Below are 72,089 nucleotides of genomic sequence, written 5' to 3' on the forward strand. Positions count from 1 at the left end.
GGACTTTTGTGTTTTAGCAGGCAGCCAGTGAGCATGGTCCATATATTTCCATGGCAACAATAGCATCCCTATTTTTAGTAGCTCAAACAGTAAAGCATGTAGCTAGCAACGCCAAGGTCATGGGATCGATTCTCAGAATGCCTGAACTCTATGGCCTGGTTTCACAGACAGGGCTTAGATTAAGCCAGGATTAGGCCTTCGATTAGGACATTTAGGTAGCTTTTATAAACGTGCCTTAGAAAAAAAACATTACTGGCGTGAATCTTGAGACAAAACATTGGCACTGACAAATGATAAGATATGCCAGTTACTTTCAGTTAAAACAGCTCAAACATGCATTTTAGTCTGGGACTATCGAAACTATTGAAACTGGCCAGCCCAGAAAAGTTAAAGACATCGTTAAAATAGTCCAAGTGACTACAGTGGCTCAATCTTAAGTTTATCAAGCGACGAGAATACTTTTTGTGCGCATAAAACAAACAAAAATAACGACTTCATTTGCATCTCTGTGGGCCTCGAGATTTCACTTAGTGAAACAGCGCAACGCTTCTAGGTTGTACGTCACAAGTATGCTTACTATTGGCTGACGCTGGTCATGTGTGTGATGCGTGTGACGTACAACCTAGAAGCGTTGCACTGATTCACTACGTGAAATCTCGAGGCCCACAGAGAAGGAAATGAATAGTTGAATAAAGTCGTTATTTTTGTTTGTTTTTTTTGCGCACAAAAAGTATTCTCGTCGCTTGATAAACTTAAGATTGAGCCACTGTAGTCACTTGGACTATTTTAACGATGTCTTTAACTTTTCTGGGCCGGACAGTTTCGATCCCTTAAGAAGCCCATGGAGGAGTGATCGAGCTCTCAGATTTAATAAAAAATATCTTAATTTCTGTTCCGAAGATGAACGAAAGTCTTACGGGGTTGGAACAACATGAGGGTGAGTAATTACTGACAGAATTTTCATTTTGGGGTGAACTAACCCTTTAAATTGATAGTTTACCCAAAATTAAACTTCTTGCATAATTTACTCACTCTCATATCATTCTGAATTCATATGGCTTATTTGTTCTGTGAAACACAAAAGAAGATATTTTGAAGAATGTTTTAGCTGTTCTACTCTAAATTATAGAAGTCAATGGAATGACAAATTTGGTGTGATGCCTCTTAATATGGCAACACAAACTTTGTGCAAAAAGTTTGATCTGTTCATCATACAAAGTGATCATGTTGCCTCAGAAGACTTGTAATTTACCAGTCAAGTCGTAGGGAAAAATTTCACACTGTATGGATGTCCTTTTTGGAGCTTGAAATTTTTGGGTCCCATTGACTTTTATTATGTAGGCAAACACAGCTGGAGCAAAATATCTTTGTGTGTGTGGCTTCCGCAGAAGAAGTAGAGTCAGTTTGGAACAACACGAGGGTGAGAAAATGATGGCAGGGTTTTCATTTTTTGGGTGAATGTTTCATTCCTACAATAAAATCAATGTAAATGTAGTTCAAAGTGTGTTATACACATTTGACGTTATCACTTAAAATTTGAACAGAGAGTGACATTATAGCATGCTGTCAAACACAGTCCAATGAAAACAGAGGGAGGCTGGACAACCGTAGAGGTACTCCATGCTGAATCGAGTTTCAGCGTAATTGGGATCATACGCAGCATGTGCAGTTTTGGCACATAAGTTAGATTAATCAGAGGGGCTTTAATCGTGAAGAATTCTCCTGTGTGTGGCTGGGCAGACGCTCAACTGTGGGCCCCTAAGTTGAGTTCTGTTTAAGTGTGCACCTTTTGACTCCACAAACACCCATCTCAGAAATGTAGGGTCTCCCTCCCCCACTCATCCTAGTCCGCTTCTTGCATCAGCGCACGAACATGCCACCCCAACAGAGTCCACTTAATGATTAAATTGCATCTCACGTGGAAGTTCCAAATCACCAGATTCCTCATAGCTGACTCTTCCTGCTGATTGCAATTTATGTCGGAAGTCATTGCCGTCCAACGCTCGGCCTTCACGAGGTCCAGACAGGAAAGAAAAGACATGTGGAGCATTTAGCCGGGTGCTGAACGTCTGGAGTTGGCATCGCGCAGTCCGTAAACACGCTACCTTTCACAACACATGATTACAGGTAATGAAAGTTGCCACGGTCATCACTGGTTGCCTTTCATGCTGTTGCTAGAAGTGCGTGTGCACCTGTTCTTAATCTGCATAAGGATTGCAACAGGACCCGAGTATGACATGGGTGAATGCTGACGAATGATAAAACTGTTTCACCGAGACATGGGGAGTTTGGGGCCTTCAGATGTGCATGCTCAGTTAGTCATTTAAAACAAAAACACTAGGAAAGGTAATGCATGCTGATGGAGAGTTTGGGATTTTGTGTTCTAAAGCATTTTGATCTCCCTAAAAGAGGTTGCCTGATCGCACAATGGAGCAAAATATATTTTCGGCTTTGCGGGATCATTTTAAAATCTTGATCTTGATTGAAGAGACTTGGAGTTTATCAAGTCCAGGCTGAAAGTCTGTTTCTGGGATGAGGTTTTGTTCACTTGAGTGCATTAGGCATTCCTACCCATGACTTCATCCACAATGGATTCCCTTCAATCCAGAGGACAATGTGTGCATTTATTTTCCTCAAGCTCTTAAGCTAAATACTTTGGAGCGAAATTTCAGCACCTGTATTGTAAACTCATCTCTTTTGTTCAGATGAAATCCATGCTAATGACCCTGCAAGACTGCAAATAACATTAAATGTCCCATTAGGAAGGAAGAGCTGTACAGGATTGTGCAGGGTTTATTTCCTAAAACTCGTACTGTTGTCATTGTGCACTTAGCAGTGTTAAGTGTCTTGTGGAACAGAAACTAAAATGACAATCCTGTGGTTATGTCTCCTAAAGACCCCCGCTTTACCTGAGTTCATTTTTTCTTGTGTTTTCATGACATTTTTGTCTCTTTAACTCTTTTAACTGCTTTGCAAGTGTAAATGATATGTGGTCTACAGTAAATTGGTAGTTGTGGGGTTTTGTGTTTTGTTGTAAACATCTGTCTCCATCACTTGCAGAAATTCACTCGGATGATTCAGTCAACTGCATTTGTTTCCTTGTAATCCAGTTAAACACCAAAATGAAATAATTGTAGGTTATTAAATTGTGTGGAAAGACCTCCATATGTTAGAAAGCAGCTTTGTTATGATGATATTTGGTGATATGTAATTTTGTATTTGGTCAAGGTTGAGTTGAGAAATGAAAAGTCACTTCAGATGTCCAGCGTATGTTTAGTTGGTTGTGCTTTATTAGTCTGCTATGTGCAACTTAAACTGATCATTCTTTTTCTTTTCTTTCTTTTAGAGACTGAGAGATGCAATTTCCCGAGAAATATTTGACCTGCAATAATTATCACAGTTCAGTAAAGAAATAAAGTTACCCTAGCAAAGGAGATTTGAAATGAGAACCTTCCAGTCTTCCACTCTTCTTCCTCCTCATCATTATCATCCTCTTCATCCTCGAAAAACATTTCCAAATTAAACCAATATGTATTTAAATCTGTATCATGGTAGACATATTGCATTGTGTGTGTGTGTGTGTGTGTGTGTAAATGTATAATTATATTATAATATAGATTATAAAAATGTGTATAAAATAGAAAACAGTTATTTCATATTGTAATAATATTTCACAATATTACAGTGTTTACTGTATTTTTGATTAAATAGATGACGCCTTGTTGAGCATAAGTGACTTTAAAAGAAATAAAAATGACTTCTTTAAAACCATAATATTTCCAAATTTGACAGGTACTATATATAGTATACTGTGTGTGTATAATATAGGCTATATAACACACACCAAGGATTTGTATGTGTCCATGTTAGTTTAATAAACTAACTTTAACGTTTGTTTGTTCATTGATTTTGTGCAAATATCAAATACGTCACGAAATTCAAGGTTTTTAGGGTTAATGTAACTTATTTTCATAAAAAGTTTAAAGTAGCCTACTAAGAGTTTTTTTTTTTTTTTTTTACTTTTGTTGTTTTTTTTGTTGTTACTACTTTTTTTTTTTTTTTTTTGGTCTTGCACCACAGCAAATATTAAAATAACATTGTCTTTACCCATTTTTGTTACTGCTCAATAAGGTTCAATAACTTTTATCGCTAAAAAAAACATGTAATTTGTGTGTTTGGCAGTATTTTGATGTCGGCTGACACTCGCTGGAGGGGTTTTGGTCTTAATTCAGCACATTTGGATCTGACAGCTCCAGTCACGTCGACGTGCTGCTGAAACGAACAGACTTTAATCCAACATTTCATCTAAAACAACGGACAACGTCACGTAACTAAGAAGACAACAATCAATCCAACCCGATTACAACAATACTCTAAAATAGGCTATCTAATGTTTAATTTAGCCCCATTTATTTAATAAGAAATGTTTTTTTTACCTCAATTCTAAAACTGGATTCTCAATATCTAACTATCCTACTCACAAATCTCTCTCAAAATAGAAAGTGAGCACGTTATCTGAAATATGTAACTGTGGCCTATAACATAATTTATGTAGCCTAACCTTTTCTATAGATATGGCGTTCAAATAAAAGTTATTTCACTTTGCACTTAAATACAGTTAAACATGTTGTAGGCAATTAGATTTATTAGTGAAATTCCAGGCGCAGATGTGCTGGATCAGAGTCATAATACCTAAGTTATACCAAACTATAGCCTTTTTTGATACTTTAAAAGTTAGATGCTCGTTTTGACACTTAGGCCTATTATAATTCGTCCTTGTCTTAGGCCTAATTGACAACAACTGATTATACGCTAAACGTAAATATTCTGTAGGCTACATTAAAAATGTGTTCGAAAATTCCTAAATATCCCTAAAATAATATCATTATTTTTCAGTGTTATATATATATAAAATACATAGTGTTATATTTGGTCAATATAAATAGCCTATAGGCCTACATAATTTAAACAAGAATTTTCGGAAAAGGCGGATAGAGACTTTGGATTGGGTTGCGGAGTGAAATGAAACCATGCCTTGCACGCGGCTAAAAACTTTTTAATTAATATTTTTCCCCTGTTATTGTTCGCAACCACATACGAGCTGATGATATAGCCTACCGTTGTTTTATGTGTGTACTTCTTGAATGATGATCCTATCCTGGCACTAAAACTCCAGTCTCCAGAATTTATATCGAACCAGAACAGTTCCAGGATTAAATTAACCAAGACAATTGTGCACTGCATCATTATTGCTTCATCAATGTTATGTATAATTTTGAATAATAGCCCTGTCTGGTGTTCTCACTGGTAAAATGAAACCAGGAACATGCGAAATAAATTGTACTAAAGCACCAAGGTACAGTTATGCTCTCTATATTACAGACAGTAATTTTCTCCACTTACATTACACCCATCACAGATATAGCTACATAATATACTTGGTAGCCTATATAGCCTTGGTATTTAAAAATGAGTGTAAGGAAATAGTCATTGGTGTATTTATTTGTGTAAATTTAAATGCATCGACTTAATAAAAATCCCAAATGTCTTTGTCTCAAATTTAGTACAGCCAATTATGAAATTGGTAAAATGCAGAAATTCAGCAAAATGTGATTTTGTTCATGGTTCCGTTACATTCAGAAATGATATGATATTAAAATAACGAACTGTTTTAATTAAATGTGTCTCCTAGAATAAAAGCGTATCGTGTATTTAGACAGAGACTCAATAACAATAATGTATCACTTCGATGGTCTGATTTATTTAATTTTTTTCCCTTTTGGATTTTTTTCATTCCATTACTTATTTCTTTGGGTACAGACATGTATTGTAAATAATAGATGTATTGTAAATATTTTTTTTAAATAAAAATTAATTTCTAATGAAATATTTTAATTGACTCTTCAAGACTTTAATATGAGAGTTTTAAGTTCTCCAAATTATTTATCATTCATTTCATGTCTGTGGTTCTGCTGCTAGTTAACAGGTCTTGTTCATTTTATTAATAAAGTATTACTGTTTATTTCAAGATAGTATTTTCTTGCATCATGAGGCAGAAGTCCTGGGTGTTAAAAATAAGAGAATAAATAGGGTCTTATTTTTTAATAGACCAATTCCAAAGTTATCAGCAGAATAAGACTTGCAAATACTTGCGCAAAATGAACAGGCCTCATTCATCACACTGCAAATCGCTTACTTCAGACACTACTTCTTGGCACCATAACCAGTGTCTTTGATTAAAAGGATCTTGCTGTGAAAATAAATAACCTCACTTCGAAAATATTGTGTTACCACATATTTACTTTTACTGCGTAAACACGCCAAAAGAAGTTTAATGCGCGGTGTGATGGCGCTCAGTTAGGCCATAAACAATTCCGCATAAAATTACACAGCCCGCAATCGATGTGCCTCAGAGACAGAGGAAGAATTGGACACAACATTAAACGAAAACCAGCAACGAGGAATTTTACATTTATTATTAATATTAATATTATTGAGTTTCATGCTGTCATTTGTGTCTTTTGTGGTGCCATGTTTAAGAAAGAACCACGTCACAATGCCACACCGTCAAACTGTCTTCGGAAAATTTACATTTTATTTTTTTTAATGTTTTTGAAATACCAATGAAAATCATAAAAAAGCACAATATATGCTGATAAAAAGTCCATGACACCACAGTCTTCAATGCTGAGAGAAAGGCCATCCACTACCAACCACCGTTCTGGTCCATGGAAAAAGTTCAGTAGGCCTATGACTTTTCGAGGCCCGCAAAAGTTGGCGTAATCAAACAAACAGACAAAACATATAAAATCAGGCCAAGTGGTTAGGTCTGTGTAAGTGCCATCATAAAGGCATCGGCGCGCAATGATCCGATGAGGCCGATTATGGGCCCGACTGCGTCCGGGAGACAAACGTATTCGGATGTTCTCGCTTATTCCTCTTGGTTTGCATCAGAAAGTGAAGAAGCCCCGCCGTCGGATAAGCGATCGGCTTCTCGCGTCCTCTCCTGCTCCGACAGCTGCTCACTGCTGGGGATGGAGTTCTTTTTTGGACGGCCCTTGGGTTTGGTCGGAGATTCGAGTCCTCCTCCTTGCAACACCTTGAAAGCAACAACGGTACACATCAGCTTAAATGCACAGGTATGACAGTTGAATCATAATTTGTAGACCTATTATTAGAACTTACGATTTTTTTCCACTTCATCCTTCTGTTTTGATACCATGTTTTGACTTGAAGCTGACTCAGGCCTAAAGACTCTGCCAGGTCTATTCTGTAAAAGATAAAGATGTCGACTAAGCCATTTCTCAGACAATCGCTGCAACTGTTCTTTACATGTAAACAAAACAATACAGTTGGAAAAAAGTCGAACATTGACATTTACGTAAAATACTTTACATTAAAAGCGTGCTTACCTGTCAGGAGTCGAGAGATACTTCTGTTTCTCAAATCGTTTTTCCAAGCCCATCAGCTGTAGTTCGGTAAACACAGTCCTACTCCTCCTTCCTTTCTTCGTCTTGCTCACTGCATCAGCTCCAGGATCGAGTTTACCCCGAAGATGGAGGTCCAGCGGGAGATGGTGGGATGAAGAGCCCATCTGCAGACCCGCAGCTCCGGACAGAAGCGCGGTGCCCAGCGGTGACCCGAGTGAGCAGGACAGAGGAGACACTGGGAACTTCAGGATACTGGTCTGGTCTGCTTTCAGAACTGGAAATCAAACAGTTGTGTGCATGTGTTAGCCATGATAATTTAGTCTGAATTAATACTTCTTGGCATTTTCATGTCAAATAAAACAAAAGAGTTTGGATGGATCCATAAAGGTTCATCAACGTGAATGTGCTGATTTATAGCCTATAGGTCTATAAAATAAGAATATACATTTCAATATATAAAAATAAAATTTCTCTGATCGATCTAGCTATTAGCCTAGATACAATTGAACTATACTTTTGAATTCATAAGGATTTACATAAGGATCCTGGAAATCTTGAATAACTGTTTCAAAACAGAAAAAAGGTTTATTTAAATGCACGAGTCTTAGGTTCATTTGCGCTTAAATCTATTTTAAAAATTGACTCTTATTTTTCGTACATGAATATTTCAGCGTCAACCTCGAAATTAGCTGCCTCACTGTAAAACTGTGTTCATTACAAAAACATCTTTATTTCCAACCATTTAACTTCACAGTAACTTTAGTCACTTCCACTCGATTTTCGCAGTTTTCAATAGAATTTCCTTCAATTCAAAGTCGTTGAAAAGCAGAGCATTTATCAATGCAGGTTGCAACTTTGGTACCACTTTTTTTTTTTTTACTTCACATTTTAAAATTGTGATTAAAAATAGAAATATATTTAGTTGTGTTATTTATTTAGGCTATTTGCAGCGGCTAGAGTTTTCTTTCCCATTCTCAACAGAAAAGAAAGCATGAATTGCATGCAGTGGGCCTGAAATGAACGTGCATTTGCAATTTTCACAAGCTTGCTCGGTCCACTTCATTGCATATATATTTCTGTCTGAGATATCTGATTTGCTTTGTATTGGTCTGCAAAGACAACGTGGAGTATTTTGTCTTTGAGTAGGCAAATAGAGAGGTTCTGCGATTTGAATGTCCCTGTATTAAGAGAAGGTTAAGATTAAAGGATTGCCCATGCCGGATCTCAAAATATTGTCTGACTGAAAGGTCACGGTAGCCTACTTACCTAAGTGGTTGTGGTATGGTCTGGCGGACAAAAGGGCATGTACTCCAAATTTGAGAAGGTCTCCAGTGGGACCTGATACCTTGTGATCCGGATGGTCTGTAAGAATCTCTTCAATCATGAAACTCCTGTACCTGTGAGACCTTTGGTCTGGATGGACATCATGGGGGTAGAAGTGCGCCCCAATCTCCAAAGGATGTTGCATTATTATAGTTTAAATGTAACAGATGTTCCCGAACCTCCTGGTAGCCAGAAACCTTGAGGTCACATTGAGGATTCAGATGTCCTCGTGAAGCACCGATGCATAAACGTCCATTCAGATTTTTAGATGCGACGATCATCTAAAAAAAATCATCCTCGCGTTTGTGGAGAGCTTTTGAAATACGCGAAGAAGACTTTGACTGATTCTCGATCTTTGAGGGCTCAAAGTACGAGTGAAATTAATTTCTTTTCTTTCGGGGAGTTCCGAAATGTGTGGTCCCGTCCACGCAGCTGGAGTGAGAAGTCTGATCCGCCCAGTGAGGGCAGCCTGTTTCTGTTCTGAACGCACCAACCGAGCTCTGAATCAGGAACTTCGACATCTGAGTTTAAGGAGGTCTAGCTCAACGCCACACCTCCTCCTCCTCAGCGTGCTCGGGCACTCTCTTTAAATAAAGGGAAAACACATAGTCAAAACATTCAACTTGTCGTGAGACTGTTGAAATGTCTTCGATTATTTCAATAAGTTAAATTTTAAAGCGGCTCAGTGATGCTTTTGGCAGGATCTATTAGCCTACTTTATCCAAAAATAGCCTACATTAAAAAAAAGCAATGCATACAAATAGGAATTCTTCTATGATAATTATGTCACCATTTCTGTTTTTTAAGTCTTTTTTCGTAGCTCTTAGTTTTCCTGCCACATGTTTTACACTACATTTCTGCTTTATAGTCTCGAACATCTTTATTTCTTCTTGACCATTTAAATCAGATTAGTCATCTTTCACCGACGTTGGTTTATTAATTCTTGTCTCTAATCTATCAGCTTACTAAACAAATAGGTTATAACATTATCAACACATTAAGATATTAAATTTAATCTTGTAAAAAAATAAACGAAAGTCTTGCCAAGATAAAACAGGATAGGTCCTCTCAAAATAAGGATTTGAGATCATCATAAAATGATAACTTCAAATATTAAAAAAAAAAAGTTATTCAATTCTGTTGGTTATAAATAGATATAGCCTATACCGATTAGATTTTATTTTAAATTTAAACGTAAGAAACTGGGTCTTTAAAAAAAAAACACGTCCACAAAAAAAGGCCATGGAAAAAATATTGTAAAAGTTTGGCCCCCAAAATCGTATATAAAATATGTAGTTCAAATAAACGTTTAACACTAACTGGTCTTTTAAATCGCATAGTTGGCACATTTTTTTTCTTTTGCTTGTGAAGTTGTAATAGAAAACCAGAAAAGGCTTTTGGCCTTGAGTTATAACTTTATGATGAATAAAACAATGCATTCCTGCTATACTGTTGAATCATTCATAGTCATTCAACTTCATGTAAAGAGGACAAGTTGCTCATTTTCTCCTGAAAATACTCTAAATCCGTTTAACATGGTGATCCCAGTTTGTAGAATACAAGGTAGAAAATATACATCCTATACAATAAAATGTCTTACGCATCAGACACAAGGCAATTGCTTACATCTATTTTTTTTTTCTGTATTCTTAGCATTCTGCTTTATGTTGAAATAGGCTATAAATAATTCAACATTAAATTATAAAATAAGACACTGGTCAGTGGTGAAGCGCTGTCACTCATAAACCACAGAATAAACCACTGAATTGTGTCTCATATTTACAGTCTTTTGACAGAAACGTTGTTTCTTAGTTTTACACATTTAATAAAAACTTATGGCGCGTCGATTTTAATATGTATCGTTATGCCAAAGCTGTGGAAGCATGCATGTCTTCTTTTTCTATCTTCTTCATCATATAATCTATTTTTCTTCGTCCATGCGAAATTATATTACTGTCATAAATCGTGTGCCATATGACACAAATATATGCTATGGTATTAGTTTATGTTAGTGTTTAGTTACTTTTTTTATCCAAACAATTTTATTACAACATCTTGAACAATGCACACATATTCAAAGGCAACCAAACATTAATCATAATCAAATCAAATATAAGGTAGTGCTATATTTAAATTTATAAAATGTTTTACTTTTTGTTGTGTAATTAGCCTATTCTTATTTCTGAAAGAAAGAAAGAAAGAAAGAAAGAAAGAAAGAAAGAAAGAAAGAAAGAAAGAAAGAAAGAAAGAAAGAAAGAAAGAAAGAAAGAAAGAAAGAAAGAAAGAAAGAAAGAAAGAAAGAAAGAAAAGACACACAAACGTTCAACCCCTTCTCATTATTCACTTAAGATAATATTGTACATAGTAAGTTTAAAGCACGAACGATGCCATCGCCTCTTGTCGGAGCACTTCTGTATTTCAACCACTAGGCGACATCATGTGAATGGCAGATTGCAAAGCATCAGTGTACAAATACGCAGATATATAACCTAATGATCTATTTTTAATTAAAGCCAGTTTAGGTCAGGCTCTCACTATCCGCGTGCATTGCAATCACAGTTCAGATCAAATGCAGCTTTAAACTGTATAAATAACCCGTGGAGTTTGTAGCAATATAAGCCATGTATTGTGGTAGGTGGGATCACTTCGGCAAAACGCTTATTGTGTTAATCTATTATGTGCTTAACCACGTGCGCCACCAAGCTTCTTACAAGACGCCCATAGCCACACAGAGCATCATAAACATCCATTTAAATTGATCAGGCATGCCTATTATATTATATGCATACATTGGAGTTCAAAGCATTGTCTAACATTGTAGAATTTTGAAAAGTTTTATTCATTCTATAAACATGTGGGCACTGGCCATATGGGATTCTTTTACAAAAGGTCAGATGTTGTTGCTTTCATTGAAGTACACAATGGCCTTTGGACAATTATCAACCAAGTGGCATAACACGGTCATTAGGTTTTACTCAAATGTGGAGTGAAGGTAGCTCAAGTGCTGGTGACATTCAAGCAAATATTTAGCAGCGTTGTACTTAAGTTGTTATTCTTTTAATTTATAGTAAAGATATTAAATTAGAAAAATGCTAAATAGTAGCATTTTCACATTTGGACGTTATTATAGACGTCTTTATTCAAATGAAATGGTAATTTTATAGTGTTTGCATGCGTGAATTTCCTATTAAATTTGTTTTTGATTTCATAAATGACAATGATACATTTTAATAAGTGCCTCAGTTCAAGTAGATCAAGGAGCCTACACTCTTAAGATGAGTCAACAACACTTCACATGAGAATTAGCCAGTGTCCAAATGTGCTGTTCTTCGAGTGTTTTGTCCCATTTCCTCACGTGCGCTCACCGCCCTTCATCCCTGCTTTATAGCCCTCATTTGATCACATGACCACGGATCGACCAATGACAAGCCTTATCTGTTTCCTCCAACTTGTTACAATGTAACATCCAGTTGAGCAGCGAAACTGATACAAATGCACGCGACACGGTCTGCTGTTGATTCAAGCGTTTGCTTTTCACAATGACCCCAGTGGAAGCAATGGACTGCAACTAACAAAATCCGTTTCCAGGCACGAGGACGAGGTATGTAACAATAGGACACACGAATGTTAGCCTTTGCTTTTAGCGCAATAGCATTATTGGTTAGCTAGCTGAGAGATGCACCGCAAGAGATTAACGTACAGTCAATTATTTAATATAGTGATCTACTCTCTAAACTCTATCATTTTGTCTCGGTCTCCTTTGATACAGTGTATATAACTAATCCTCATACAGCAACGCTAGATCTACAGAGCAAAGGGGAAAACAAGCTGCATTGTCCTTTTTGTGAGCTGTAATGCATTACTGCCAATAATGAATGTTGGACATTAATGTCTGTGACCAAAGCAGAGGGTTTACACAGATGAGAATCTGGAAATTTGTGTTTTGTTCATATGTTTAGTCTTTTCAAAGCATTCTGTTATAGAGTTTAAGTATCCTTTTTAATAACGGTGATGTATTTATTTTTCTGTAAAGTATGACTTTATTGTCCAGTGTGCAGAAGAGAGATATATTTGATATATTGTTTTCATGTGCTCCCATGTGTTTTGCTTGTTATTGTAGTGTCTGTCCAAGCTCATTGGTGGGAAAAAAAAAATATTTATTGGTTTAATTTTTAAGTGTGTGTGTCTGTATGTGTATGTATGTATGTATTTTATTTATTTTATTAATTTATTTACCAAAGCAACATTTTAGTTGACGTAGTTTCACGTTACATGTACTTACTATAGTAATAACAGTAAATTATGCATAATTACAAGTAACTAACCCTAAACCAAACCATAACATAACATTAACCCTAACAATAACACTATAGTAGGTAAATGTAATTAATCAATATTACTTATTTGAGTAAGTACAATGTATCTATGTCACCTTATCATAAAGGGTTACACTTTATTTTAAGGTGTTTGTTACAGTGTAATTATATATTTAAGTACTGAGTAATAATAATTAACTACATACTTATTATAGTGTCAGGTTTAGGATTAGGGGTTGGTTGAGGGTTAGTTGCATGTAATTATGCATAATTTATAGTAATTCCTATAGTAATGCATGTTTAACAAGGAAGTGTTACCAAATAAAAGTGTAACCCAACATTGAATTATCATACACTTTGCACAACATAATAACATCATTATTTATTATAGGCTACGTCTTTATTTTTGGATGTTGCATTGAAAATGTACTTTGCTGAATGCTCACACTGTAAAAAGGGATTAGTTGATCTAACTTAAAAAAAGTGAGGAAACCCGTTGCCTTACAATTATTAAGTAAATAAACTTTATGCGTAATTGAAAAATTGTTAACTGATCACTTTGCAGTAATCAGGGTAGCAGTACAAAGATTACATAAAAACAAGTTTTCCCTCTTGAACTTGGGCTGGAATTCATGGTACAGTTTAGTCTGGATGTCTTACATTGATGTAAATAAACTTGACTCCTTAAAAAATGTTTCCCATGATAGATCTCTGCATATAGTTGCAGTAGCTGAAGAAATTTTAGTGACATGTACTTGGTGGTTTCTAAAAAGAGGGCATGTGAAGGGTCAGACACTGAGCCAGCAACAACAGCAAGATTTCTCTAAACGGTTCAGTGAGTGCTATGGCTGAGGCAACACTTGAACTCGAGTTCTGTGGTCATATCTGAAAGGCCATTTAAGCCTAACTAAACACATCTAATATTATTATTACTATTATTTTTTACAGTATGCTGAGACTGAGAGTGTTGTGGTGACTAAAGCTGATACAATTTACTGTCACAATAAAGAGACATGCTGAATAAACTACAGTCTTTAATTCAAAATTATTGTTTTATGGTTTATTACATAAACAATTCTCATTTTATCAATGCAGTCATCAAAATAGTAGCTAGTAAGTTAACAGAAACAAATCAGTAGTCTGGTTAAAGGGATAGTTTACCCAAAAATGAAAATTCTGTCATAATTTACTCAACCTCATGTCGTTCCAAACCCGTAAGACTTTCGTTCATCTTCGGAACACAAATGAAGATATTTTTGATGAAATCTGAGAGCTTTCTGTCCCTTCATTGGCAGCTACGCAACTACCACTTTGACGCTTCAAAAAGTTCATAAAGAGATCGTAAAACTTATCTATATGAATTGAGCGGTTTAGTCCAAATTTTCTGAAGAGACTCGATCACATTATATGATGAAACAAATTGAATTTAGGCTTTTATTCACATTTAAACATTGATTAGCAAACATAAACAGAAGCTCAAACGAAACTGCTTGACGTCTGAGAACAAACCTCATTGGTTATTGCGGAAGCTCAAACGTGCTGCGTAACACGAGAATGAACCTCATTGGTTCTCGCACGTCAAGCGAACATGCTTGAGCTTCTGTTTACCACAACTGATGTATGTGAGTTGATGAATGTTTATATGTGAATTAAAGCCTAAATTAAATCTGTTCATCATATAAAGCGATTGAGTCTCTCCAGAAAATTTGGACTAAACCACTCAATTCATAGATTAGTTTTACAATCTCTTTATGAACTTTTTGAAGCGTCAAAGTGGTAGTTGCGTAGCTGTAAATGAAGGGACAGAAATCTCTCAGATTTCATAAAAAAACATCTTCATAAGTGTTCTGAAGATGAACGGGAAAGTCTAATGGGTTTGGAACGAGGGGGAGTAATTAATGACAGAATTTTCATTTTTGGGTGAACTAACACTTTAATGCATTTAAACACACCAATTGTGCATAAGCTCATTGTGCAATAACACTAATCTGATATAAAGTATATACACTCCTTTTCATAACTCTGTTTGAAAACGCTTTGAAAAACCAGTTCAAAGTTTAGATGAAAGTGATCGCCGCGCTTTGATTAAATTCAGTGGGCAGCGTTCAAGGATTCGCCCAAGCTCAGACTCCGACAGCTTTTGTAAGGGTGACAGCTGGAAAATTGTTTGCAAGCATATTCATTTATTAAAGTACATTATAATGGTTATAAACACTGGAATTGCAGAACTAAAATAGGAATGAAGTTAGGAACAAAAATCTCCAAATGTATATTGAAATATAAGACTCAAGACTGACTGAAAGCACCTGAGATAGGTCTGTCTTTTCTATCAATGTGTTGATCAGGGTTAGAAAAAATCCATTTCTAATCAGATGAACAGCACACACTGATTGACTAGTGTCAGGTTGAGTTTTTGGACGGCTCAAGTGGGGTTTCACTTTGTCTCTGTCGGATCTGTGTGTAAGGAGAAGCATACGTTACAATGCAAATGAGTCTCATAATGCCACTCCGCTGTCCTGTCTTCTCATTTTACACTGTGAATTAATCATGGTGTATCAAATGACTGCTAACATCATCCTGAATGTGCCAAAGTTTGCTAAACAAACCCAACGCAAATTAGGCATTACTTAAGGCAGCACTATTCTTCTCCACTTTCAATCATTGTTAAAGATGAATAAATATATTAGTGCTGTCAAATCGATTAATCACATCTAACATAAAAGTTTTTGTTTATATAATGTGTATATACACTCACTTAAAGGATTATTAGGAACACCGGTTCAATTTCTCATTAATGCAATTATCTAATCAACCAATCACATGGGAGTTGCTTCAATGCATTTAGGGGTGTGGTCCTGGTCAAGACAATCTCCTGAACTCCAAACTGAATGTGCCAGACGGGCCGGTCTGAGTATTTCACAATCTGCTCAGTTACTGGGATTTTCACGCACAACCATTTCTAGGGTTTACAAAGAATGGTGTGAAAAGGGAAAAACATCCAGTATGCGGCAGTCCTGTGGGCGAAAATGCCTTGTTGATGCTAGAGGTCAGAGGAGAATGGGCCGACTGATTCAAGCTGATAGAAGAGCAACTTTGACTGAAATAACCACTCGTTACAACCGAGGTATGCAGCAAAGCATTTGTGAAGCCACAACACGCACAACCTTGAGGCGGATGGGCTACAACAGCAGAAGACCCCACCGGGTACCACTCATCTCCACTACAAATAGGAAAAAGAGGCTACAATTTGCAAGAGCTCACCAAAATTGGACAGTTGAAGACTGGAAAAATGTTGCCTGGTCTGATGAGTCTCGATTTCTGTTGAGACAATCAGATGGTAGAGTCAGAATTTGGCGTAAACAGAATGAGAACATGGATCCATCATCCCTTGTTACCACTGTGCAGGCTGGTGGTGGTGGTGTAATGGTGTGGGGGATGTTTTCTTGGCACACTTTAAGCCCCTTAGTGCCAATTGGGCATCGTTGAAATGCCACGGCCTACCTGAGCATTGTTTCTGACCATGTCCATCCCTTTATGGCCACCATGTACCCATCCTCTGATGGCTACTTCCAGCAGGATAATGCACCATGTCACAAAGCTCGAATCATTTCAAATTGGTTTCTTGAACATGACAATGAGTTCACTGTACAAAAATGGCCCCCACAGTCACCAGATCTCAACCCAATAGAGCATCTTTGGGATGTGGTGGAACGGGAGCTTCGTGCCCTGGATGTGCATCCCACAAGTCTCCATCAACTGCAAGATGCTATCCTATCAATATGGGCCAACATTTCTAAAGAATGCTTTCAGCACCTTGTTGAATCAATGCCACGTAGAATTAAAGCAGTTCTGAAGGCGAAAGGGGGTCAAACACAGTATTAGTATGGTGTTCCTAATAATCCTTTAGGTGAGTGTGTATATATATATATATATATATATATATATATAAATATTAATGTTATATGTCTGTGTGTGTGTGTGCGCGTGTGTCTGTGTGTGTATATATATATATATATATGTGTGTGTGTGTCTGTGTATGTATATACACACACAGACATAGATGTATAAATATAAAATATATAAACACATATTATGATAAATTAAAAATACAATTATATGTTAAATGCGATTAATCTATTTGATAGTAGAGATAGATAGATAGATAATTATCAGCTACAGGAAAATATTTATTGTTAGTTAGAAAAGGTATAGGAGTAAGTTGAACAGTCAGTAGGTTTGTGCGGAGTTTATTGAATGTAGTTTGAAAGCACTAAGACGAGTTACATTTAGAAGTGTTTGTGATTAGGAATGAAGTTTAACCCAATTTTGTACAATAACACCGTCTTGCCTATGTCAAACCAAAACTATTTAGCATGCGAAACATTAACACGCAGTAATTTGAAAATCCCCAAGTAATAACTTTTCAGCAAGATGGTTAGTCATTGCCACTCTACCTGTGATTAAAGTAATGGCTACAGTCACAATGGTAATATGAGTGGTCAGCCGTTGACACATGATATGCTGTGGTCACTGTAGGGTTAAACTGACACATTGAAGTTTCCATAGCTTCTATGTACATGCTAGTATAATATAGGTGAAAGATCCCTCACAGTATATACACAACAATAAGAGATTGGTAATCTGTAGTATTACTCCAAATATTTTATAAGGTTCATTCTTGTGAAAATCTCAATGATTTGATTAGTCTGAATGGAAAAACAACAACATCATAAGGGTTTATTTGTTTGTCTGGTTCCTCAAGAGTCAAGGTCTCTCTTAAATGCATAAAGTTATTTATTTAACACTGCTCTTATATAGAAGAGGTTGTAACCTCCTCGCTCATTATATATTCCACTTGCAGTGACACTATATCCAGCGTGTGACACAGCACCAGACTTTGTTCAATTTCCTCCCAGGAGGGAAAACTCCCAGGCAACCAGCCTTACAACTTCCTCATTTATTGTTGTGTCTTGACTATTTACTTTGCCATTGTTTTGTGTCTGAGGCTTTAAAAGCATGTTTGCTTCCACCTTTCAGTGTCGGCCATGGCAGCAGGCGTCAGTTTGTTGAGTGACCTGCCCTACACCACCGGCAGCTCAGCTAACAGCAGAGAGTCCAACGCTGACATGGAGCCAGGTATTATACTGTCTTTACTGATTCACTTGAAAACAAAAACAGATCATAAGGGAAAATATTTGCATTGTAATTAAGTACAATAACATTTTAGTTGTATACAGCATGTATACAATAATTGGGATTTTAATTTAAATGTACCATTCAAATTGTAAATTTTGTGGATTCATTGTTTTGGATATACCGTTCAAAAAGTTTTTTTTAATTAATACTTTTATTTAGCAATAAGTTCACATTAAATTATTCAAAAGTGACAGTAAAGGCATAATTATGTTACAAAAGATTTCTATTTCAAATAAATGCTGTTCTTTTGAACTTTCTGTTCAAAAGAATCCTGAAAAAAAATGTATCCCGGTTTCCACATAAGAAATAAGCAGCACAACTGTTTTCAACATTGATACTAATAAGATCATGTTTATGATAATGATTTATTTATAATGTTTCTTGAGCAGCAAATCAGCATATTAGAATGATTTCTGAAGGATCATTTGACACTGAAGACGGGAGTAATGATGCTGAAAATTCAGCTTTGTCATTACAGGAATAAATTACATTTTTAAATATATTACAATAGAAACATTTATTTTAACTTATAATGATATTTCACAATATTACTGTTTATATTGTATTTTTGATCAAATAATTTCAGCCTTTGTAAGCAGAAAAACGTACCGACCCCAAACTTTTGAACAGTTGTGTATAAAAATATTTTTTTGCCATGAAGGGTAATAACGGGTAACAACATGCCTACATTAACATATATAAGACTGGCGCAGACATCGTAAAGTCTTTTGTTACCTTTTTCCCATCTATTTTAAATGACTCATTCCATCTCGATGGGCTCCTTTAAATACAGAGATAATGCATCTCCTTTTAATCTTCTTTGAATTCAAGTGGTTTAGGTGAGAAAGGCCACTCTAATGGCCATGCTAACAAGAACTTCAAACTCATTTCCATTATTTCATAAGCCTCTTAAAAGGCTGAATAGACTGACGTATGATGAAACTACTTTTCTTTTATGTAGTATTCCGAGTTCTGAGTTACATAAAGTCTTTGTATTTACTGCAGCAGATGGAATGCATTAGTTGAAAAGGTGTAATTTCAGCCTCATTTTGTTGAAATGCATGCAGGGTTACGCAACCAGAGCTGTCTTTATCATTTACATAAAACCCATCATCCTGTTTCTCTTCCACCTGGGACCACACACACACACACACACACACATACACACACACACGGATCTGCACAGCCTCCCACTGACTTCGAACTTGGTCACCATGGAGATCCCCTTCAAGTGCAACTGATGAACCGGTTGAATTGTATTGGTCTCTTATGCCGCTTTTGTGCAGCTAGGTGGTTGTGTAGCGATGATTCACTGCTCTGGGGTCAGCACTTAGTTTGCTCAGGCTGTGCTGAATGTAGTGTTATCATCAGTGTGTTTGACGAGAGACATGAAGAGACGGGCTTGCTCTTCGCTGGTAGACAAGATCTTCATGGGTTTTCGAAAGACACGTCGGCACTCTGCTTCCGCGATCTTGCTGAAGATCCTGAGGAGGAGGCGCAGCTCAGCTGTGGAAGTTCTGACTTCATCTTCACACAGGGTTATTGTGGCGTTTAGCATGTCCGAGGCACAGACTGACATCACAGGCTGTGGGTGTAATGTGCCATGTTCGAATTGAAGCTACTTGGTCTGATGACTTAATTCTGCATCCTAATTTTTCATCATCTATTTCTCCAGTGAATGTCAGAGTACCGACTGCAAAGTACACCAAGGTAGGCGAGACTTTGAGGCATGTCATCCCAGGACATATGCAGTGCTCCATGGCGTGTGGTGGTCGAGCATGCAAATACGAAAACCCTTCTCGCTGGAGCGACAAAGAGCAAGCCATCAAAGGATTGTACTCCTCTTGGTAAGCTGTCTTCTTGCTCTTTTTTTCAGAAGAAACAGAGTAAATCTGTATTGTTTCAAGTGAACATATCAAATATTTACCAGAGTCAACATCCATTTATTGTGCTAGACCTACACAATTCACAACTCAGATACACTATTAGTTGAAGGCAACGAAAATGTTAGGGACAAGGTTGAGCTTTTATTTTCCAACCATTCTCCTAACTGCTTGACTATCTTGGACAGACGGTCAGTCCATCTTATCTTTTGTCTTGTCTTGTCTTCCATGACTATAGCCTTTGATACTGATACGCCTAAATAAATAAGAAAAGGAAATAGCGTAGCGCCAAACACTTGTCCGGGAAAAAATGGATGGGAAATAAGCCTTTAAGTGCATAGATCCAAAAATAGCTCAAAGATTGAAGAATGAAAAATCAATATCCACACACATCAAAAATATAGTGTAAAAAGCTCACATCAATTATGAGGCCAATTATGCAATGTTCAGCTAAATGTTTTGGTACCTAAAGAGTACTTCTTATTCTTTTGCGCTTTGACCTCTGTATAAGAAATAAATACATTTTACAAACTACTTGTCCATCTTGGATTTTATTTTTCCCATGAATATAGCCTTTGAAAAATTAATTATTTATTTAATAAATAGTTGACACTTCTATTTTTATTTTGTAATATTTGTATTAATGTTATTCTGTCAGATGTTTTGTTGATATCTAATTCATACTCTGTTCACAGGATAACTGATAACCTGTTGGCCATGGCAAGACCTTCAACTGAAATTATTGAAAAATTCAACATCATCGAACAGTTTCATATGTATGTTGAACTCGGCGGCAAGCTACCAGTAAGTGATTCCCAAGATGCACCAGGGATGACTTTGCTGATGCTTAATCTTCCGTCCTTCTAGGTGTGGCTTAAAGACAGTAATCAACCTGCAGCGTCCAGGGGAACACGCCAGCTGCGGCAGCGCTTTGGAGCCAGAGAGCAGTTTCACATATCGCCCAGAGGTTTTCATGGAGGCAGGGAGTGAGTAGCTCACACATGTACTCAAACATACACTTATTCCTCCATCAGTCAGGGGAATCAGGCTGGGATAAATCCTCACTGTTATCACATTCAATTGTCAATATGTTTGACAAGCTAAAGAACCTTTTTAAGCAATGTTTGCTTTCTAAACATAGTGATCATGCAGTTGCTCAGCTTCCATTCAGGTACTGGGGCTTAGGGGGATTGGAAGCCCTTAATAAGCTCTCCTGAGAGTGCTGCTGTGCTTATAGGCAAACTATGTAAGGCACAATTTTCCAGCACATTATTATTTCCAGGCACAGCATGTCCAAACATGCATGAAACGTCTCTCAAATTAAGGAAGAGGTCCTCCATGTGTTAGATAATTTATGTTTGTATATAACATATTGAGGCGTTTCTTCAACTGTGTGTTCTTTTGGCGTGCTGGACTTTTATGATCTTTAATGAAAATTTCCACCTCATCACAGATAATGTTTTACACTTAATAGCATTCTAGGATGGAAATGACATTGGTGGAAATTACATTTTTAATATTTTAAAAATAAAAGAAATAACATTTTATGGTTACTATATGAAATGTAATATTTGAGTTACTTTTTTTGCATAGTTTGACAAAATTGCAGCTTGATTGGAAATGACGCATGATAAAAAATATTTTGTTCACAAGTGATAATCTAATAACTTGGTTGTCTTCTTGAGCAACAAATACACCAACTTTAGAAAAAACATTGTTTTTATAATTGTTCAGTGTGGTGAAAATGACACCATTTTACATTTTTACACAAATGTTGAATAAATGTCAGTTTATTTCACTCTCTGATTATCAGAGATTTAACATTTACTAATTCATATTTTAATATGGAAGTCTGAGTTTTGTGGACAAGGGTAACAAGATATCTTGAAATGTTAATTTTACTAAAAACCAACCTCTGGGACATACAAGTGACTGAAGAATTCTGTGCTAAAAGCAAATAACAAAACAATTTTTGGTCTGAATGAACTGAATTTCTTGAAATGCACAACTTTGTTTCATCTTATGAGATTTGCATTGAACTTTTTCCAGTTTATTTTTACAACTTTGGCTGGAAAGACTATGGCGTGGCATCCTTGACTACTATTCTTGACATGGTGAAGGTGATGTCATTCGCCATGCAAGAGGGCAAAATGGCTGTCCACTGCCATGCTGGACTCGGCAGAACAGGTCAGTATTTTGATTGAACAGTTTGCAGTGATAACTTAAGAATTTTAGAAAATAACTGCAGTAGTTTTGCTTTGACCCATTTCACTGATTATCTGATTATTAACTTCCCTTCATGCACATTCGTCTTCTCATAGGTGTCTTAATAGCATGCTTCTTAGTATTCACATCCCGGATGAGTGCAGATCAGGCCATTTTGTTTGTTAGAGCTAAACGTCCAAATTCCATCCAGACTCGTGGTCAACTGTTGTGTGTGCGAGAGTTCGCCCAGTTCCTCGTGCCACTGCGGAGTGTATTCTCGTGTGCCGAGCCCAAAGCTCACACAGTCACTATGTCGCAGTACCTGACACGTCAGCGGCACCTACTACACGGCTATGAAGCGCGACACATGAAGAACATGCCAAAGATCATACACCTGGTCTGCAGGCTCCTACTGGACATAGCAGAGGACCGGCAAACGGTGGAAGAGGAGGTGTTGGACATCCCAGACCTCACAGAGGAAGTGGAGAAGACTGTCTCGCTGCAAGCCCTTCAGCAGTTAGGGAAGGAGATGAGGGGGAAAGGGATTCCCATATCCTTACCTCGCTCTCCTGACCAACCCAGCTTGCTTCTTAAAGGACCGCAGTGTGATCCACCTCATGACCGGCCGCTCTGTAGCGACCAGGAGTTTGATGTTCTCTGGAGATGGCCGACGGTAGACAATACCTACAAGTCTCAGCTCATCTTAAGAAAATGTCTTAGCTATAGTGACTCAGCCTTGCACAAACTGGACCCAAGGGTGCAGGTACCACAAAGTCCCCAGAATGCTCTTGGCAGCAAATCTGGTTTAAACTTTACAGAACTTTATTCGTTGCAGAACAGATTAGCTATACAGACCCCTGAACTTCCGTCGTCCCCATTGACATCTGAAATCAACAACAGTCCTTTAACTGGTTCCTGTAGCTCCCTGGTACAATCCAAAAAAGTTGAAGGCCATGCATCCTGCTCTCCTGTCTCCATAAAACGGGTACCTCTGAAGGAGGCCAAGCGTAGCATGTCCTACGGCTTTCTAGGGAAGACCAGTGACAGCAGGACAATGTTCTCAACGTGTCAAGGCGGCAAAAGTCACCCGAGCCCTAATGAAAACACAACCTCTGATGCCACACAACAATTCACAGATGTTCCTATTTTAATGCTTCAAAGTGAACTCTCACCTGAGACTCGTCATCTGTTTGTGGCCAAAGCTCTCACGATGGACATTGATGGAGAGGAACTCAGCACAGTCTCAGTGTGGCAGGTAGGAGCTTTGTTTTATTCCATCATTTATGGATGAATTGAGTCTCAGACCTTCAATTCCATATCCTGTTCTTCTATAATGCAACTCAGTAACTTTCAGTCATTTCCGCAATTGCTGTTGCCCCTCAGACAGAGCTGAACTCCCGTGAAGGTGCATGGGAGAGGTTGTGCACCGAAAGAGATCCTGTTGTGCTCTCCACACTCATGTGGTCTTGGCTAGAGCAACTGAAGGAGCCAATCATCACAAAAGAGGATGTGGAGACTTTGGCTGGAAACCAATTCAATCCCCAAGATGCTCTGAATTCACTCGACAAGGTACCAAAAACATGGACATAAAGTGTCTTTAGAGCAGTGGTTCTCAACCTTTTTGACTCCAAGCCCCCCCCACTTTGTCCGAGACAATATTTAAAAGCCCTCCTCCAAATATGTACCTCTGATGTATGTTTGTCAAACTACCATCATATGTTGGCTACGCACAAACAACGAGCGCATTTAGCAGCACACAATATAGTTTTGGATGTTCGGTAAGTTCCGTCGCGAAACAAATATACATAATAAAAGCGGACCAATCAGGTTGTGAACATATCCCTATGCCTTTAGGTTCAGTATCTTAAGGTTTGTTGTAAAAATGCCAATTTGAACGCTTAGCGGACCAGGACTAAATGTTAATTTTTTGTCTGGACCAAACGAACCAAGCGAACTGAATTACAAGTGGGAACACATATATTTAATTTCAAATGTGACTTGTTTTTTAAACCATCTAAATGGATTATGTGTACGCTAAAACATCTGTTTGTCTTTGTTATTTAGGGACAAAAACAAACCCTTCTGTGTATTCTTGATTGCGCTGCTCATTTGCTAAAAATACCAGAGGAGGTTGAGAATGCCTTTTTTGAACGCACAATCAAAGCATTTACTTGGGTAAGTCATGGCCTCGAAATAGTTTCACAACAGACCTCTGGTGAAATTGAAGTGAATGTTTTGTGGATTTTTTTAATTGTTTATCCTAATTCTGTGATTCTAATCCAGATTTCCTCAGATTCCGAGAATGGGCGGGTAATCTATAAGACTCTGAAAGATGTCATGATCCCTGTCCTCAGTGATATGAGGACAAAAGCAATGGAAGAGCTTGAGCTGACCTGCCACTTTTCCCACGTACCCTGACACTGGATGCGGAATCTGAAATCTGGAGTCTGCACTGTAATTTTGAAGAAAAAAAGAAACAAACAAACAGGTTTAGTGGTTTTTTTCTGTTTTCAGTGGTGTCTTAGCCATGGTTACTCATCCAAATAATGTATTTTAACATCTTTTATTTGTGAGAGAACAATAATTACTGCCATACATGTATGTGCCACAAGTTTTTTTTAAGGCTATTTTTCTAATTTTGTTCCTTAATAGTTTATTTTTGGTACACAATATTTATTAGCTAACTGAGGAAACTATTTATTAATAAGTATGTCATGTATTTATTTTATGCCTTTGTTTGGCTCTAACGAACTGAGGATTCTCATGAAAATGTGTTTTGTCATATAAGAATACTGTTTGAATAGATGGATGATGTCAAATGTACCTCATTATTGACTAAACCAAAATAATATCACTGTGCAACATGTCTCATTTTATGACACAGTCTTTAATACTTTTATTGAATGAAGCAAATAGTCAGATTTGCTGATTCTTGCCTTTGCAATTTAAAGGTTTGTATTTAAGGTACAATAGAGGACCAGTGAATGCTTTCATTCATAATGCAACACAGTTTACTTTAGGAATAGCTCAAAATGGCCTTGATCAAATGGCCTTGATAAATTTATTTGAGAATGTATCAATACAATTCCTGCTAAAACAAAATGCTGTCCTGTACAGGCTTTTGCAGGATGATCTTTACCTTTTATTGGCATTATTTATAACTAAGCTGCTTCTTTTAATGAACTTAAAAAAAAAAAAATAGGAATATGTTTGTCATGTGGTGTTTTAGTAAATAACACTGTGGTGTTGAAACTGACCTAATTTGTCAACTAAAATGCTATCATTGTCTTGTCTATTTAAGTAAATATCATGTAGCCAGCAGAATACACGTTTATTCATTCGTGTCTGTGGTAGAATTGTAAGATGTTTTCTTGTCCGATTCCTAAAGACAGATTATTGTGGATTTTCCCAAAGCACTATGGGCCAGATTTACTAACAGTTTGAAACCCTCTTTTGGCGTTAAAAAAAAAAATACTGACAGGATTTACTAGCTAAAAAATTAGCGCTGAAAAGGATTGGATGCAGTTATTTTTGCAGCTGACCTTATTGCACATGCATTTGTTGGAGTTTCCCTTTCAGATGCAAAATTTATGAGAGGAGAGGAGACTATAAATGAATCACGCAACGGGGGCAACGCGATTTACCATTACTAAGGTTTGCGCTAGTCAATTTACTCCTATGCGCCATTATTTAACACCCTAAAAAGCTTGATTTAATCCTGATGATAACACTTTTATCGGATTGCGCTCTTATGCTAATTTGCCATGTTAGTGGATCTGGCCCTAAATATTTTTTATTTATTACTTTTTCATTCAAGTCTATAAAATAAAGATCTGAATGGTATCTTTTTGCATAGTGTCTTATTAACATACTAATTCAACCTTGCCTCCATTAACCAAGATTCTTTATTACATTATTAAATAAATCTTGTTCATTTTCATTGTGTTCTGGATCATAATTTCATGAAAGAAAACCTCACCATTGCAATCATGGGGTCACCTGGGTCAGCTAATGCTGCAAATAATAATTCTGATAGTTCTGTTTCCTACTGTATTTTTTGTGTTGCTCTCCAACCAACTCCAGCTTTTGAATAAGGCAAGATAACACATGAAGTTTAAAAAGTACTTGGCATGTTTGAAACACAGAATGCTTTTTATAAGACTCTGTCTTGTCTTGTGTGTCTGGATCTTTTCATTCAGGCTGTTCTGGAGCTGCCCTGCAGCTGTAATTACTGCCAGAAGTGCATCAAACAAACTCCAGTTGCGTAAAAGTGTGCCCTTTTTTTCCTGCCTCGTGTTCTGCTAGGTCAGAAAGTAATTTTCCATCCATAAATCCACCAGAGTGTGATAAATGGTGTTTTATATTCTAATTGAAAGGTATGCCAAATATGAAGATGAATCTGAATTTGGGTTTGTGCTGAGAACACTTTTATTCAGAGCGCTGCTGTGACTGAAGAAGTTCATCTCAGGTTTATTTAGTTCTTTATCAGTTTACAGGAAATAAAGATATTTGGAAACCTTGTCTTCAGAGATGATGTACGTAGCATCTCGGGTGTGAATATTAAAACAACAGCATGTGTTCTTAGCACTTTATGTTTCATAGGTCAAGACAGTGCTAGGTGTAAACCAGACAAAAAGCCTCTAAAAATATGTTCAGAATATCCTCTTACAGATAGAATAGATATAATTTGTCTACGTCATTGCTTCTACACATCTGATACTATGCTACAACTTGTTCATTATTCCGATTATACCTAAACGTGGCTGAATAGTCTTGGTCTTATAAGTTGTGAAACTTTCTTGACTCGCTTAGACCTTTTAAATATATATAATATCACATTGGGTCATTCCGTGTCAAATCTTCCAAACTCAAATTTTTTTTTTTTTTTAAAGAAAGACAAAGTGGGATGAAAGCCAAAATATAACATGTCAATATACTTACTGAGTAATCCACTATTTAGTAGAGGGAGGGAAAAAATGACTTTAGAAAGATTCAAATTCAACAATTTGAACATGGAGCCACATTGAGATACCCATTTCTATGGGATTTAATCATAAACGTTTATTAAGAATGAGAATCTAGAAGGATATTCAAGATATCTTTAATCCTTTGTGAGTTGCAGGCACGCAAACTTTGGAAAAACAATATTTATGGAACTAAGAATGTTCTGTGCAATTGTGTTGATAGAAAAAAAACATGATACTTCTAGTTTCAACATTATTTGCTCTTAAGATATCCCTCTTTAAAAGAAAAAAGCATCAGCTGTATACAAAGTGATCCACATTTAGTTTTTGACAACTGAAAATGTGTACAATTGACCAATTTACTCATGGAGCCACATTAAGATCCCTATATCTCTGGAAAATAACCATATTGGGCCTTAAAAATTAAGATACCAAAAGAAAAGTGTGTTATACCTACCAGAATCTAAAAGCATATTAATTCAATACTTATTGAGTTAGAGACATGCAAACTTCGGGCAAAAAAACAAAAAGTGCTTTTATTTGTATTTATACCATTTTTGAACTGATTACATTGGCTATAATGGAACAAATATTGCTAAAGTCAACAGATTTCACTAATAGACCTATCAATCTAAGTGTAAATATAGAATAATGATGCTGCCATCTTTCTAAAGTCATTTTTACCCCTCTGTAATTTAGCTCCAAATCTCAGGTGAAAATGTAATTTTGACCCACCTCTACAAAACAGTGGATTACTCAGTACATATACATCCACGACATTCATATTTGGGCTTTCTTCATCAGTTATGTATTCCTTTTACTAAAAAAAAAAAAAATCATATTTTTTAGCTGGGGACCTCTGGATGAGTTGACACGAAATGACCCAACTGTCTTGTTTTTTTTTGTTTTTTTTTAAGTGTATCAATATTTGTTTGAATGGTTGTATATGGCAGACTGTGGCACACTCTTGTTCTCCCGGATCTTTGCTCAGCTTTCAACGATGTTTGCTTAAAAAAGGCTCTTTATTATAAACATAGGCCTATAGTTTAGTTAACTATTTTATTTAAAAAATTGAATGACTATTAAATTGAATGACTACACTGCAATTCAGTGTGTTACTCATTGATTAAATCAACGGTGAGTGTTTTTAATCCAGCTGATGAGTATTAATAGTGATTTACTTTCATCATGAGAAGCTTCCAGCTTCAATCAAGACTGTATAAGCAGATCAACAGCCCCACCTGGTGGTTGGTAAAAACAACAACTTCACTTTAAAAAATGTATGGATTTTTTAGACAATGGAAATGCACGCCAACAGCCTAACTGTTTCGTCTATTCTATTCTATTCTATTCTATTCTATTCTATTCTATTCTATTCTTACATGGTAGTTGCAAGCTTTCTGTCATATTTATAATAATTGTCGATACCAACTAATTATCTTATATTATAAATAATATGATATATTACATAGGCCTATATATTTCTAACTATGGTAAACATTACATTTATATTATATTAAACCATAACATGTTTGTAATGGGGTTCGGAAGATTTAAATACATTTAACATGAAGGTGGATCGTGTCAGTATTGCTCTGTTCTGATGTGAATTTTTTGCTTAATTTTCTCACAATTTTCATACACTGCGATGCACCGGAAGCTGCAGTAGCTATGAGGCTAAATGCAGAAGCAAACGTGCATTGAGTGCGATAAATAAACGTTTTCAATTTTATGTAAATATAAAAAAATGCATGTTGTCTAGGTAAAACACTGTATGTCTTAACATTTGACAAATGTTTAAAAAAATAAATAAAATAAAAATCAGCAACTCCCTCACAGGGAGGTCACCGGCTCGTCAGTCCTCTACGCGTTCATCATCCGGGTCCTGGAGTTTCAGCACAGACGCTGACCGCGGGTGTTCATCGCTATTAGCCGACTAGCCTTCAGCTTCCACTGAGGACACACTGAAGGTATGACAGCGCGTTTGTGTGTAAAAATAGTCCTCTCTTGTTACCAAGGAAACCGTTACGGTTTTATCGCGTATTTGTATCTGTAGTATCTGTTTTTTTCTTACGTCCGATAAACTTTACAAGAAGTTTCCATTGCTTACTTCATTATTTAAGAGCGATGTGTAAACTAGCTTGCTGGCTAGTGTGTGAGGGACATTTATCCTAGCACGCTATTTGAATAGAGCTGATATCTTTTTACATACGGTGCTCTGAAGAATTGTATAGTGTCGTGTATGTCAAAAATGCCGTGGAGTTTCTACTTGTACTGAGGGTTGATATATTTGGTGGATAACGTTGTATTAGCAGGCTAGCCACTGGAGACCGCCATTTTTTTATGAATCAAGCGAGGGAAATTTGAGCAACCTACAAAGAGTTTGAGAGGACAAACTAAGAGACTATAGAGTCCACCTCCACCATTCTAATTAAAAATAATTGATATGTGACTGTCTTCAAAAGAGCAGCAGAGTCTTTAATCTTAATACATGCGGAATGTGGAGCATGTTTTACCAGATATCTTTAGTTAAAGATACAGTTAAAGATATCTGGACTTGTTCAGCACAATTAAGTTAGATTGTGTCAGTTACAAACAGACGTTGCAAGACGTGAGTCAATTTGACAATTTATATATAGGCCTAAGTAACTTAAAGTATTTAACGTTAGTATTCTTTTTTTTTTTTTTGCTGAGTGGGGTTAAAGGGTGGTTTATTCACCCCAAAAAGAAAATTTGCATCAATTACTCACCCACTTCATGTCGTTTCAAACCCGTAAGACTTTAGTTCATACTCAAAACACAATTAAAGATATTTTATTGAAATCTAAGAGATTTCTGTCCCTCCATTGACAGTCCACACAACTACCACTTTGCCGCTTCAAAAATGTCATTAAAGAGATCGTAAAACTAAGATGAGATCCCTTCATATTTAATTTAGGCTTTTATTCACATATTCATCAACGCAAACATCAGTAATGGTAAATGGAAGCTCAAGCATGCTTGCTAGTGAACCAATGAGGTTTGTCCTCACACCTCAAGCTGTTTCGGCTGAGCTTCTGTTTATGTTCGCTGATCAGTGTTATATGTGAATAAAAGCCTAAATTCAGCTGTTCAACATATAACGAGATTGTGTCTCTTCAGAAAATTTGGACTAAACCATTCTATTCATATGGATTAGTTTTATGATCTCTTTATGAACTTTATGTCAAGGTGGTAGATGCGTAGCTGTCAATGAAGGGACCGAAATCTCTCAGATTTCCTTGAAATGTCTTCATGTGTGCTTTGAAGATGAACGAAAGTCTTAGGCTACATGTTTGGAACGGCATATGGGTGAATAAATAATGACAGAATTTTCGTTTTTGGGTGAACTGTCCCTTGAATATGCAGCATGCAGAACTGCCCGAATGTAATTTAGGTGTGTGTTGTCAAATGCCAAGTGGGCAAATTTAATGGATTCACAGCCAGATCCTCTGAATAGTTCTTTTACCACTGTCTTCTGCTTTGACAGAGCATTTGCAATAACCAACTGCTTAATGTCAAGTTGTCATTCTATCAGTGTTTTGTGTGCATACAGGAGATGTACTGTACCACAGCTGAATCTGCAGCTCCATGGTGCAATATACACAATATTATATTAACAATAAATATCAATATTCTAACTTTCTATCAAGTGGTCCTCACTGACCGCATGCGACAAAAAAAAAAAATACAATGCAATATATTATGTCTAGTTTGTGAACAAATCACCCAATTGGGTAACAAATCAGAATGAAAACATTGGCAGTTTTTGCAAAAACAACAGAAAGGAACAGTTCATTATTGTTGTGACAGTAATATTTATTATATATTTCAGTTACTGTTCACATGTGCATGCTTATCATAGTTTATAACACATGCTTTATGAAAAATGATCGATGCTTTTTGTAGAAACAGACTTAAGATAGTTCAGAAACACGAAATAGCATTTAGAATGATGCGCACCTACAAGAAGCTACCAACAAGATGGCTGAAAACAAGACAAGGCTTTGAGTGCTTTGCTTCCCTCTTGCTTGCCTGCTGTTACTGACATCATCTATCCCAGAGCAAAACTGGGCCCAAGTCCGAATGTGGCGGCATTTAATCTTGACTGAGATGCTAGTACGTAGCCAAGTCACACACAATGTCAACATGGCTTCCCGGTGCCGAGAGGGTGCCAGTGACTTTGCCAGCCCCTCCATTTTGCTGCATTACCCGTGGTGTCGGCTGCAGTTCGAGGGAGCATTTTGTAGTCCTACAGATGCCCGGTTGGGGTCTTTTTTTCATAATCCGTACTTTCTTTCACAGTAACTTTAAATGTTGTGCGATGAGAACAGCGACTATTTCGAGTTTTGAACAGTCGGTTTATTTTGTCAGCAGATTGATGAACCTTAATTCACTAACCTTTTTCCCGTCCACAGAATGACTGTGTTTGGAAATCCTAACATGGCGGGCAAAAAGGACTCGGGGAAGACATCAGTTTAGTTACTTCTGCTACTATCCAGTTGCATTACTTCACTTCCAGGTGGAAAGAAGGTGAAGAGGACATGTTCACCGTGGGATGAGGTAGTAGGTTGTATAGTTTTAGGGTCACACCCACACTGGGAGATAACTATACAGCCTACTGTCTTTCTCAAAGTGAAAACGGAGCTACCTACGGAGTTTCATCCAACATTTTCTGATGTTTAATATCAATGATAGCATTGTCACGGTATGTTTTGTTTTATTATTGTTTGAAATATAATTTGTGTGTAATGGTAATAGTTTTGATGCTTTCGCAGTGTGAGGTAGTAGATTGTATAGTTGTAGGGTAGTGATTTTATCCTGTGTAGAAGATAACTATACAATGTATTGCCTTCCCTGAGGGGCAGAAACGCATCTAATTATGTTAGAAAATCTGATGTAGTGTTTTTTTTAATCAAAACATTTTCCACGTCTCTAATGCAATAAAAGTATTTGCAAATGTACCAGTGTTTGTCATTGATTCAAACTGAATGATATTTATGTAATGAATGACTACAAACAGACTATTTCCAGGTTAAGAGGGGAAGATGCAATCCTTGATTAATAGAAAAAGTGTATGATATATAATAAGAGGTTGTTCTTGTCGCCGCAGCAGCATCATACATTCGTCCTGGAGATGGCGCTCTTGTATGGTCTATAAATATTGAACACATGGCTGAATCTACAGGATGAGAGATGCTGTATGTCCCGAATGATCAGCCCTCTGTTAACAGGGTGTCTTTAATTTGTAATCCAGCATGTGCTGGATTTCTATTCTGTTGCCTGTTATTATGCCACTATAGGTTTATATTCATTTGGTGTACAGTAAATTCACCAAACTATGAATGTTTGAAGGATCTGTAGGTAATTGCATTGTGGATAATTCTGGGATGAATGGTTGCTTAGCAACTAGCGATATTTTAATCGTCGTTTGAGCTAGACTTGCTTTTGATATCTCTTCATGGGGAATCTTTGGAAAATGTTCCAGTGGCAGATTATTTATGTGAAATAATGAACTGCTTAATAATAGGTCTGGTGTTTTTGTGTGTGCGCGTGCGTGCGTGCGCGCGACTTGGATTTTAAAAGTTTGTTGCCCAAACATCAACGCTCCATAGATTTGAATCTAGTAATTTACAAGGAATATGCATTTTATTTATGTTAAACGGCAATAAGATAGACAGAAATAATCAATCACTTTGATTTGTGTTTTCCGGGTCATTCCACAAAACGTGTCTTTTTTATTTGTCAGTCAAACTCTTGATATATTTAATTGCACTAGGCCTTCTCAAGCTAAACTTGTTTATATATGTTGGGATAGAGCCTTGCGTAACAGGGTCGACAGTTCATTTAGCCACTAGGAAGAACATTTAAGGCCGGATATCTACAAATATCCAGTTTTCAATATCAAATCAGTTGTTTTTGTTTCCTATCAAAAATCATGTTAACAGGGCCGAAAATTTGATAAAGACACTTTAAAAAGTTCAGTCTTACAGTCTTATTATTTTTTTCTAATTTATTGATTTGTACTTTATTTTAAAGAGATTGGGATGGTAATAACTGGATTTGTTGAATGTGGAAAGGTATGAGCTTTAATGGTTAAAGTCACTGCTTACACAAATGTTCAGTTATGAACATTCATTTAATCTAAATTCCTTCGAACTTCGCTCCTATTGTTAGCCTATTAATTGAATTGGAATGTGTTAACCTTTCATTAAAGAACAAAGTTATTGCACCGTACAGTTTTTGGTACGCGTGGTAATTTTTTTCCCCTCTTTTTTTGGTGAAGTAGCCTATAGATGAACACATCTCTCACCTCGCAATTAAGGGCTTGAGGTGGGTGAGGGGGAAATCTAAAGTCGAACAAGTTTTCTTTTCTCATGGGAGGAGCAAACGGGTGCAGGAAAATAGATAAAAGCTCAGTTTAAGAAGCTGGAGTTACTGCGATATGATCTTCGCCAAGAAGCGCATATAATATTCCTTTCTTAATCAGATTGGTCATTATGGTATTATAGCGCGAGCGATATCTATAAATCCAAGTGACATATCTATAGCTTATTACTGGCTTGTCGTATCTCAAATCAGATTTTTTTTTACCTCCATACGTACCGTAGCCTACTTCAATGCTTACTTGTGTTGTTTGGTTGAACGCGCGTGATTGCGGTGTGTTTTGAAGTCAACCTGCTACTCGGCTTCAGGAGCACAAAGACTTATAAAAGGAATATCGGAAAGTTGAATTTCCTTCAGAACACACCCTGATAGATTTAACAGATAAAGGATCTGCTGGAAAGGGTGCTGTAAGATCGGGTAGTTGTCTGTTAGTTAATCGAAACGCGTAAAAGTGATTCAGAAGTCGTACATATGCAGAATAACGTTCATCTCCACGCGTCCCGAAGGATATCAGCTCAGGTGTTCACGTCAAGTTCTCTTGGAGTTTTGCATCCCTCTAAGGACTTGCTTCGCTTGTGATAAAACCTCTTGTTCACCGGTTAGGAGACTACTATCATTTCACAGTCTATTAACAAAGTACACGCTGAACATGAGCAGAAAAACACGCCGCTGGATTTTTCACATGTTCCTCTGTTTGGGGATTATATATTTGAAGATTGGGTAAGTAGGGTAAAATGGAATTTGTTTATCTTTTTTAATATGTAAAGTATTTCGTATTGCAGCATTTTTGCAAAAATCCAATTTTAGTTATACATGCCTAAATTTGATGAGAATTTAATTATTGCTAACATTGTCGGTTTACTGCCATTATGACGCTTGCATTTGATAAAGTTGTGTGAATATATATATATATATATATATATATATATATATATATATATATATATAGTCAAAGAAACAAGAACAGTGGAACTTTTTTTGTATGTATCTGAAATATCTCAATGACGTTTATTGTCTGGATTTATTCAGTTACTTAAAAAATAAATGCAATTGTTTCAAAAAAAGTATGATGAACGTTTTTTTTTTTTGAGGGGCTTTTAAAGTGGAAACCACCTATACTTTACATATTAATATTTGGAAAAACTTTTGTCAAGTCAGTGTGTGGCCTAACCAAACGTTGACTGTTGTTGCCATGAGAAAAAAAAAAGTGAACACAGAGGACCCCTTTATAACATCCTCATTGTGTCAAGATCATAATATTTTTTTCTTTACTTTATGAAATGACGTTTTGTTCATGTCCAATGGAGTTAACCCTATACAAACTTCATATTTATGAAAAAAAAAAAAAAAAAAAGTGTTTACTGATATACTACTCGATTTTTGTAGAAAATGTATAAAAACAACAGGAGTAAAATGATGACATTTCTAAGAACTTGGCACTACATTTGAAAACGATTTCTACTTTTTATCATCTCGAACATACGTCATTGTCCCATGAAATTATCTTTTTTATTTTCCCTGTAGAACAATATTTAAATATGTAATGAATAATGTAATGATACTCAAATAATAACATCCATATCATAGTTCAATGGTCTCCCAAAGTGCTTTAGTGCTCAGTTTTATTACCATCCATGTATACTGTGAATTATCCTTTAGTCATGGCCCATGATTCCAGAAAAAAATGTAAGTATTTAAAATTTTCTGTATACATATAAACCCTTATTTCTAAATTTACAGGGGCTTTTCCTCCGTGGTTGCGTTGGGAGCAAGTATTATCTGTAACAAAATTCCTGGTTTGGCCCCTCGTCAAAGGACTATCTGTCAAAGCCGGCCTGACGCTATCATTGTCATTGGAGAAGGAGCGCAAATGGGAATCAATGAGTGTCAGTTTCAATTCAAAAATGGAAGGTGGAACTGCTCGGCCCTCGGGGAAAGAACTGTCTTTGGAAAAGAGTTGAAAGTGGGTATGTTACCAAATTATTACATTTATATTGTTACAGTATTCAGAAATGAAGTGTTTATATTTTGAAACTAGCGGCCTCCTATTACAGGCAACAACAAAAAAAGAGAGAAAAGCTCAAATAATGTTGTTTGACCAAATCACCAAGTCAAAAGCCCAAACAAAGCTGTTTTAGGCTAAAAGTGTGGATGAAGAAACCTTTAGATTTTAGTTTGGCTGAAAGATTGACAGTTTTTGTAATTTTTAATAGTGAAATCACAGGCCACCTGCTAGAATACTCTTACTTTATTACTTCTTTATTACAAATATTATATAGAGACTGGACAAATTTTGGAAAGACTTGGGTCCTGGAATGACATTATGTTGTGTCCTGCTTCCCTCGCTTTGACATCTCATTTGAAATGATTTGTCATTGGATGTCAGGTAGGTTTCAGCTGCATTCATGGAGCAAGTGCCAACGTGGCTGGATTTATAGCCCTCTCAACAGTCCACCCTCTCAAAAGAATTCTTTTTCTAGTCGTCCTGTCTTATCTGTAGATTTGAATGATTTGGCAGTCAGGGTTTTCACTTTACCACGGGTATAAGTTACAGTGGTTGAATGGTAGGACCAAAAGAAAGTACAGTATTGTGAAGAAATTTAACAATATGTCACCTTAGAGAGACAAAGCAAAAGTAATTAAGCGAGTTTTTCACTCGGTGTAATGTTATCCATTTTCCTAAGGCAAACTTTGGCCTGTTAAGGGGTCCTTCAGTGCTATTGAGCCTACGACACTTTGATGAATGGTGACATGAAGGACTTCGCTTTAGTTTCAGACCCTCTTTTCCTGCTAGCATAGAGGAGTTTGCATTATTGCGTGTTTTTTTCTGTGGAAGATCGGAAATAAACTCCTAGATAATATTTAATGAAATTTCTCCTCTTTCCTTTTTGCTGTGCGCTCTTAGGATCCAGTCAGTGTTGCGATGGTGTGGTTGAGGCCCAGGGGAAAAGCTAAGATCTGTAGAGACTTGTATCTATCGCTGAAGGTGAAGCTGTATTTTATCCCTTTGCATCAAAGACAAGCGCCTCTAAAAAAAAGAAAAAGCACTGGGTTTCGTCTCTTTCCATCTCATTCGGAGCTGCACACACTTGAATGGCAGCCTGGATTTGTTGTGGGTGCTGATTATATTATTTAATGCTGTCTGCTTGGACAGCTGCTTTAGGTCTTGTGTTGTGTGCCCTCTCATCTAAGCGCTGCAGAGCTGACGCTGACCTAGAGTGACAAACCGTGGTCTCCATTTCTGAAACAGCCCAACTGCTTTATTTACCCAGACTCTTTTTGTATATGGTCAGTATACGGGAGGATTAAATATAGTGGACAACCGTTCAAACATGATTGGTTTCAGTGGGTGTATGACTAGTCATGCTTATAGTAGTAGAAGGTAGGAGATGAGAAGTAGTAGTTAATCCTGTGGGGGAGGGGCTTGCGTACTCAAAAAAAACAAAAAAAAAGTTGTTGAGTAATGTGCAATAATTTTCAGGGCCTGGTACCAAGGTCCACATTTGGCACACACGGCCATAGATTCCTCTTTTAGGTGCACATTTTGCCTTTCCAGTACCCGTGGACCCGTTCACCTTTTTATCGTATATATGAATGAAGTTGCGATTGAAATATAGCTTGCTGGAAATCAGCAGTTGGACAGATATGAGAAAGGCGTATCATCTTTTTGCTTGTGTTACTTTGTTGCTTGAGCGCAAACCTCCTAAATCTTCTCTGACTTAACCACCCTCTGGTATGCTCAAAAATAGTTTTCCTCCAACAGCATTAATGCCTCAAGTCCAGACAAGTACATTGTATGAGGTTTATAAATTAACCTCTTGCATTTACAGTTTTGGCAAGAGACGTCTCGCACAGAATCATGCAATGCCACTGCTTCAGATTTCTCTCGAAAATGAATGACACTCATGTCATAACACACATGTTTTATGGGTGTCTTATCTGCTGTGTTTGTGTTCAGAATATCTTGATTTGAGTAAACATAGCTGGAGTGATATACAAAGACAAGGAGCATTCTACTTTAGTTTTGATGAGAATTGTAAGATTTCGCGTCAATACAGTCTTCATTTTCCTTTCCTCTCCTCAGGATACATCCCTTCTCCCCTGGCGACAAGCCCAAACAACTCATAAAAATCTCAACATAATTGATGCCCCAAACTGGCCTTTGTTAAATTGCATGGGCAGAGTTCCAAGATGTTTATCATCAGCAGGTCAACACATACCAATGCTAGCGAGTTTCAGGAAACCACTGAAGTTTCTTGATTGCTTGAAGGTGAAAATTCCTGAATTGCTGAGCCGGTCTGTTAACAGTCTGACATATATATATTTTTTTCACTTCTTGCCATGAAATGATTAAAAGATAGCAAATATATTAATTGCAATAACTCATGACATCACTCTTTATGAGGCCTAAAGAGGTTAACGTTTTAAGTGTTTCGTTGGTTCCAGGTGTGTAAATGATTCTTAGGACAGTCAATATATGATGACTCATTAATCCAGAAAAGGATATTTACATTTCCGGGAATGTTAACATAACTGAGCAACAGTTAATGCATCTTTAAAAAAAAAAAATCCCATGTAGTTAGGACTCTTATTTGAACTTTTATCCTAAGCAACTTTCATAGCTTTCAGTTGTTTTCCAGTGCTTTGCTGGCAGCATTAAAACAGTGACAACGAAAATATAAGAAGAAAAATAAGAAAAGGGAATAGTGAAAGTGTCCATTTGTAAAATTGGAATTTGGTTAATAGTTCACCTAAAAGTTCCTTGTTGCTTGATGTCACCTTACAAAATGAGTCCCTGAAATAACTGTTTGCTGGATTTTCAGACCTATCTTTGTCCTTATAAATGAAATACACCGTTAACCTGGAAGTGCCCTGTTTAACAGTGGCAATCAATTATAGCAGTGCTCTGGCCAGGGAGGCACTGCATGCCTGAGGAGTTCATCTCCACAGGGTGGATCCCTCGTTCTGACGGAAGCTGGGACAGTGGCCAGACTAGAGTCTAAACACATACCCTCTATCTCTACCATTCTATTGTCTCTGAAATAAACCCTTGTCCTTTGTGCTTATTAAAGAGATTGACCGTTCCTTCCTTTGCTCATCTGTGTGCAAACAGTTATTTGTCTTTCTGTTTCCTCTCTATGACAACTGAAGGACAATTATTTGTGTGTTGAGTAATCACAGGTATGTGATCCGTGTTTGTTTAGCCTATGGTGGGTTCTAGATAATTTTTTTTATAGGCCTACCACACTTTTCTCAGTCATCTTCCCGAGGCCATACTGTTAATCAGTGTGAAGTGTGCATGATAAATGAACTACACTTGACTCGACTAACGCATTTTATTATTGCTTTGAGTGTCAAGATATGTCAGGTATGTAGGGGGGTTTAAAACTGCCTATAACTGGATCTTGTTGTCAGAAATACTGACATAGAATGTTCTTTTGGTTCTAGGCAGTAAGGAGGCAGCCTTCACCTACGCCATCATCGCTGCCGGGGTCGCCCATGCCATCACGGCGGCCTGCACACAGGGTACGCTGAGCGGCTGTGGCTGTGACAAGGAGAAGCAGGGCTTCTACAACCAGGAGGAAGGCTGGAAGTGGGGAGGATGCTCGGCTGATATTCGCTACGGTCTAAGCTTCTCAAAGGTGTTCGTAGACGCCCGGGAGATCAAGCAGAACGCCAGGACACTCATGAACCTCCATAACAATGAAGTGGGACGTAAGGTATGTGGCACACTCTATAAGACGTGCATAAAAACATTACTAGAATGTTTTACATTCTTGTAATCCTACTAGGCTGTGTTACTTGAATTTTCTCTGATTTGGAGCGGGTAGTAGATTAGTAATAGCAAGGAGTAGCAATGCCACTTCCGTTTTGGCACGCACATGACCAGCAATTTGTGATTATGGCAAAACTGTAATTGTGCCTTTTAAGGGATTCAGAAATCGTTAAGGAGATGTAATTCACTAGATAGTGGGCTAAGGTTAAGCTGGTAAGATATTCAAGAAACTGTTGGATTTTACAATCACTGAAGTCAAAAAGTTTTGGTGTGTAATTGAAGAAAAAACATCTAAACGCATACCTAGAATCCCCAGTTAGTTTGACTGACCTTCATAAGCTTTTCATCATTCAGTGCTAATCTGGAGAGTGTGATGTTTCAGCACTCTGGACAGAGCTTCTTATGGGGCTTTAAACCCCTAAGCCTGACCAGTAACCTTTTGTAATGTTTTTTATCATAAAAATATGTTCTACCGTCTGTTGCCTTACATGCACCAATTCTCTCTTTATTGCAAGTACATTCAGTCCTGTGCTTGTCAATTCACAAGTTCCTTGTGAGCTAACATCTCAGATGAAGTTTTCTACTTTTCATTGAACAGTTCTCAATGAAAGGAGAGTTGTGGCATCAACTTGCCACACCCATTATTTTGATCAGTTAATGGATTGCTATAAAGTGCCTCAGTGAAAATGAAAGGGGTGTGGCCTCTCATAAAATGCATGGATCTCTCCTTTGTAAACTTTTCCGGAGACTTACTGTTTATCAGAAATCAGCAGCATGAACACACTAAGCCTGATATGCATCCAAGATTGCAGACAATTGCCAAAAGGACTCCAAAAAGTCTGAGAGAGAGAGAGAGAGAGAGAAAAATAATTAAAAAGCAAGGTAAAGCCTATCCCACCCAGCAAAAGTGAAAAAGAGTGAAAGGAAGAGAAAGAGAGGGAGAGAAAATACACATTAACAGACCACACCAAAGATGATGCCGCCTCGAACAGGCAATCCACTGATGCCAATCAGACCTCTTGGATATCTTTCATATCAAAACAGGCACTCTGCTTCACTGAGTTCTGCTTACGTTTGCCCATTCATTCATCTATTCTGAGCCAACCTATCTTTTTCTATGCGTTTTTTTTTTTTTTTTTGCACTGCTAGGGTATGTGAAATACATTAATGTTTAGCATTTGTTCACATGAAAAATAACTACCGGTCAGAAAAAGATCTCAGCCTCCCTCGGTTACACTGCTGCTCAAAATGTTTTGTTTTTACCTGTGGGGTTTGACGTGTGTGGGTATAACAAGGGGAAGCACACAGGCACCTGGAACCTGACTCCTGAGCTTTATCTGTGTACACTACACACAGCCTGATTGTTGTAGGAACTCTGCGATCATCGTTCAGTCAGTGTTTATATCATATCCTGTGCAGATTCCGCTCTATTGCTTATACAAGACAAGAGACTCCTACAGACAACCTCTGATAGTTTGCCCCTTGCAACAATTTGTGGCGTGTGTTGTGTACACAAATGAAACGGCTTCCTACAAGTAGTCAGAGAGCCTGTGAACACAAGCTGTGCTTTGCAGGCCTTCTCTACAGAACGAGAGGAATTAGGTTGTCTAGCACTACAAGTTTAACAATCCTTGCATTCTTCAAATCGGAATGTTAAAAAAAAAACCTTTGTCTCAACCTGTTCCCAGAAATGTGCTTTAAAAGACCCAACTGTATGCCACGGAGGGTAACTTCACTAATCCCTACTGTATCGTTAGTCTATACAGTTTGCTGGAATATGCCTTATAGTAGATGATGTGGATATATGCAAAGTGTTTAAACCATGGTTTATGACCAAAACTACCACATATTTTTCCGTAAATAAGATATTTTCCTTCCTCATACATTCTCCGCTTAGCATCAGTAATTCTATCTTTTGGAATGGATGATTGCACACTTCAAATTTGTCACCAGTCAGACTAACTAAATCAACAATGAGTCATCAAACAGTCTACTTTCATAATTACCTTAGGCTAAGATTCCTAAAAGGAACCTAGGTGCCCAGGTAATCCCAAAGGTATTGACTTGTTTATTTTTCCTCCCACCTTAGATCTTGGAAAAGAACATGCGTTTAGAGTGTAAATGTCATGGTGTATCTGGATCCTGCACCACCAAGACTTGCTGGACCACTCTCCCAAAGTTCCGGCAGCTGGGTTACATCCTTAAGGAGAAGTATAACCACGCTGTGCATGTGGAACCGGTCCGAGCCAGTCGGAACAAGAGACCTACCTTTCTGAAGGTTAAAAAGCCTTACTCGTACCGGAAGCCCATGGACACGGATTTGGTGTACATTGAGAAGTCGCCCAACTATTGTGAGGCAGATCCAGTGACGGGTAGCATGGGAACCCAGGGCAGGATCTGCAACAAGACTGCGCAGCAAGCCAATGGCTGCGACCTCATGTGCTGTGGCCGAGGATATAACACACACCAGTACTCACGTGTGTGGCAGTGCAACTGCAAGTTTCTCTGGTGTTGCTACGTCAAGTGCAACACCTGCAGTGAACGGACTGAAGTGTACACGTGCAAGTGAAATATTTATTGCTGGGGTATTGATACACGCCTGTGATTTATGTGGTAGAGGGTGTGCAAGTGTTGCAACAAGGATGACCACTGCTGTGGATTCCAGGTATTGAGAGGAAAGAGCCATTTGCACTGGAAAACGTGGGTCTGGTGGAGTCTAGACGGAGTAATTGGATGCAATGTTTGCAGCTTTGCTCCACATCTCTGCTGAAGGCTTCGGTGTTGGTACCAGTAGACACCTTTCTGTTCCAGTACTGAGCAACAGAGCGAAGTAGCCGGCAAAGGCTTGATCTGTGGACATGAGAAAGATGTGGGGTGTGATTGAGGGCGTTCTGCTCCGTAGATAGTACAGAAGGGATTTTTGAGGAGCTTTTTGTCCTGAGGGATTGACGTTACAAATCTTACAACATACATGGACACAACGATGATATTTAACTTTTAATTTAGAGAAAATGGCTAATGTTAATTTATTTAATAAGGAAACTACTGATTTTTCTCATTGTTTACTAGCTTAGATTTAGCTCTTCTCCTGTTTTCATATTGTGTTTTGCATGGAAATAAACTGACCAACTTATACACTGTACATCATGTGGTTTAGCTTAGGGATGAAACGACGACAATGCATGATGCAAAAACAAGTGCGCTGCACTCAAGGTGTAATTACTAGTCTCTGAAAGCCGAGACTATACTGTCTTTAATGTATCATTGTGAGTCTTTGTGCTTCCATTTCCCCCACTCCTTCGGTGTCAACCCTTGCACATATATTCATATGTACAAATACACACTGGAATTGTGCATCATGTTTAAAGGCTCATTCCTTCCAAAGCGAATAAATGTAGTGTCATTCTTTTTTAACATTGGTCCACAAGAACATTTGTGCTCTAAATGGCTTCAAATTGGAATAGCCCAAGCAAAATGAGCGTATTTACATGGGAACTAAATTCTACCCACTTACACTTAAACTTTATGACCTCGATTGACAAAGCTTTATGCTAATGAGGCCACAAGCTCCCCTCGCTTTTGGCTAATATTTGCTCTGTTGGCAGAGAAAGAGATTCGGTACTTAATTCACTTTGGAATGGAACAGCCTCGATACAGATGCCCCACCTGCTACTGATGTGGAATGTTGAGATCAGATAACCAATTCTATTAATGTTATATATTATAGGTAATATAACACTTTTTGCTGCTAGTTTTGTTCTGTTCTGCAACGGTAGTTAATACTAGTAGTATTTTGTGTGTTGTGAGCAAATGTGGTTGTTCAGACAGATTGTCCCTGTGTTGACATATATTTTGTAAGAGATTATTTTTATATGAGTATTTTATTTATTTTTGTGTAAAGGAAAAACCCACAACCAATGTCCTTTTAGATGGACAGAAATTAGAGAGATAAGCTAGAAACAATGTGATTGTGTCATGGTACCAGCTTGAGCTTGATAAGTTTATGTAAACTACATCTCAATGAAGTATCACTCATAGTGGTGTAGTTAACCAAGTACGTTCGTAATGATGAAATGATTGCATATTACAAGACGATCATACTGGTGTTCAAACATTCGAGTTGCATTTTCATGACAAAGGTCCTGGATGTGGGATCAGTAAGGGAAACTAGTGAAATAACCCTGGGACAAAACTCTGGTACTGAGAAAAATTCATAACCAAGGGTTTTTACCAAAGAACATCTGAATTTGAGCATGGCGCTTTGTCAAGAGTCTAAAAACAGGATGGCATTGATGCAGTTTTTTTTGCAAAATCAGTGATTTCAACAGATGTTTTGCCAAATTGATTGTACTTCATGATTGTGTCATCATAAATTGTGCATTATGTTTTGAACAGTGTTAATAAATGTTTCCTTGGCTTGCACCAGTTATTTTACTTTATTTCCCAAGAGGGTCACAACATTTCCGAGGCATATTTTTTATTTATTTTATAGGGTAAACATAAATAGCTAAATCGGTTTTTATAAACCTGACTTGAACTAAATGATCTGCTATTTTGAATCATCACATTGCCCATACCATTCTTCAGCCTTACGTCGTACCAAAACAGAGTCATCACTAGCTTGACAGTCCCTCAAATTAGTAAAGTGGTAACAAGTGGCAAAACGTCCATTGCTGTTAAGTTATGGTTGACAGTTTTTACTACATGGATGACCGCAGGGCAGGGAGGAAGCTAACGAAAGTACTTGCATGTTAATGGTAGGGCTGGTGTAGGGCTTTAATTGATGAGTAGCAGTGAGGAGGGTGTCTCAGCAATGGGCAGATAGAGAGAGAGAGAAGGGGTGGGGGAGAGGGGTGATGGATTACTCTGACATCTGCTTCATTCACTTCCCAGCGCCGTCACCACAACAACACCATTGTGGCCCCCAAAAATGCTGTCCAGTCTCCCTGAGAAGCAGGCCTGCCCATTAGCGAAATGTTAACTATGCAAAATCCAGCTAACTTTTGGATGCTATTTATTTTGTTCCCTCTAAAGGCGAAAGGGGTGGCAAAAAAGAGAGGCTTTGCCATTGTGAAGGATGATGTCAAGAGGAATTTCGATCCAAAAGTTAGAAAAGATCTTAGCATCACCCCTTGAATAATCGCCACAAAACGCTCCTTTGAGAATCGGATGAAAACTCATCAATAGGCAGCAGTGTGAAAGGGCAGCTGGCCAAACAGCCTTGGTTAAAGTAACATCGACACCCAGTCACCATGAGCTGAATCACAATATTGTGTGGTTTTGAAAAACCTTTTGGATGTTACTCTCTTTTGGCTCAGGCTCCTGATTCTTTTCCACATTCTGAATGGCATGACGTTGGAGAGCTTAACACTTGTAGATGGAGGAGACAAGAAGTGTTAGAAGAACAATTAAGGGGAGACAAATTCCTCATCTAGTAGTCTCCGTTCATTACGCCTTCACTTTCCCTTCACAATGAAGCCATTTAGTTAACAGAAACTCTCTGTGAAAGTTCTCGTCTCAGAGTTGCGTTTCCTTGTCATCATGCCAATGTGTGTCTCCCCCCATTATGTTATCATGGCTGCTTAATTTCAGATGTGCAGGGATCAAAATATTACCTTCCAGCATCACTTCTATGTAATGCAGTTGAGCGTGTTAGCCACCTGTAAGGGTGCATTGCAAGAAAGTGTAAGTTAACTTAAACCGCCAGCCAGGTGTTCGGCATGATGGCAGAACATTGCCTATGCACCTCGCCCTCACTCTGACTTCTGTTCTTGAGTTTAATATCATGCTGTCTGCCAGCAACTGTTAATGCCAAAAGGCTATCATTGAAAGGCTAATTAAGATTCCCGCAATGTTTTCCTATAAACTGCGCTGTTTCACTGCCAAACCATTCATCGTTTAACATCAACGCCTGTCTAGCAGTGTGACGGTTTTGAACCGAGTCTTCCCCAGCTAACATGCGCTTTACGGGCCACTGTGGGCGCACCTGTGCACACCTGGAATTCAACAGAAGCCTTTGATTTATAGCTGCCAGCTCATCTTGTGTGAACTCACTGCTGGAGCTTTGCCGGGACCAGGCCGCAGAAGACTGGCAGTGTCCTCGAGAAATTTCATGGTCTGGTAACTAAATCGACTTCAAATGTCATGATGACCGTTGTGCCATCTAATCACTTTTAGGATAAGTGGGAAACATTGGTGACTTCATTGGGGTCACTAATTGTACTTTTTGGGTGAGAGGTGTGTGTCGGTCCTTTACTGGGCCTAAATAAATGACTGCCCACTTTTCACAAGATGGAACAAGTCTGAGAACTGTCATTACTCCCCCTAATCTATTAAAATACTTAAGTCATGTATAGAGCAATAACGTTTTTTTAATTAAATTGTTATAGCACAAGCATACATGTAGCACAGCAGGTATTGTTGAGGATGAACGTTCAAAGAACTTATGACTTTAATTTCACACCTCAGATATCAAACATAAATCAGACAACAATCAATGTTAGTTGTTCTCAGATGGCACAGAGAGAGACACTAAATGTTCCACCGATACACTTGTAATTTGCCAGTGGCATCCCTTCATTTATGATTGTTTGAATGCCAAGAGTTCACCCCTGTAGCGCATTACAAACACCTGTGTAAGCATGGAATAAACTAAATGAAATTGTTGATGGATTAATTCATACAAAAAATAAAAAGTTTAATACTCTGCTTCTTTCTAATCCATGCTATTAAAATGAATGGAGACTTCAGAAGCAAATTATGCAATTGAAATTATGTGTAATAATAAAACGCTTGCAGTCACTGAAGGGTGAAGCTATAGTGTAATGATTCTTTATTTCTATTTACTACTTGATCGGCAATAATGCCTTCTGGTATATAATGCTTGACCAAACAACTAATTCTACAGTGACTCTAATCCTGTTAATGTGGTTATCACAGATCTGACATTATGCATCAGGTTTCTTTGATTCTTTTCTTTGTGCACACCACAAAAAGTTTAGGAAACATCTATGGTTGCTCAACAGGTGCACAACCATACATTTCTATAGTAATTAGAAGAAGAAGAAAAAAACAGTATTAAAGTGTCATATAGCCTTTCATCTCAAGAAGAGCTTGACAAAAGAACATAGAAACTTCTACTCAAATTATGTCTTGTATCAGAGCCTGGGGGTCAAAGGCAACTCAGTATTTTGAAAAAGGATTAGCAGTCTTACTGCTCACTTCCTTTAAAAGGGGACTGCAAAAATGTAGATCAAGATTTTTTTCTCGTCCATAATATGAGTTTATTTTACATGTGCTGGAGTATCATGGTCCTTATTTACGAGTCACATGAGACAAAGATGGCTACAATCTCTCACCCCCATGGACAAAACCATGAGCATGCAGAACAACATGTTGAGATGTTTAGTATAATAACAAAAGCTTATAGTTGAGCCTATGATCATGGAAAATAGACAAAATGTATTATGCAACAGTACTGGCTTGCACTGTATATATGCAAATTAGACATAACACCTAAGAACTACTTTGTTATTTTTGTTCTCCGTTGTTTTGTTTCTTTTCCAGATGTTTGACTCCAGCGCAGTTTCCCTCTTACTTCACTCCGAGGTAAAGGACACACGCACATGCACACTCTTCCAAAACGGTGCTTTAATTCTCTTGACAAACTAAAAGACGTAGAATTAAATTTATATATACAAAGAAAGATAGATTGCACAGAATGTTAGCTTGCTTATTTTTCTCAAAAGGATGATCTATTTGAATCCACAATCATAATAACAAGAAACGTCTCGGTTACGGATGTAACCCTCGTTTACTGAGTAGGGAACGGAGACGTTACGTCGGATGACGGAGAATGGGGGTTTCGCCAGAAAGCCAATCCTCTTCGAGTATTAAAAAACGAGCCAATGGCATTTAATGCCATGGGTCTGCGGAATTTGCATAATGTATCTCCGCCTCACCGCGTGAGTATTTAAGGAGAGACACCTGCAACAGCAGATCATGTCTTCGCTGAGGAGCCGAGACTGAACTCAGGCGTCTACCCAGCGGTACAGCGGAAGTGGCAGGGAGACGTAACGTAACTCAGGGAACGAGGGTTACATCCGTAACCGAGACGTTCCCTTTCGTAGTCACTCCGAGTTACGTCGGATGACGGAGAATGGGGGTCCCCATGTAATCACGCCACCTTCACAGCTGTCTTCCAGTGCCCTGCGAAGTCTGACCTCCCTGTCGTGATATAGGCACGGACGAAGGAGTCCTACTTAACACAGGAATACCAAGGTACACTGGGAAGCATATCTCAGGGGAGATATGCCGCAGCATGCCTACCCGTAGGGAGGACTTAAGAATACACATATGGCCCGAGGGGGCTACATATGGAGAAACACTGGAGTGACCAGCCCGTGGGGTGGCATCTACTTTCAACTCCAGGAGTGGCAAGGTGGCTTGCCGAGGGAAAGACACATGCTCAAAGAGGCTTACGGTGGAAATACACATGTGGGGGTTGCTCGGAGGAGGAACCATGCACACGGAGGCACCTAGCCGACGCACAGGCAATAGACACTGGCGCTAGCGTCAACAGTGCTGGAGGAACTCAGGGCTTCAGAGAGGAAGGCTACCTGAGGAAATATCGCACGTATCCAGTCCGCGGAGTGGAGTGGCGAGCAAGCGAAGACACCTAACGGTTCCCGTGTTAGCTTGAAAAAGACAGTACACGGGAGGAGACTGGCTCCACTCGGAGATTGTAAAATCTGGCGAATGTGTTAGGTGTCGCCCAGCCTGCAGCTCTGCAGATGTCTGTCAGCGAGGCGCCACGCGCTAAGGCCCAAGAGGACGCCACACTCCGACGCCACACACCAAGGGGGCATGGTCGACCTTGCTGCTGGTATGCCAAAGCAATGGCGTCCACTATCCAGTGAGACAACCTTTGTTTGGAGAGAGCCTTTCCCTTCAGCTTCAAAACCATAACAGACAAAGAGCTGGTCTGAGGTCCTGAAACACTGCGTCCTGTCTACGTAAGCACGGAGTGCGGGTACTGGACAGAGCAGTGCCAAGGCTGGGTCTGCCTCCTCCCGGGGCAGCGCTTGCAGGTTCACCACCTGGTCCCGGAAGGGAGTGGTGGGAACCTTGGGCACATATCCAGGCCGGTGTCTCAGGATCACGTGAGAGAGACCGGGCCCGAACTCCAGGCACGCTTCGTCAACGGAGAATGCGTGTCGGTCCCCTACCCTCTTGATGGAGGCCAACGCAACCAGGAGCGCTGTCTTCATCGACAGGATCTTAAGCTCAGCTGATTGCAGAGGCTCAAAGGGAGCCCTCTGCAGGGCATTTAAGACCACTGAGAGGTCCCAAGAGGGAACGAGAGGAGGGCGAGGAGGATTCAATCTCCTCGCTCCTCTCAGGAACCTGATGATCAGGTCGTGCTTTCCAAGAGACTTACCTTCAACTGCTTCGTGATAAGCGGCGATAGCGGCCACATACACCTTCAGGGTGGAGGGAGACAGCCTTCGCTCCAACCCGTCTTGCAGGAAAGAAAGCACGACACTGATCGAGCATCTCCTGGGGTCTTCTCGGCGAGAAGAGCACCAGTTGACGAAGAGGTTCCACTTCAACGCATAGACATGTCTCGTGGACGATGCTCTAGCGGAAGTGATGGTTGCCGCCACCGCTGGTGGCAGGGTACTCAAACCTGCCTCGTCCCGTCCAGGAGCCACACGTGGAGTCTCCAAAGATCGGGACGAGGGTGCCATAGGGTGCCCCGTCTCTGAGAAAGGAGGTCCTTCCTCAGAGGAATTGGCCAAGGAGGTGCTGTCGCGAGGAGTATCAGTTCGGAGAACCAGGTCTTGGTGGGCCAGTATGGGGCGACCAAAATGACCTGCTCCTCGTCCTCCTTGATCTTGCACAGAGTACGTGCGAGAAGGCTCACTGGGGGAAACGCATACTTGCGTAGGCCCTGCGGCCAGCTGTGCGCCAGTGCATCCGTGCCGAGCGTGCCCTCGGTCAGGGAGTAATACAGGGCGCAATGGGATGAGTCGTGGGAGGCAAACAGATCTATCTGTGCGTCCCCGAACTGGTCCCATATCAGCTGGACGACTGGGGATGGAGTCGCCATTCGCCAGAGGTTGGTCGGAGCCGTGACAGCTTGTCGGCTGCAAGGTTCCGCACTCCTGGAATGTAAATAGCACGAAGGGACCTCAGGTGCTTCTGACTCCATAAGAGGAGGTGGCGTGCGAGTTGCGACATACGGCGAGAGCGTAGACCACCCTGACGGTTGATGTACAGTCGCGGTATTGTCCGAGCGGACAAGTACGTGTTGACCCAGGAGCAACGCGTGGAAGCGGTGCAGGGCAAGGCGTACTGCCAGCAACTCGAGGCAATTGACATGCATGAGGCGCTGGGGTCCTGTCCAGGAGCCCGCGGCTGCATGTCCATTGCACATGGCGCCCCAGCCCATGGCAGAGGCATCTGTGGAGACGACAACATGCCTGGAAACTCGTTCTAGGGGAACTCCTGCCCGTAGAAAGCTGAGGTTCCGCCACGGGGTGAAGGTCTGACGGCAGGTCGGAGTTATTGGAACTCTGAGCGTACCGCGATGCCATGCCCACCTCGGGACCCGATCGCGAAGCCACAGCTGAAGCGGTCTCATATGAAGCAATCCGAGTGGCGTTGCCGCGGCTGCGGATGCCATATGCCCCAGGAGCCTCTGAAAAAGTTTCAGTGGGACCGCACTCTTGCCCTCGAACTGTCGAAGACAAGTCAGCAGTGAGTGTGCGCGCTCGCTCGTAAGCTGCGCGGACATGGCGACCGAGTCGATCTCCATACCGAGAAAAGAGATCCTCTGCACGGGGCAGAGTTTGCTCTTCTCCCAGTTGACCCGAAGGCCCAGACGGGCTAGGTGCCGGAGCACAAGATCTCTGTGTTCGCAAACCTGATCTCGAGAGTGAGCTAATATTAGCCAGTCGTCGAGATAATTCAGGATGCGAACCCCGTGTTAGCGTAGGGGAACAAGGGCTGCCTCGACGACCTTCGTAAAGACGCGAGGAGACAGAGCCAACCCGAATGGGAGAACCGCGTACTGGTATGCCTGCCCCTCGAAAGCAAACCGAAGAAACGGTCTGTGTCGAGGTAAAATGGAGACATGAAAGTAGGCGTCCTTCAGGTCTATCGCTGCAAACCAATCCTGTGGCCGCACGCATTCGAAAATGCGTTTGGCCGTGAGCATCTTGAACGGCAGCCTGTGAAGGGAGCGGTTCAAGACGCGCAAATCCAGGATTGGCCGTAACCCACCGGTTTTCTTGGGGACAATGAAGTAGGGGCTGTAGAACCCTGACCTCATCTCGGCTGGAGGGACAGCCTCGATTGCACCCTTCGCCAGCAGGGTAGCAACCTCCGCTCCCATGACTGGGGCATTGCCACCGACCATAGTAAAGCGGACTCCCCTGAAGCGGGGAGGAGACCGTGCGAACTGAATCGCATAGCCGAGCCTGATAGTTCGGGCGACCCAACGGGACAGATTGGGGAGCTCTAACCAAGCCCCCAAAAACTGATCCAGCGGAACCATCCAAGCCACAGGCGTCCCCCCGGAGGGGCAGCGAAGCGGAGTGACCGGCACAGGCGAGGGTGGCATAGCGGCCCTGAGCGTGTGCACAGCCAAGCTCCGCGCCCTGACAGAGGAGACCAGGGAAGGACCAGCGTTCCACGGGGGTCTGCTCTGCCAGGGGTCTGGCGATAGAGGGGGATGAGAGTGGTGTGGTCCGGGGACGGCACGCACTGTCATCCTCGCCCTCAGAGACAGAGGAGGACGAGAGTGGCGAGGCACGGGGGCGTCGCGCACTGTCATCCGGCTCTGTGTGCTCAGTGATGGTCATTTCGGTTCTTTCTTTAACCACATTAGGGTGCTGCCCACCCGTGGGTGAGCAGCGGGGAGTGGAGAACAAAAGATTCTCCCCCGGCCCTCCACCGGGGGAAGGAGGGGGCCTGCAACCGCCTCCTGGGAAAAACCCGACACCATCACTGAGCAGCCCGTCTCAGGAGCGCCGCTTGGCCTGGCGTTTAGCGGGGCGCGGGGCCTGAGGGGGCTTCCTCCACGACGCGGCCCGGGTGAAGGCTGCTGCTGGGGCCGTGCGGGAGGGGCGGGAGCCACAGGAGGGCGCCCTCGGCGGCGAGCAGGCTGAGGCGTCTGTGCCGACGGCTGGGTGGAGGCAGCAGCTGGCCGTCGGGGCAGAATATGTTTAATCGCCTCAGACTGCTTCTGTGCGGTTGAAAACTGCTGGGCGAAGTCTTCAACCGCTCCGCCGAAGAGGTCGGCCTGGGATATGGGGGCGTCGAGCAGACGAGTCCGCTCAACGTCCCGCATATCGGCCAGGTTCAGCCAAAGGTGACGCTCCTGGACCACGTTAGTGGCCATCACCTGACCCAGGGAGCGTGAGGCCACTTTCGTCGCCCGGAGAGCGAGGTCAGTGGCGGCACGCAGTTCGTCGAACGTCCCTGGGTCAGTCCTGCCCTCGTGCATGTCTCTGAGCAGCTGGGCCTGGTAGACCTGCAAGGTGCTCATAGCATGCAAAGCAGCAGCCGCCTGTCCTGCAGCTCTGTGAGACCTCGCCACCATAGATGACGAGAATCTACAGGCCTTGGACGGGTGCTTAGGATTACCACGAGAGGAGGCGCTCTGAGGACACAGTTGCATCGCAACAGAGCGCTCCACCGGGGGAATCCCAGTGTACCCATGGACAGCTGCGCCATCGAGGGGAGGAAAGGCGGAGAAAGCTGACGAGCGTTCACGGGAGGTCAAAGGAGCCTTCCATGATCTCAACAGCTCCTCATGCAGCTCCGGGAAGAAAGGAATTGGGGTTGGCTGAGGCCGTGAGACGGCAGCCGCACCCAAAAACCAATCGTCCAGCCGCGAGCGCTCGGGGCAGGGCGGAGGGTTCCACTCTAGCCCGATGCTCACGGCTGCCCGGGACAGCATGGCTGTCATCTCAGGATCCGACACGGGCAACGCTGGGACTCCCGAAGGAGGCAACGCAGCCGCATCCTCACTTCCCGAAGAATCGAGCCCACCTTGTGATGCCGCGATCGACATCGCGTCCTCCTCTGGAGCGCCGAATGAAACACGCGGGGCTTCCGAAGAAGGGCCCGCCTGAATCACCGCGGCACTCGCGGGTTGCAACACAGCGGAGGGGGGCGTGGTCCAAGGACGCATCGTCGGATTGCTCCACACCGTCACCCTCAGATCACCCTGTCCCCCAGCCGAACTACCACCTCTCGTGGAGGAAGCAGAACGGGTGGTGGACGCGGGGACTCTCACTGAAAGATCATTGAGTCTCAATCTAAGTGTTGCGATGGCCATGTTCCCACAGAAGGAACATGGGTCATCCACGAGCGCTGCTTTAGCGTGCTCAAAGCCCAGACACACAAAGCAGCGCTCGTGCCCATCAGAAGATGACAGATATCGACCGCAACCAGAAGAACACGGGCGAGACATCTTTAAAAAGACGTGCCACGTGCAGCTCTTTTAGGAGAGGAAAAACTCTGCAATGCTGAGGCGACCAGGGAGAAAACACAAAGTCAGGCAGACCACTGCACAGATCGCAGGCAATGTGAAGACTCGCTGGGTACCGCCGTCACACCAACACTGGAGAGTTCGCTCGTCTCGAAGAGGTGAGTCACTTGTAAACTCAGGTCTTGTGGCTGTGGAGTGAAGAGGTTCTCTTGGCTCCGAAGCGAAAACATGATCTGCTGTTGCAGGTGTCTCTCCTTAAATACTCACGCGGTGAGGCGGAGATACATTATGCAAATTCCGCAGACCCATGGCATTTCTTTGCCATTGGCTCGTCTTTTAATACTCGAAGAGGATTGGCTTTCTGGCAAAACCCCCACTCTCCGTCATCCGACGTAACTCGGAGTGACTACGAAAGGGAACTATGTTTCTAACCACCGGTCGAGAGCTGTAGTTCCAACTACACAACTTTCTGATGCTGTTTGTGAATGTTCGTTGGAAATGAAAGCTTTAGCGTATAAGTTCAGCCGGGAAGACTCAATTGTTACGTCACTTATTACCTTCTCATCTATCCTGTTCTAATACTTGTAGTATAAAAGATCGGTACTTACACATGTCTGAGTTTGCAGATGCTGAAGCCTAGAGTCACCTCCATCCTCCCCACCACCACCAGGATGGTCCCTTCCATACCTCGCAGGGGGTCGGCTGCGCCCCTGCCTTCGTCTTCAGGCAGGAAATGCAGATTCCGTACCCTCGGACTGTGAGCTATGGACGGGAACTTTAAATCATAATATTTGCTTGCTGGGCTGTTAATAAATGTATACTTGTTACGGTATTTTGCCTCCCGAGTTTTTCTGGTAGAACTATGTTTTGGGGAAACTAGACTAATATTTGAATTATGTGTGTAACAATGGAACTTGCGACTAGTTGGCTAACGATGCTTTTAGCAAATGCACCCCAGTATGACTTTCATTTTTTTTTTTTTTGGAGTAAACTATTCTTTTTAATTATAGATAACATCAGAAGGTTACTAAAACTGAAGAGAAAAGGTGTTGAGGAATTGCCTTACCCAAACCAAATCTTAAAAACAACATGATCTCTTTATTGTATGCGTGTGCATGTTGGTCTGTGCTTATTTGGAGGTTGGGCTGGGTGATAGAGGGGATTTGGACTTTCACTTAAAAAGTCTTTTTGGACTTTCACATTGCTTGTAAGTTTTGTTGCTGACAGTTGTAGCCGAATGAGGAGTACGACACAGGAGGTCCCGTGAGGTTTTACAATGAAGCTGATCTCTCATGTTGCCATAGGAAATACCATCAAACTGCTCTTAATTACAGATCTCCCTCCCTGCTGGCCTCTCCTCATCATGTGTGGCATGTGTCTAAAATTACACTGCATGTATAATGTCTTCCCAGGCCTGTGCCAGCTTGTTACTCAACCCAATTTGTGGAATATAGAGGAACAATATCGGAGGGATTTTTAAAGTGCACAGCCCAGGTGGAGGTAGGTGTTTGTACTTTAAAAGACTGAAGTGTGCTTCTTGGCTTCATCCCTTTAGATGTGTAAAGAATGTGTTAATGACTCCAGTCAAAGACGACCTGAGCACTGGAGGCCAAACAAATGGGAAGGCTGTGAACACATCAGCACAGGAGCAGTTCCAGCTTAATGCGGTGAAAACTGTAATTTTCAGAGAAAGGAACAGAAATAATAGCAGGATTATGGAGGTAAAGCAGCCATGTCCGTGGCCTTAAGCACAGGGATAAGTGTACATTTGCTCTTTCCGTGCCTCAAGTTCTAAACAGAGGAGGATGTCGGTTACTTTTATTAGGGTTTCTGTGAATAACTTTCATCTACATGTTTGTATGATCTGAAAGTGTCTTATTGCTACTTGTGGTATATGAAATGAATAGATAAATGGGCGGTTGTGATGCTTTCCTTTTTTAATATTTGGAAATGGGATTTGAGAAAAGATTCAAGTAAAGTATTATCAAAGTCATACTAGTTGAGCCGTAAACATTAATAAGTCTAAATAAGTATGACAATAATATTGCCAGTGTCAGTGAATGCACGTGTGAGAAAAATAATGTGTGTGTGAGTTTGCTTCATATTGCAAAATGAAGCATGAAAAATGCTTTAGGGTGACATATTTGCATTACTGGTCAAATATGCCATCAGGGCATTAGAATTATTAATTCACTCTTTTTCATCACCTCTACAAGAGCACAGTTCGTGAAAGGAATGTAGTCGATCATCTCTGATGGTCTCCTTGAAAGAAGAAATAAAAACATTAGCACTGTAGTGACAGAGGAAACCATGGTAAGCCTGTTTTTTGAACCCTTTGATGACAGATAAACTCTGCATCACTTAAATTAAAACAATTGAGTCAGCCGTAAACGGTATTCAGTGACAAAAGCAAGAGAAATCACTTCATTATTCACATTCACATTTACACCATTGCACTTCAGGTATTTGTGGATGTTTGCTTGTTGCTTTCAATAAATACCCATTACTACCGTAAGTAACATTTCTTGGCATATTCCAAATCGTACATGATTCAAGCTTTACAACCAGTATTCATGACAGAAAATATACACCTAAAGATCATCATTTCATAGCATGATACTTTGAGATGAGAAGCCCCAAAGCAAGAAGCTTCATTATTCCTTTTTTAACAAATTTGTGCAATAATTACAATTTAAGAATCACCCCACAGTTCACCCTAGTTCAAGGCCAAGTGTTCGATTTCAACGCCAAAGGCACCAGACCTGAGTCCTGTATGATAAGTACAGCAAGCCAAGACTTTCTGGGCCCAGAGGGCTTCAAGGGACTTTTGCTGCCCTCTTTTTGGTTCACCCCCCACTCCCCAGCACCACCACACCCCAGAGATTTAAGAGCGCTCAGGAAACATGAGCAATGTTTTCCTCTTTGAGTTATGTGACCTACCTGGCTCTGGGGCTTACCTGTTCAATATGTCTGAACTCTGACTAGTCATATTTCATAGTACAGTAATGACTCTGGTTATACTAGACTTTGGTGACTAAAGGGTCTCAATATTGTGCATTCTTTTACTGTATAGCTTAAGTTATACAATTCGTGCATGGCAATTCAATAATGATGTTTTCCAAACGAACGTCTCTACCTTTAATCCCTTAAGATGCTTATGATTGCAGTGTTTGCTCACTAAGACAAAGAGAACCTCGGAGCAAGGCTTATTGAGACCTTAACGCATCATCAACTCAGACTGGCTTGAAATGTGTCTCATCATGCATGTCTACTGAGAAACAAGTACACATGACAAATTCCAATGTTGCATAATACTTCTGTGACTCTTCAAACTGTTTGGATGTTCTTTCCATTAGTGGAAGACATTTTTTCTTCATTCTTTCCAAGTAAGCTGCCATTTTATAAAGGACACTAGGATCCTTTATTGATTGTCAAATAGGTTTCTGGATCAGTGATAAAAAAACAACTGCTTTCAATCTACCAGTTCAATACGAGGTCACATTTATGACACTGCGAAGCGAGGTGAATAGCATAATGACTCTGACTACGTGGCTTAGTAATTTCAACTGGCAACACCAGCTGAGTACTGTTTCACTGAAGCTCCTTCCAGAAAACAAGTTTGAACAAGAAACAAGATGCAGATTCTTCAGGGAAAAGAGTTTGGCTGAACTGCATGCCAAGAGAGTCTTCAAGGAGTGGCAACATTTTGCGTTCATACTATCGCAGCCATACACGAGAATACAGACAGAATTTATATGTAATGTATAGCACAAGGTTTCCGACTCCAACATTGTTCGGTGGATATCAGGTAAATGAGAGGGCTCTTTCAAGAAACAACAATACTGTCAAGCTGAATTTCTGACACACTTGGCAATGACCTTTCAACTTGTCTGTGAGTCTGATATTCTGACAACTTTGGCACAGCAAGAAAGAGAGTGTAAGGGATCAGACCCAGTTTTGAAGTGCTATAATACAATTACTGTTGCTCAGGTTGCATAAGCAACTGACACTGGTATGGTCACATGATAATGACAGCATGGCGAATGTAGTACATCAGGATTACATTCATACACACAATGATATATAGAACATACTTTTTTTTAGCAGTGTTGTTAAGTAATTAAAAAGAAGTACCTACTCAAGAGAGTATAAGATTTCGGACGCAGCCAACGCTTTCCCGTCATTGACGGAATTTTCTGGCTTTCTGTGTTTTCATTGTTATATTGTAGGGGGTGCTATCTCAAAACGCATGCAAAAAAAAGAAGCAGAAACAAGCAATAAAAGCATTGCTTATGCATATTGTAATAGTCAATGTCTGTTGCATGCATGTATGCATGTTATTGTTGTTTAAAAAAAAGAAGCTCTGTTCTTTCTTTTGATATGTTGCATTGCAAGCTCAGATATTCATACAACAAAATATTCTGGGTGCCAAAAATGATAAAAAATGCTGGCGCTGGCTGGAAACTGAAAAAAAGAAAACACTGATGGAGAAAGAGTTAAACACCCCCCAAAAGTAACTAATCTCCACCTCTTAATCTTGATCAGTCTTAATGTATTTCTTAAAAAGATATGTTGTATACCGCATGAAGTCATCGTGATGGCCCTGGCCTGGTAGATCCGTGCACCTGGCAATGGCGCAAGTGTAAGCAAACAGATGTGGGAAGCAAGTTCATATTTCTGAGGCAAAGGAAAATAAGACTGTTTCCCTCTACCCCTATTCCAAGTGGCGCATTCCCCTTTCCCAGGGTTGCCTCATGTTGCTTGTTGCTGTCCCCCACTATCATTGTTTGGACAGCTTGAAGCTTCTTCAAGAATGGAAAGTTGATATTTGGACTGAAACCTTCAATTTGATCATTTGTTGGAACAGTCAGATCTCCACTTGAAGGATTTGTATCTGTGCTGCAAATATTAAACTCCATATATAAAATAAAGTAATATACAAGTAAGACCAATATAATTACATACTATAAAAAACAAAGCTTTTGTTGTTTTGCTGGTTACAGGACTGTTCATGCTGCATTGCGTTGTGCTATTTGTAATGATTTTTCTATGTAAACGTCTTGGCTGCTGCGTCACGTCTAAACTTTTTTTTGTCAGCATCTTGCGCCATAAGTGCTATATTTTTAAGATGCTGTCAAATTCTAAAAATAATCCCGAGATATGCCAGTGTTCTGCTCCATTCTGCTGTTTATGAATGCAAGAATGTGTTCCGTGTGAAAACCCCATATAATGTTACGATTTTCCTTGTCAGTTCTGCATGCTCAGGTTAGTTGAGTAACGAAGCTTCATGAAGCTCCACTGGCTGCCTCCACAGTTCAGCGCTGGGTCAGAGGAGACTGTGTACATGTCCTTCTCTCTTCAGAAAAACACAGCTGGGCAGCCTGTGCTGATGTCAGATGAAGACACAAGGAGAGAGAGAGATGTTAATTAAATAACTCTTCCTGCACTGGCTGACCAATGTGGAATTAAATGGTGGGGGAAGATGACATTCTACTCACCATTTCTGACAAAGAGCATCAAGTGGAACCAAATGTGGTTGTATCAAATAATTTCTTCAGGTTAACATACAGTACATTAGTTTGTCCTGTTACATTGACTCTTATGCTAATCTTAACCTATAGTGGAATCTGATCAAAATTGTAACTAGAGTGAAGAGAAGGATATCCAGCAGTTTTCGTCTCACGATTGAAGTGAGCATCTCTGTTCAGACCACATCCTAGCAAGCGAACTCAGCAGCAGCCAGTACAGACCTGTTCCACAGAAATATACCTTCATCTTATGTCATGTACGTGTAACACTGTGCTGGAATGTCTGCTGGGGTCCTGGGGGCCACTCTCTCATTCAGCAAACAATCACTGCCAGCTAATAAAGGAGGCATTTGTGTGATATGTCAGCGGTTTGTGTGAGGCTTAGATGGAATGAGATGGTGTGTGGAGATAGCATTCACAGCCTCTCCAGGAGGGGAAACATATACTATTATTACCAGAAGCCATTGTCACTGCGAGCTCTTTGAAATAAAATGTGGCATGGCACTGTCAGCCGATACTTGTGCGATCAAAACCCACAATAATTCGCAGCTCCTCGGGAACATTGATCTCCAGTTACTGGCGGAACGGCTACAAAACTGTTAGCCATTCACAGTGCCCCTGTTTGTAAGGTGAGAGAAGAACGGTTTCTTATATTTCTTATATTTTCATATATTTGTTTTACGAAATTAGAAGAATAGTTATATATTTACACTATTTTTTTATCATGAACAAATTGCAAAATGATAATTCTCTTGCTAAAAGGCTAGACAATCACAGAAGTAATCCATACAAAAGTCTTAAAAGTACAGTAACAGAACAACTTGTTTAATGTAAGTGTCAGAAAGAGTGTGGAATATGGTCATAGACTGTAATGATCTAACAAAAAGAAGAAGAAGAAGAAGAAGAAGAAGAAGAAGAAGAAGAAGAAAGAAACACCTGCTGCTGTTATGAACATGAGTTCAGTGGTGCACACAAATAATTATTAATATTTAGAAATAATGCTTTCCTCTGTACGTCTGACACTAAGACTTTGGGCTAGTCTACGCACGATTAAAAACACTATTTGGTAATCTCCAAAACATGGATACATAGAAGCTGTTTTACTTTCATTTTCCTGTTGTGTATCCTGAAGCTACAGACTTATTAAAGCCATTTATCATCCCAACCACCCAGAGACTGTAAGGGTGTTGGTGGCAGGACTGCCCTAAAATACGATGTGGTTTTAAACAATCATTTTTATTTCCGCAAGTCACCAGCACTGACTTTTGTTTTGATTATACTGTCTGATGAATTATGGATAAAGTCCTGTGACAACTGGTTATGATATACGATTGTTCTAATCACAAACATTTTGACAAGTCAATGATGTAAAAATGAAAAACCTTTCTGAATATTCCAGTTGAGTCGAAGTTATTTTTGTAAATTTAATCTGGAAAAACTGATATTCACAATATTCTGTAAAGCGCTGTATAAGAACAAAAAATAAAAGTAACTGACAGCTTTAGTACTGTAGCAAATGAAAAGTACCAGAATTCAGACAGAAATAGAGAAAGTACATGTAATATGGTACACTACACCCTTTTAATAACAGAAAAAAGTTTGTCTCCAAGACCACAATGTGTGTTCCAAAAGGAACATGGTGTTATTTTTCTGGCCAATTTAACTACTGAAAGTTCACATCTGCAACTCAACAAAGTGTAAATGAACTCATGTTCTCATCACCCTGCTGATACAATTACATCTTTTGGCAGACATATCAACATATTTCCAATTTAAGCAGCTTTTGTACAGCTAACATTTGTTGTTTGTATGTATGCCTATGAAACAATGTGACTATTTTTTATGGATATCAAATTTGCAATTTCATCTCACACATGATTGTAAGCAGAATTCCATGTTTGTGAACACATTTCTTGAACTAATTATAAAATAATTGGTCTATTGTCCTATGGGATGAGTGATCCACTCCAAAAACACTGACATAATTTGAACCCTAGCTTAAATTAGTCACTGGCCACTTTGAGTTCATTATCTTCCTAAAAGCAACATTAAAGTTACACAATAATATGAGACGCCAATTCCCAACACCATCAAGATGCTGAAGAGCAGAGCAGTGTCTATCTATCCATTGAATGTCTATCTGTTGGGTTAGGTCCATTTAAATGCATGCATCCCAGCTTATAGGAGGCAATCATTTTCAGACTCTCAGTCATGGTAAGCGTGATAAAGCTGCCCGTCACATTTTTGTCCCTAACTACAACAGTTCCCATTCAGGCCTACGTCAAGCATCTCCAGGAGTGCCACACAGTCACCTCTTTCCGGCGCTCCCTGCATTCAAATGTGATCATATCAAAAGGTGACTTTCCCTCACAGCTGGGCGGAAAAGCGGATTAGGTCAAAGAGACAGAGTTCCCCCTGAATCCTGACACTGAGACGGGTGAGAGGAGGCGTGTGAGAGTGTGTGTCCAAATGGGAGAGAGAGAGTGACTCAGAGAAAGAAAAAGAGAAAAAACGTGTTTGCAGCCAAACAGCAGAGGCTTGCTGTGTCTGTCAGACTCCCATCGTTCCCAATGGCAGGCGGCCAGTGATGGTGACCTGTTGTCTAAAGGCTCGTTGTCAGTGCAGAATACATAATGAAGTTGATTCTATTTATCCAACCCTGCTCACTTACCCGAGCTTTTCTTCAGTTCACATTCAGATTTAAATGTTTTAAATATCATTTGAACTTTGTGAATAAACCTAGCTAACACCAGAATTGTTTTGAAAAAAAAAATGATCTTGGTTTTCTCAAAACCAGGGACTTGAAAGTAATTGGCAGATGGCATGTTCCATCATTCATGGTGTTTTTTATAGGGCAAAAGAGGGTGTGTTTTCATTAACTGCTGTATGCTTTCGAAGTTAAGCTCTTGTGGTGAAATCTACTTGGTGAACACTTTGTGTTGCCTCTCCCCAAATCTTCCTGCGGTCTAATCTGACCTTTACGAAAGAAAGCCAGAGTGAATGTTAAGGCAGATACATGTAGAAATAGGAGAAAATAATTATTAGAATCAATACTAGTTTAAACTTAAACCACTGTACTTACTTTGAGAATGATTTCCTAGGTCTGCCAATGATTTGATTGTGAGGAAGTCAGTCAAGCATTATCTATAATGTGGAACATTTCAAGTGTAACAGATCAACATCAGTGCACCCATTTTTCTGCGTCAGTTAGAAAATTAGGCTGTCACTTCTAAATGTCTTAATGTCCTAATGATCTGCTTTCCCATGTCCCCAAGATCCTTATGAAACTCGCAAGGTCCAGGGACAAGAGTGCCATCTGCAGGCAACTTCTACTTTGTCTCTAAAAACCTCAACCTCCCCAGACACCATAATGCTTTTCCTGAGTAACCGTGAGAGTTCAACCTCATACAATATGAACAGTTATAAATAATGAATTCACTTATGATGTGTGAATTTAAAACATTCTGAACAGTTCATAAATTATGAATTGACTTTTGATGTGTTAAAAAAACTGGTTTATAAAGCGCTGCTGTTTTAAACAGGTGGAAGCATGCTGTCAGGCAGACAATCAAGACAGGAACTGAAAGACATGTTAGGACATCAAAAGATATCAGCTAAAGTTTAATACGCGCCATATAGGAAGATCTTTGGAGGCGTAAACATGATAATTAATGTACACGCCATGCCTCCGTTGGCAGTGCTGACAGATATAGTGTCCTTCTGAGGGTATGCGCCCTTAATTGTTATTTGGCACGCACCTGACAAAACAAAATAAAGGGTCATGTAAAGTTGGTCCGTGCACTATTCCTGAATTAAGATGCTCTTAAACTTGTCAGCATGTCATTACATTTCTCAGAGCCGTACATAAAGTGATGATAATCTGTAATTAAATCTCATTGATGGATATTTATATTCTCACTATGTGATTTACTAATAAATATTTTTGCTTTCACTTTCTTTTTTGGTCCTTCACTTGGTCTTTTTGTAGCATTTAACACAGCTAATACTTTAAAAAAGAAAAAACGTATGACCATAAATCACATAACAATCTATTAAAATGAAACAAGTATGTTTTTTATTGTTAATGTAATGTGTTTTATTGAATGTCTTTCATAGTAGAGTCTCCAAGAAAAGTGTTTCTTTTCCACAGGGAGCACACGTGGAACATGACTGACCGATTCAACTACTGAACATTCACATCTGTAACTCAGAAGTACACATTAACTAATGATCTCATGCCTCTGCTGATACAATTACCGGTTTTGGCAGACACTCAGACATACTTCCAAATCTATTATGCTTTCTCTAGTTACTATTGTACAGCTTCCCAGTCACTTCCTACAGATTGACAGAATCAATTTGATGGCTTGTTTGAATTTGCCATTGGTCATGCTGAACTAATCTTCTTAGGGAGAGCAGAAATAAAATAGACCATGAAACCATCAGTAGTTTCAGTGTCAAAGTCATTCTCAGTCTTTCCCCTATGATCTTTCTTTTTTTGTTTCATTTAAACCCTTTCAAATGTACCTTATATTAATCAGGTCTTTGTATCAAGCAGAAGTTCAGAATTTGTACAAATTATTTTAGCATTTATACATATTTTTAATAATTTTCTATTTTTACTGGCGTAGGTAAGAGTTTTTTTTTTTAATGAAAAAAAAAAAAAAAAAAAAATCTTATGCTGAACAAGGCTGCATTTATTTGATCGAAAAAATACAGTAAATATATTTTAAAAAGTAATTTATTCCTGTGATGGCAAAGCTAAATTTTCATTATCATAATTCCAGACTTTTGTCATATGATCCTTCAGAAATCATTCTAATGCTAATTTGGTGCACAAGAAAAATTTCTACTTATTATCATATCTTGAAATTGGTTGTGCTGCTTATTAGTGGAAACCGATGATCCGTTTTTCAGGAGTTTTTGATGAATAAAAAGTTCAAAAGAAGAGTATTTATTTAAAAGAGATTTTATTTATAAAAAAAAACAAAAAATCGTACTGACTGAAAAACGTTTGTATATCCAGTAAAGCGGCCCGTCAACAAAAGGACTTTGAAGTTGTTGTTTTAGATTTGGTGGTCTGTAGTTGTTGTTTGAATCCAAATCAAAGCTTTCCGCCTGGTACAGTGTCCAACGCTCACCTGTCTCAGCTGTGTATACACCTGTCATCACTCCGCTGTCACCTGCCTGCTCTGCACACACACTGCCAATCGCCGCAACACAACTCTAATCCTCAGAGGAGCAGTTATATCCCTTTGGAGTGTGCATGAAAGGTTATTCAACAATACATAAACATTACATTATGTTATAAAGGTAAAGTAAAGTCAGGTAAAGAGTTTCTGTATGTTTTTACATTTCTTTTAAATGTTTTAATTCCATTTTCCTTAATAAAAGACTGTTAATCACTCCTTGCCATCTGGGCTTTTTTTTTAACTCTGAGGCATAAAAATAAAAATATATTCTGTCTCACACTTTTGCATCAAATATTTTAAACAATTTATTCAAATAAATTGTAATCGATTTTTTCCTGCTTTAAACTATTTTCTCGTTTGCTTTCAATTCTATACTGCATTTAATGCCAATGGGAAAAAAAAAGGAATACTTTGGCATCTAAAAATATGTAGTAGAACTCTTTGGCTTTTAAAACTTTGAAAAGCTACTGAAGTTTACAAGGAAAAGCGCTCTTACCTCAGGGCAATTCTTTATCAAGGTATACAGCAGACATTTGTGAGCAGACTACAGTTATATTGGTCTGATGGTTGACATATGTGTGCGCTGACAGTGGAAATATTTGTGCCTTGTGGACATGTATGTGACTTGAGCTCGCTCTTCAGTTAGTTTTGACATTTTGTGTTGTAACTAGATGCAGAAAGCTTGAAGCCCAAGAGGTGTGAAGTAAAGTCCAGAAAATACACCTCTATTCGTTTCATCCTATGCACTAATTAGTCACCCAGATCTATGGTTGGAGATAGCATCGAGGGGTTGCATGGATGTCGATAGTGTTGTAAAGAGTGAGAGAAAGATTCCTCAGACAATGGAATGTTTGCTAACTGACAAGGATATCTTAATTAAGCATGGCAGTCAACACGAAGCACTACAGGAGTAGCATTCAGCTAGGCTGCTCTGAAGCCATTCTCCTAAATGCTGAAAGACTAATGGCACTAGCTTGAACTTCCTAGCAGGTACGGTTTGTCCATCAACAGCAGAGGTAAAAGCCTGAAAACTGGATACCTGAGAGCTACACTACCTACTACTGCAGCAAGACATTATAGATCTGAGTGTCTGGGTTCGGCGGGGATAATAGCGGTGACAAAGTATGATTTCCGCATCAAGTGTGAATTATCCATGTGACTGGATGATTCACACTTTCGGTCTGGTTGTATATTTTATGAGGTACCTAAGGCCATTGCAAACCTGCTGAAACATGGAGTTTTAATATGTCATTATACCATATATCAAACATTGTCATTATTACGGCAGAACTGATTAATCACCCAACTAAATTTCTCCATAGATGTGTGATCTCTTTAAATATCAAAGGTCTATATCAAAACATAATAACGTCATGCTAAAAAAGACGTGTGAAGTCATGGAATGAACAATTATGTCTAGATGTGCCCTTTGAAAAAAGGCATAGGGGAAAACGGGAGGTTAGGTGTTGTTGTGATGTTAGCTTAACACACCTTGAAGAAAAATATTTAGCCTCTCCATTTTCCACCAGGATTATGTTGGCTGCGTAATAAATATTTGCGTAATTTTATTTTCCACCCTCATCACAGATAAGTCAAGCGTTTGCACTGACACAAGTCACATTTCAGACCATTTATCAGATTTAAGAGTGCCGTGAACAGTGAAGTACCACCCATGAACATTAGAAAATACATACCTGTATTGTGCATGGCCTTCCAATATCAAAGGTTGTGATCAAAGATCATTCTTGACAGTATCTCTGGCTAACAGGCTTTCCACTTATGAAGGATAGAATGGTTTATGGTGAAGGAAAACCCCACCAGGGTTCCTTTGTTTTCCATATCTGCCCAGGCCACATCATGCTGTTTTCTCATACGTGTTTGGTAGCTTCAGATCAGAGTGAGGCTGGAATTTGGGGGAATTCAAGAGAATTTGAAGAGACAAGTGAGTCCAACATACAGGTACCTCGAGCACAAATATTGAGCCGAGGGGAGAAACTTCAAGCTTGTGGTTTTCTCAGTGGAAACTGCAGGTAAACTCAGCGCGAGTCTAATTAGCTATGCCTTCGCGAGCGCGATGGGGCCAGACAACAGGAAAATTACTGAGCGGTCTAAACCCATCACGACGGCGGATGAAAGAACTGTCACTTTCTGAAGCCTCTGGTCATGCTGAATGAGAGCGTCATGAAAGAAGCAATGTGAAATTATGCAAAAAGGATTTAAACGGGATTGTTCCAGGGTTTCAACCAGGATCTGTGGAGATGTATAAAACATTATTTGAATGAACATTAACTTGTGACCTAATAAGCACAATATGTTAATGTTTCATTGAAAAGGTGACAGTAACTAAGGGTGTGTTCACACTTGTCAGGTTTGGTTCGATTAAAATGAACTCTGGAGAGTTTGCTCTGTTAGTGTGGTTTATTTGAAAATGTCTTAAAGGGATAGTTCACTTTGAAATTAATTTTTCATATGTTTTAGCTTACCTCAAGGGCATCTAAGATGTAGGTGTCTTTGTTTCCGCAGTAGTTTCAATTTTGATATTTTTAGGTCAAACCGTTCTTGTCTGTCAGTCATATAATGCAGGTCTATGGTCACCACCTCAAAGAGCATGCACAGAGAAGTCCAAATTAAACATGATTTAATGACTCGTAAATGTAAGTACACATTGATGGCCTAAGACACGAAACGAGCGGTTTGTGTGAGAAAACGAACAGTATTTATATCGTTTTTACCTCTTGTAACCACAGCCACGTCCAAGTGATCTGAGGGCGCGGGCGCTTCGGTCTGTGCGTTACAAGAGGTGAAAACTATATAAATACTGTTCGTTTTCTCACACAAACCGCTCGTTTCGTGTCTTAGGCCATCAATGTGTACTTACATTTACGAGTCATTAAATCATGTTTAATTTGGACTTCTCTGTGCATGCTCTTTGAGGTGGTGACCATAGACCTGCATTATATGACTGACAGACAAGAACGGTTTGACCTAAAAATATCAAAATTGAAACTACTGCGGAAACAAAGACACCTACATCTTAGATGCCCTTGAGGTAAGCTAAAACATACCAAAAATTAATTTCAAAGTGAACTATCCCTTTAATCCTACTATCCAAACCCTGGTGTATACCAAACAAAAGGGCCGAGACTCACCTTTTCACTCTGGTGCGGTTAAACTGAAATATGAATATAACATGCACCAAAGACATCTAAAAAATACAAATAAAAACAGGATGTGATGTAACAAGATGCGACCCTAATAAGGATAGAATGCTCAAGAATCCCTGGTTGTGCTCTTCATAGGTACTATGATGCCATTACAATTCGGCACAGGCATCAGAACCTCCGTCTCTTTGCAGCAGATCTTCATTTGTGTGTGTGATGGAGGAATTTCAACCTTTGTTTTGACTCCTTTAAACATTTTAAAAGCGGTTTGTGGGTTTCTCAGCTGGTAAAAATACCATCATATGTACACACATACATTGAGCGCATTTAACCCAGCACACAGCTTTGTTTTGGATGTTCGGTAACATCATAAAAGCTGGGGGTTTTTTTGTATCATTAAGTTCAGTGTTAAAAACTAAGCGAACCAGGACTAAATGTATCATTCTCTTTTTTGGTCCGGATCAAAAAAACCAAACTATGTGTGAACACACCCTAAAAAATCTAGCTTCCAAAAATTGGGAGTGCGCAGAAAGTCTGGATGAGGGGTCAGTAGGGTAGAAAACCACAAGCTTCAATAGAAAACAGATAAAGAGACAAGTTAAGAAAGTGCAGAAAATAATAGTTGGGTAAACTATATATTTACATTTTCTGAATGAAACGTCAATGATGCTTACCATGCAAATGTCACAGCAATGATGCTAAGGTGTTGTGGTTCTTGTCAGGGTGTGGTTACGTGGTTGCTAAGGTGTCTTGAGTTAGCAGTCATTTCTATAGTACAAATGGTGCGGGACAGGTTTACAAGACAAACTTGGACCATTAGTATTGTGCTTGGCTGAGCAAAATATATATACTTTTTGTATATATATATATATATATATATATATATATATATATATATATATATTGTCATAATTGACTATTTTGTTTCAACTAAGACCACATGGATGGGGAAAATATATTTACTGCAAATTTCAAAGCAATTCAAGTTCCTACACTTTAAATATCGGAAATACATCACATTACAGACGTTAAACGCATTGTGATTATTACCATTTAAATTTGTCTGTAATGAGAGAAACAGTTTCCCTAACAAGAGTCAGATAGTGAATGTTTTTGAATGTGTGAGGGAGGCAGGTATTTGAGCGTAATGAGAGGGGGAATGACAGTGTTTGACAGGCCTGCTTAATATCTATATTCAGGAAGTTCAACACCTGGTTTATGTCATTCATTTTCAGCATGCTGTCCACATTGGCTCTGCCCATCTTTGTGTTTGTGTGCGCATGTGTGCATATCTTCCAATTACCATGTCTTCATCACACAGGTCCTTGTGACTAATCTCACATCAACATGCCATTATACCATCAACTTTCCATCTTTTCAGAGAGATTTTAATTGATTTAATTTCTTTAATTATAGATCATAACCTTTTACCTATAATGACAGGGCAGTCTGTGTCTCTTTGAACCCAGATCACTATCACCTGACGGATGGATTATGTCTATATGCCCTGGCCCTAGGGATGCACTAGACCATGTTCATTCATATACTCTTATCACACGGTCATCTACCCATTTACATCCTGGATTTAGCAATTACTCTTAGTGCAAAGTCAATGTGTATCTACAGGTATATAATTATATGTTGGGAAATGCCGTATAAACAATAATTTTAAGGTATTTTTAGATGGACATGTTGGCTTAGTCAGCATCACGTCTAAAAGAGAACTGATTAATTGGCTAATCATCATTATCAGTCTCTAGCGGCTTGTTCAGACAGGCGGTTTTAGGGAAATTCAACTCAAATCCATTCGTTAGTATAGTCTGAATGGCATAAAAAACATCTTGTTTAGAAACACAATGCAAACCACATCCAAATGAGTTTTAAAATCCAAGTAAGCATTTTTTGGGGGTAATACATTTTAGTATAGATGGTCAGATCGTTTTTTGATCATCATTTGGGAAGCGACGAATATACAAAGTGCACAATATTGTCTAGATGTCACATACTCTTTCATTATATTGCAAATTATGTTATACACTTATGTAGTGTCAACGAGAGGCAAAGTATATTCTTAGTTTCATGTCACTTATATTCTTTTATGCCCCTTGTGGGTTTATCTCCACACCAAGATTTCCAACGGAAGCCAAATTTCCATTTTTTCTGTTTTTCCGTTCTCTCATGACATCATACTGACATCATTCCTTGATCAACGGATGATGATCCGCCAGATATACTGACTACAGTTTCAGAACAAAAGGATCAGGTTTTATCACAGCCAAAATGACATTACAGACAGTCAGTACTAAAGTTCCGATATGAAAACCAAATCGGATTTGTGTGCAGTGTGAACATAGATATGTGTAAAACAGCAGTGTCCTCATCATCGTACAGGATTACAAAAACGTTCCTGAGGAAAAAAACAGCCACATTTTTCCATCTCACACACACACCAAAGGGATTTTCCTTTCTCCAGCACTGTACGGCCAACACCAAGTACTCCCACTAGCTATGATACTGATCTTCAGCTCACCCAGATTAAGACCAGCCCCTTCCGTACAACAATGTTGCCTTTATCTTTTCCATAGTGCCTGGGATATCTGAGTGTCTGTCAACAGATTCCCTTCCCCAGCCCCGATTGCAGTCAGAGTCAGACAGGCCTACAGGTCACTCGCTTTCTCAGGTGAGTCTCACCTGCTACTGAACTTTCCATTACCTCTCCCTCTCCTTCTTCCTTTCTTCACAAAGCAAACAGTGAATTCTACCTTTCCACCCTCAGGCGGTCATACTTCCACTACCTAATATGTTAATACATGAAGCTTTTAATCAAGGTGAGAGATTGTTCTGCCCTGGTGCTATATGCAAAAACGTATCTCTAAACTTAAGCTGCAGTGGTATTGGATGGGGAAATCATGATACGGAATGGATTAATCGGTTTCGTGATTGTAGACTGGGAATTTAAAAAATAAAAAAAGTCCCCTCAATCTTCATACCAGAATTATGTACATGCAGTTTTGGTTAGATGTCAAAAACTTCAACCAATCACGTTTATCAGCATGAAACTATTTCACTTGATGGCTGCCATTTCTCAAACAAGCTCTGACTCAGGCTTTGGATTTGCCTTGGGGTGATGAACCGTGACTTCTGCCTCTCTCCTTCAGCTTTGATGTGGATTAATCAATGGAAAAACCCCTGTGAACAACTGTCTTTCAAATATCATGACCTCTTTTTCTATATCTACTTTATTGATTTTATAGAAGTTATATCATGATGAGCTAACATTCAGGCCTATTCAGTAGGGATGTGCAAAATATAAATTTTTAATAACATATTTAATAATGTGGACAAGACACATTTACATAAGACATGTTTTTCTTTTTGGAAATATAAAGGAATGGAACAGAACACTGTAACTTTCAAATTATTGTTATGGATTTAAAGACAAAAACACATCTCATTAATAAAAGCACCGCTGCAAAAAAAACCCCATTTAAAATATTTTTTAAAAATTCAAAATGTACAAATAAATAAATATTAAATAAATAAAAAAAGTTGTCACTGATAATAATTAAGATGTTTTCAAAATAAATTGTATATAAAAAATAGATCAACTATTGACCATCATGATCCATCCCTACTAATAATGATAATTTAACAAAATAATAACAGCAGTCATTTCTACTTAAGCAGGCCTGTGAAATACTTCAAGCAAAGTCACCAATAAGGGAACACGGTCTATGCAATTGGATAAACAGGCCAATATGTACCATAAACTGGTTCCATATCCCTTACGTCAGGCTAGAATAGTCATATTTATTTTATTCACTCTGCCATAGAAAGATGCATCAAAGGATATTTGCAATCATTGTGAACACACATCAGCCACATCAAATTAGTCTCCAGTCAGACATCTCCAAATGATGATCACACAAAGCACCATTACCTGGGAGCCAGCCTGACGTGAAGCATGGAAAGGCTAATCGTTTTTGATATCTGAACACCTTTACATTCTCTGCCTCTGCACAAGATGAAAGAATGCACCTGAATACACTTTATTGGTCAGAGGATAGGAATGAAGCCTGGAGATGAGCTAATGTGAAAACAAATTATTTCACCTCAGAGTAATTCCTAACCCTTAACTCTAAATATGGGCATTATTTGATATCTCATTCCTGAAGACCATTTGACATACTGATCCAAAGCAATCCCAACCCACCTCCATATGATCAAATAACATGTTATGCTTATTAATGAGGTATGAATTGAAAACATGGGCGGAGAGAACGCATCATAGCTCACGCTAACACATGGAATAGTGATGAATGGTAGTCTAATATTGAAAGCCGACAAGAGCAAGACCAAATACTTGTGTTTATGACTTAGGTGCCAGAGGCATGTTATTTGGAGTGAGTGTTTCAAGGCTGCTTCATACCACTGGACACTGTTGGAATTCCTCAGGTGCATTGTGCAGAAGTCTCCAGTAAAAACAGTGTGTGTTTGTGTGTGTGTGTGTGTGACCCAGACATGCATACACACACACACACAGTGCATGGTGTAAAGTGGTCATGCATCCTGACAGATCTGTCACCAGCTGCTTAGAGTTTTGCTCAGCCGATGATGGCTACGACCACTGCGCTTTGTGTTCCGCCCTGCAGTCACACAGGCAAGCCTGATTTCTTACAGTTACGGAAAACTCCTTGTTTACACCTGCAAACACCTACCGCAGTCTCATCATTACCACCAATGGATGTATCAGTGGCATGCTGTGGGCATAAAAACTGGTCTTAATGCTCAATAAATTGCCGTAACATTCATCACCTGGGCCGCAATACTCTGCGGTGTCGATTTAAAAGAGCAATGCTCTGCATTTTTCCTGGTTGGGACACATGGCGTAAATCACCCAGCAGAAGACACGGCTTCCTCCTGTAATTGGCCACAAGTTGTGCCTTTCTGACGAGACGTGTTGCAGCACAGGCTGTAACCCGAGGAAGATTCCATCTTAAAGGAGAAAAATGCCATAACAAATGCTTGGAATCGGCTTTGTTACATTGTAAAGTTATATTGAATGACAGTTTATTTATAATGTTACAAAGACATTTATAAATATTATAGTTACAAAATATTTCTATTTTTTAAATAAATGCTTTACTTTTAAACGTTCTATTAATCAAACAATTTTGAAAAGAAATGTATCCGTTTCATACAAAAAGTA

At 39.4% G+C, this 72,089-nt stretch overlaps 3 protein-coding genes across 3 annotated transcripts; 2 read left to right on the forward strand and 1 right to left on the reverse strand.

The window, feature by feature from the left end:
- Positions 1-6,455: 6,455 nt before the first annotated feature.
- barx1 (BARX homeobox 1) lies at positions 6,456-9,262 on the reverse strand. The gene is made up of 4 exons (XM_056251339.1): positions 8,697-9,262; positions 7,413-7,704; positions 7,186-7,270; positions 6,456-7,099 (listed from the first exon to the last, which is right to left on the reverse strand). Exons 1-4 carry the CDS (start codon positions 8,896-8,898, stop codon positions 6,932-6,934), a joined length of 747 nt encoding a protein of 248 aa, XP_056107314.1. The 5' UTR covers positions 8,899-9,262; the 3' UTR covers positions 6,456-6,931.
- A 2,911-nt stretch (positions 9,263-12,173) lies between these two features.
- Positions 12,174-25,219, forward strand: ptpdc1a (protein tyrosine phosphatase domain containing 1a). The gene is made up of 10 exons (XM_056251402.1): positions 12,174-12,354; positions 18,107-18,205; positions 19,941-20,112; positions 20,844-20,924; positions 21,016-21,134; positions 22,198-22,335; positions 22,470-23,608; positions 23,737-23,922; positions 24,418-24,528; positions 24,637-25,219. The coding sequence occupies exons 2-10, from the start codon at positions 18,115-18,117 to the stop codon at positions 24,769-24,771; spliced, it is 2,172 nt and encodes a 723-aa protein (XP_056107377.1). The 5' UTR covers positions 12,174-12,354; positions 18,107-18,114; the 3' UTR covers positions 24,772-25,219.
- Positions 25,220-34,014: 8,795 nt separating this feature from the next.
- wnt7aa (wingless-type MMTV integration site family, member 7Aa) lies at positions 34,015-43,920 on the forward strand. The gene is made up of 4 exons (XM_056251403.1): positions 34,015-34,442; positions 35,463-35,689; positions 39,171-39,442; positions 41,588-43,920. Exons 1-4 carry the CDS (start codon positions 34,372-34,374, stop codon positions 42,065-42,067), a joined length of 1,050 nt encoding a protein of 349 aa, XP_056107378.1. The 5' UTR covers positions 34,015-34,371; the 3' UTR covers positions 42,068-43,920.
- Positions 43,921-72,089: the final 28,169 nt, after the last annotated feature.

Source organism: Rhinichthys klamathensis, unplaced genomic scaffold (assembly GCF_029890125.1).
Source record: "Rhinichthys klamathensis goyatoka isolate OS25496 unplaced genomic scaffold, OSU_Roscu_1.1 h1tg000082l_1, whole genome shotgun sequence".
Lineage (NCBI taxonomy): Eukaryota > Metazoa > Chordata > Actinopteri > Cypriniformes > Leuciscidae > Rhinichthys > Rhinichthys klamathensis.

Bases quoted from the DNA above. Each gene is read 5' to 3' on its own strand.
- wnt7aa (XM_056251403.1), top strand. From the start codon at position 34,372: ATGAGCAGAAAAACACGCCGCTGGATTTTTCACATGTTCCTCTGTTTG. The intron at 35,690-39,170 runs GTATGTTACCAA...TTTTGGTTCTAG, and splicing joins TGGAAAAGAGTTGAAAGTGG to GCAGTAAGGAGGCAGCCTTC. The intron at 39,443-41,587 runs GTATGTGGCACA...CTCCCACCTTAG, and splicing joins ACAATGAAGTGGGACGTAAG to ATCTTGGAAAAGAACATGCG.
- ptpdc1a (XM_056251402.1), top strand. From the start codon at position 18,115: ATGGCAGCAGGCGTCAGTTTGTTGAGTGACCTGCCCTACACCACCGGC. The intron at 22,336-22,469 runs GTCAGTATTTTG...GTCTTCTCATAG, and splicing joins TGCTGGACTCGGCAGAACAG to GTGTCTTAATAGCATGCTTC. The intron at 23,923-24,417 runs GTACCAAAAACA...TTTGTTATTTAG, and splicing joins CTCTGAATTCACTCGACAAG to GGACAAAAACAAACCCTTCT.
- barx1 (XM_056251339.1), bottom strand. From the start codon at position 8,898: ATGCAACATCCTTTGGAGATTGGGGCGCACTTCTACCCCCATGATGTC. The intron at 7,705-8,696 runs GTAAGTAGGCTA...TTTGATTTCCAG, and splicing joins ACCATACCACAACCACTTAG to TTCTGAAAGCAGACCAGACC. The intron at 7,100-7,185 runs GTAAGTTCTAAT...GTTGCTTTCAAG, and splicing joins GGATGAAGTGGAAAAAAATC to GTGTTGCAAGGAGGAGGACT.